This window comes from Papio anubis, chromosome 9 (genome assembly GCF_008728515.1).
Source record: "Papio anubis isolate 15944 chromosome 9, Panubis1.0, whole genome shotgun sequence".
Classification (NCBI taxonomy): Eukaryota; Metazoa; Chordata; class Mammalia; order Primates; family Cercopithecidae; genus Papio; species Papio anubis.
In genome coordinates, this window is record NC_044984.1 from 47,410,972 (window position 1) to 47,482,238 (window position 71,267).

A 71,267-nucleotide genomic window follows, 5' to 3' on the forward strand; every position below is an offset into this window, starting at 1 on the left:
CATCAGTTTGTGCTTTAAATGGACACAATAGCTAAAGCCCTGAGAGCAGATGCAAACTCTGGCAAAGTGGAGAGACAAAATGTGCAGACACAGACCCTACTTTCGGTTATTTTCTCACCAAGAGATGAAGGAAGAAACGGCAGCAGTAAAGTAGACAAAGGGAAGCCAGAGAATAGGGAGAAGGGCAAACAGGTACACTGCAGCTGAAGAGGAGGATTTGCCATCAGGCAGGAGCTGCCATCAGTCAGCGCCTGAGAGGCACGAGTTCACTATATCTTGATTCCCCAACTGTAAGCTCCTCAGGGGCTTATATCTCTTGTTTTTCTCAAGGATACCTAGAAGTAGAGTAGATCCATAAATAGTAGTCCTTTGAAATGACCTCTCACCATTTCCAAAAGCTAAACAAAGTCTCTCAGATCCAGGTCCATTGCTTCTCCTTTAATTCTTTCTCTTCCCTTGGCCTCAGCATACCCGGGACAGACACGGAACTTTACCTCCTCTTCTGTAGCTCGTTGTCGAGCACTGGGGAAAGTTTTGTGGAAAGTTTGCCTGGGTTTGGAAAGGGCTCTGGGTGTATAAAATCTCCAGGCTCTCTCCCCTCCCTTGGGTGAACATTGCTTTGCTGCTCCTGGCATATGCCTGGACACCCTGCCTCGTTTGGGTTTGCGTGCTTCAGGCTGTGTCTCTCCCACTCAGATCAAGACCAAAGATGCCAATCTCATGGGCTCTCCAATAAGACCCTTTGGAAATCTGTATGGTTCTGCATGGACCCACCTTCCCCACCAGGCCTCTACATTGGCACTCCACAGGCACTTACGCACTACAGCCTATGTGCTGGGGGCTTCTCAGGACCCCTCTTTGAGGGTAGGCCCCAGACACCCACTCCTCTGGTCAGGAGTCCTCTGGAAGCCCATTAATATATCCATGAACTCAGCTCACTGTCCATACATTGGAAGACCAGATGGTGCCTGCACTTCTCTCGGTACAGGGATTAACTCCATGCCATTCACACTATTACGCAGAAATAATATTTTTCTGGTAAGGAAGAGAGATGATAATGATAGAATTTTATAATGGCGACATGATGGCAGGCTTGTCTGGGCAAATTCATGAAACCAGATTACTGCCAACATTTTCCACTGCCTGGTCCTGTGCAGACACTAATCATCAAGACACATGCAGAGGCCTTTGCAGTGTCTGATGTTCTGGGTTTCTGCTCAGGCCCAAAGGGGTGGAGACATTAGTGGGCAAGCACAAAGGAGGGGAGGGCTGCTGTGGTGGTGGTGGTGGGCCAAGGAGGAGTTGGCAGGGGCAATATAGTAGGCTATCATACTGAATGTGAGGAAGAGGGGCTCTTCCCTCCTCCCATGTCCCAGGGAGTTTATGTCACCTACTAGAATGGCCAGAGAATGTGGGGATCCTTCCCCACCACTCAGAGTGTGAATACAATGCACAGCCTCTTCGGTGTAGCATTGCCAAGATAGCAGAGAACTGTCCGGGGCCTTATTAAGACCCAGTTTCAGAGGCCCTCATCCTGCTGTCTCTGGGGACAGAGGCATGGACACAGACTGCCATGCGTGGTTCTGAGCCCAGGTACAGCTGGAGCAGGAAGGGTGGGCAGTGGGCCCTTGTCCTGCCTATACCCAGGAGCCCTGCACTCATGCAGTGGGCAGTGAGGGGTGAATGGAAGAGGTGGGATGGGGAGTTGCCATCCACAAGGTACAGGAGTCCCCAGTCTCCCTGGGGAGGAGGTCTCAGCAGTGTGGGAAGGCTGGGAGACAGAGAGCTTGGTCTCCTGGGGACTGTTCAAGGGAAGACACCTGGTGGGAGCCACCAAGAGAGTGAATCTGCCTGGAAGGAAGGAGGGGAGCCAGTAAGGAAGCACAAAATATGAGCGCCCATCCTGCTGCCAGTCTCTAATGCTGCTGGAAGGCATGGCAGGGCACCTGCACAGTGTTTTACAGCTCCACACCCTTGGGATTTGATCTCTTACTCACCAGTCACCCTCCTCTAGTTTCCACCTCTGCTTCCCTTCTTCCCTAGACCAGCAGCCAGGAGATTGAGCTCAGCCGGGTCCCAGGAGCCATCCACATCTTCTGAATCCTTGCTCTTGCAGGAGTTTTCTACACTCCCTCACCCATTCAACAGCTGTGTTGCCTGGCATCCTGGCCCTTCTTGGGGACACCTGCTTTCCAAACAGCAAAACAAGGAGCATCATACTAGAGCAGGTTGGCTGTTTACATTATCTTGGGAAAGCAGACTTTGCCTTTGTCCTAAAACCCAAATGGTCATCTGTCAAGGGGTGAGCAGGCTCCCCCTGGTTGCTCTGAGAGCTAGAGGAAAGAGCACTGCCAGGCAAGGGAGGGGAGGGACGGGGGTGAGACCTGATGATAAGGTTGGGAGATGCCAGTTTACGTTTCCTCACTGGTGTTTCAGCAGCAGTGCATGGCACTGAGCTCTCTGGCCTGGAATTGGTGGGGAGCAGCTGCCCCTGCCAGAGAAGACCAGAGTCCCTTCAAAGGACCAGAGGGCATGACTCCTCATCACTCTCCCCAGGCTGATGGAGGGAAAGAAGACTGCAAAGGGAGCATCTGAGGCCGGGTTCAAGGCAGACTTGCCCTGCTCTACCCTGGCTGGTGGAAACCCCAGGCTTTCCGACACTGGGCTGTTGAGCCCTCTGCCTATCCCCTGAGTCTTTTCTTTGCCTTCTGTCCTCGTATAAAAAGTGACTACAGTATTCCAAGAGAAAACATTGAGAGGGATCTTCTGTTTAGGAAGAAAAGCTAAGTAATGTAATTAAAAGTAATAGCCTAAACCACAATAACTTTTGCACCAACCTAATATCACAATTAACTATCCTTGCGTGGTGCATTGTAACAAGCAAATACTGCCTGTGTACTGGTTAAGGACATGGATTTGTCCCATACACCCGGGTTGAATCCCAGCCCCACCACTTATTGGCCTCTTGGCCTTGGAAAGGTTACCTACCCTTTTGTGTCCTCCTTTTTCTCATCTACAAAGTGGGGATAATAGTAGAGTTGACCCTTTAACAACTGAATGGTTAGGGGGTATAACCCCTCTTGCAGTTGAAAATTCAAGTATAACTTTTGACTACCTAAAAACTTGACTACTACTAGCCTACTGCTCACCAGAGGCCTTATTGATAACATAAACAGTCAGCACATATTTTGTATGTTTTATATATATTATGGCTGTATTCTTACAATAAAGTAAGCTAGAGAAAAGAAAATGTTGTTAAGAAAATCATAAGGAAGATAAAACATGTTTACAGTACTGTACTGTATTTATCAATACCATAAGTCTATATCATGTGTTTGCAAGGTCAATTATCTGTAATGTCAGAAATGACAGGTGACTGCAGCTGCAGACCTCAATCTGCGGTACGTGTCAAGCAATTCAGCATTTTTTGTAATGTCATGGCTTCTCTCTGTTTCTTGGGAGCACTTCCAGCACCACTAGTGCCACTCTGCACGGGTCCCATGGTGCTATTCAAGGTTTACTGTAAAGCACTAAACATAATGAAAAATACGGGAGAACCTCCAGAGATCACTTTTTACTGCTATAAGCAATTTACTGGAGGAGCTAATTGATCTTGTGGAGATGACTAGCATCACATAGTGTTTTAATCGCAACACTTGAGATCACTGAAGTAGCAACAGCAGGTGACTACAAAATGATTACGGTAGCACATATGTATCATAGTTAATTTTATGCAGTTATGATTTAATAATGCACCTTTACAGTTGCTTACATTTCTCTTGACTTTGGCACTATGTAGAGTCCATGTGTGCACACGTTTTGATAAATTTTAACTTTTTATAACAGATTTGTGTCTATTTATGGGAGTAAGTGATAAAATAGACTAGTATCTACATATATTTTATGCATTTATGACATGCCTAACTTTTGCTTAATTTTTCTGATGTTTCTAGGATACAAGTGCATCTTCACATTTTTTCAAATTGTAACAAATCTCCAAAAATGTTTCCAACATATTTACTGAAAACAAATTCACATATAAGTGGACTGGTGCAGTTCAAATCCGTGTTGTTCACAGTTCAACTATAGTACTTCAGAGTTGTTGTGAAATAAGTGATTTATGTGACACAGCACAATTTCTAGCACAAAGCAAATGTTTCTCCTTTCACATTATCTGTAGAAGTTATAGGAAGTGTCTAGAACTTCCAACATTATGTCAATTTTATGTTATTGCCACAATCTCCTAGCTTGCATCTTGCCACCTGACTTTGCACCTCTTACCTTAGTTTACAAGCCCACCCTAACCCTATGCCCTGGAGCTCCTGCCCTGTCTCCAGTCCTGCTCCCAACTGGTGGTCCGCTGCTCCCTGCTCAGTCACTGACTGGCCATTCATTACAAGGCCAGTGGTCATGGATTTAGGATATGAGCCCTCTCTTTATGAATGGGTATTTCTTTTAAAAAGAAGACTCTTTAGTGCTTCAAGACCCACAAGAATGAAGCACAGGACCCCACTTTGGTCCCCACGGAAGCAGTCCTTCCTGCGTACCCAGGCTGCACCGCTGCTTGTTGGCCCCATCCCACTCCCACCTTAGGGTGCCTTCTCAAGGAAGAGCAGCAGTGCTGATGATCGCTCCTTTCATGTATTACTTCAGGTCCCTGTTGTATGGGTCATTTCACTTTGACACTCTCCCTCTGAAGTAATTAGGGCAAATGTTATCCCATTTCACACATGACCAAACTGAGCCTCTGAGAAAGTGAAGAGACCTGCCTGAGATCACATTAGTGGTGATAAGGCTTGGCCCAATGTCCTCAGACCCCACATCCTTCTGGGAGCCCCACTTCTGCCTTCTCCACCCTCATTCGCCTAATTCCCTGTTCCTAACACAGAGATTGAGTGAGAGTGCTCTGCCCTCCTACAGGTTCTCCACCCCACTCTGGCATCTGTGCTAACAGCTCAAAGACGTGGTAGAAACCACCGTGGCTGACATCTGCATTTCTAAGATGAAGACACTGAGTTCAGTGCTTGTCAAGGCTTCATGACTAAAGGGTAACCGAGCAGGAGCCCGGCCCTGCAGCTCCTCCACTTCGCCACACCAGCCTGACAGCACTGAATTTCAGAGCCAGAAAAGGCCTCAGGTAGACCAAAGTCAGGGGCTTAATAAATACTGCAGTCAACGCTCAATTACCCATAATAATGGAAAATAGGAAGCAAATAGGAGTTGTATCCTTTACAACTTCTAAATCTGTCATTGCCACACTTCCCCCAGGGCTGTTAAGGCATCAGACCAACTGCTCCTCCTATTCACATCCCTGCGGATGGCCAGGAAAGGAGCTAATAGGGTGGGTACAGGGGCAAGATGGTTCAATCCTTGCTTTATCAGGCCCCTAGTAACCACAACTTGATGACTGTCCCACTATAGGATGGGCTACATTTGCCCTGGTCCTGCCAGCTGTGCACCCCTCCATGGTGGCACATGGTAGGTCAGAAGTGCCAATGAGGTGGCATGAGGCTCCTGCCACACCACCTTGCCTCAAAACCTTATGTCTTCATCATGGAAACCTTGTTTATCCATTATCAAGCCAAGAGAGAGGATTACTGAGGAGAACGCAGCCAAAAACAGGGCACTCCCTTTGGAACCAGCAGGGTTTCTCCGCTCACAAGCACACCCTAGTAGTTAGCACAGTGTGAATGAAGACACCCAAATGTTCATCTGTGAATGCTAATAATGAATGGTTGCAACTACAGGATCAGCTTGTTCTTCCTTCGGGGACATGGAGGCAGATATCATGTTCTCCACTTGTCTAAAATGCTCTTCCAGCTCCACCAGGTGTAGAACAAAAGGAAATCAACTGTGCTGGCATCAGCAGAAACTTAAGACCGATAACAAGAGGGACTAACCAACTACTCCATTGCATACAGAGCAGTAATGTGGAGGGTAGGAATGTCTGGATTGTTGGGTCCGGAAAACTAAGCTAAGAACATGCCCTGCCGCACACTTTCGCACTGTCCATATAATTGAGGTTAATTAAGGACCTAGAGCTAAGGGAGGGGCAGGATGGCCTCATCTCAGACCTTGTCTCATGCATACCTCTGCATGTAGACAGGTGACTACAATCCAAGATGGAGCTTGCCTCACAGGATCTTCTTCTCAGACAAGAGTTCCCTTGCACTGGAACTGGTAACATCCCCAGGGATCCCACCTACCTCCCCGCAATTACCGTCAACCCATCCTCCAAGACCCAACTCAACTCAGATGTTGTCTCCTCTTGACTGATGACCCTGGTGTGATGTGGCCCCCTCCTTCCTGTATTCCTCCAGTGCTTACTCTGTCCAGTTCATTGACCAACAAAAACTCACTAATCACTGCAGTAGAGTACACATTCTGCTGCATCCTCAGGATGAAAAGGTAAAGAAGACAGTCCTTGTCCTCAAGAAACTCATTATTCCATAGGTACTCATTTCTGTGGAGTAAATATACCTACCATGGTTGATCTCAAGCAATCAACATGGTGTTACTGAACACGGAGTTAGGAAGAAAAGCAGGCAATTGGCTTTCATGAGCTGGTAGGGGCTGGTTCCAGGACACTGCTGGACATCATATGCCAGAAGCAAGGAAACATAAATGGAAAAGTGAGACAGGAGTCAAGGAAGGAGGAACTGTGAACTGGCTTTTAAAGGATGAATTAGAGTCTACACACAGAAAAGGGAGAAAGGAACTCCAGGAAAGTGGAGAGACATTTGCAAAGACCTAACAACATAAATATGTGTGAAAGTTTGGTGTATTTGGAGAACGACAGTACCCTCTCCCCTAAGCCTGACCCAGATGAGAAACTGGTTGACACTCAATCTCCAACAGATGCCCATGACAGGTGTCCTGTGCACATTCTCGGCCAGGACTCTGATGGCCTTGCCACCTGCTTCCAGCCTGCCTCCATCCAGCTCACCCCAACAGGGCCTGGCCTCTGTCCCATGCAATCTCAGGAGAATCTTCTCAATGTCTTTAGGTGTTTGGGCAAGACAGCTGTCCTGAGGAGAAATCATACCAAACAAGGTTTTAAACTAAGGTCAGATGTCCTTATGCATGTTTAATCATCCTGTTCTACATTTGGTGACCTTAAGGACAGATCTTAAAGAAAAGCGATGGCACTCAGTCTTCTATCCCAAAGGCCACTCATCCCAGAGATACAGCTGGCAGCACCTGTCTATGGCTGTGGCTGAACTCCGACAGCCCTTTGCTCATCTCCCTAGTAAAAAGTAAGGCACTGTGCTGAAGTCAGGAGTCCCAGGGCATCCCTAGAAAGACCTCAGAGGTGAGGCCATCCTGACTTAGCTTTCCCTGTCCAGTTCTCCTAGAACCTACTGTTGTGACACCCACTTTCACACCATCAGAAATTGTCCCCTGGTGAAGCATGCAACAAACTATACTCCCACCCCACCCAGGGATCCCACTTAGGAGAATTGTTACCCCCTGAGGTCTTTACTAAGAGATTGGGCCCTAAACCTTCCCAGTCCCTATCCTCTCACCTTGCTAGTTACTTGTCTCCCTAGGTAGGGATGGTCACCAAAGGCCTTCCCTGGCCCCGGATTGGTCAGACATAGCTACTCCTAATGGCCAGTTGAACTCAGCCTGCCAGAGACAGCTCCCTTATAAGCCCTTCACCAAAGGAAATATGGTCTAGGCAGGTGAAAAGACACCCAATAAAGCCAATAAATGCACATTTCAGACCCTTGAATGTGCTTTTCTAGGACAAGATTCCTCACCCAAGGGGCCCAAAATTAAGGACGCCATGTGTTGCTTTGTTGAGGGATTCTTAACGTATTTTGTTGGAAATAATCAGAAATAAATAAGGCATGCCCCCACCACTCACTCACCCATTTTGGACAACACAAATCATTGGAACAGACATACTTGCAGCTACCTATATTTGTTATTAATGCCAGGACACAGGCAGGTAAAATGGGATGGGAACACAAAAGAATGTTTTTTCCCCTGCGGGAGAGGGTAGGATTCACAGAAGTTCTGGCATTTAACTGGACCTTGAAGAAAATGTTGATGATCAATATTAAAATGCACGCTAATAACTATACCTACTTTCAGGTTACAGCTGCATTCATTCATCTTTACATAGGAAGAGGGTCTAGAATGGAAAGGAAAACTTAATAGTTCTTAGTTGAGGTGAATTTTCTGTTCATTTTGATTTTCTTTCATATGGTTACTAGGCCGTTTGTGAAATTTTTCAGTAAAGATAAAAATACATCCCAGTAATTTCATTTGTACTATTTCCCACCCCTCCCCTTTAAACATCCTTATGAGGTGGCTGGAAGATGTAGCTCCTTCAAAGCTGGAAAATGTCTAAAGTTATACAGAACTGCATGACAACTGGGCATGGTGGCACATGCCTGTAGTTCCAGCTACTCGGGAGGCTGAGGCAGGTGGGCTGCACGTGCAGCCTCAGGCTGGCCTCTCCTTCATGACAGACCCCCACCTGTCAACACCCCTACGGAGTATACACAATAAGAACTTGAGCAGGATTGAACCAAATCCATCATAAACAACCACTGCTCAAGAACTGAACTCTGACATTTTGTAACTGAACAAACAAAAATGTTCACCAAAACACCTATGAGATCAGGTCAAACCAGAACCAAACCTTTATGCTCTTTAAAAGAACTGCTCAAAATATTCTGGGAGTTGAGTCTAGGAATCTTGGGAAAGAAAATTAAAAAGAGAGAGAAAGAAGAATCTGGAGGACTTGTGAGGAGAATGGGGAAAGAAGGCAGCCTTGGGATCTCCAGGTTGGAAATGGTCGAATTTCTGAACCGGGGCTGGACTCTCTGCTCAAGTGCCCTTACCTTGGGAAAGACCCTTCTACTTGTTTCTCCAATGCAGCTTAACTCATCTCACAAGACAGCTCCTGCACTATCGGGCAACTGGGCCAGGGTGAAAGTTCTTCTTTAGAGTGATTCCTGTGACTTCCAAGCAAGAAGAGGCTGACCTTCTTCCCTATGAACTATGGTGTGGTTTATGTGGTGTGGTTTATCTTCATTGAAAGTGACCATTGGCCAGGTACAGTAGTTCATGCCTGTAATCCTAAAACTTTGAGAGGCAGAGGCTGGTAGATCACTTGAGCTCAGAAGTTCATGACAAGCCTGGACAACATGGAAAACCCCATATCTACAAAAAGAACAAAAATTGGCTAGGTGCGGTGGCGGGTGCCTGTAGTCTCAGCTACTTGGAATGCTGAGGTGGGAGGATCACCTGCACCCAGGGAGGTTGAGGCTGCAATGAGCTGAGATCGTGCCACTGCACTCCAGCTCTCAGAAACAACACCCTGTCTCAGAAAGAGAGAAAGAGGGAAGGAAGGAAGGAAGGAAGGAAGGAAGGAAGGAAGGAAGGAAGGGAAGGAAGGAAGGAGGGAGGAGGAGGAGGGAGGAGGAGGGAGGGAGGGAGGGAGGAAGGAAGGAAGGAAAGAAGGAAGGAAGGGAAGGAAAGAAGGAAGGGAAGAAGGAAGGAAGGAAGGAAGGAAGGAAGGAAGGAAGGAAGGAAGGAAGGAAGGAAGGAAGGAAGGAAGGAAGGAAGGAAAGAAGGAAGGAGGGAGGGAGGGAGGAAGGAAGGAAGGAAGGAAGGAAGGAAGGAAGGAAAGAGAGAGAGGGAGGGAGGGAGGGAAGGAGGGAGGGAGGGAGGAAGGGAGAGAAGGAAGGAAGAAATCATCACACCCCACCCTCAGCCATCTTCCTTGATCTTCTTTCCAGTCCCTTCTCTGCTCTAGTTCTTGACTCTGTGCTCACATTAACCTTTCAGTGGGTCACTTGAACTTCCAAGATGCTCAGGACTGAGCTCAACACCCAGGGACAAGAGCTTTCTCCCACAATCAAAGATTCTTTGTATCAGGAAGGATTTAGCTGCTTCCTTACATCTTTACAACTTGTGAACAGAATCAAGAGAAGTCTTTTTTTTCTATTATTCCCAGAAAGCTTTCTGAAATATCTGAATTATGTAATCTTCATCCTCACCCTCCCTGGGAGCGGCTATATTGTGGTGACCATCGCAGGTACCATCATTGTGTGTAGAGGAGCCTTTGTACCAGCAGAGGACACTCCATACTGACTAGAGAGAATACGCAGGGCCTATTGACAGATTGGAAACCGGGCGTGGGCACCTGGGAGGGGTGGGGATAAACCCAAATGAACTCGGGAAGGTTGCAAGTTGACTAACACCGCACCATTTTTCTGATAATGGATTGGCAGGGAGTGTCAGGTTCCCTCCAGCAGATATGGGAGGGGCAAACACAGTGACACAGAGCATCCCAGGGCATCGTGAGGATCCAATCTTTCAACAAACAAATAAATTTGCTGGCACCACCCAGATGTCTTGTGGGCATCTTTACTCTCCCTTTCACCCAGCACAAGGCTCCAGCCCACTGGGCAATTTTAGAGACCATGTTTTTGGCCTCTAATTGTAGTCAGACTATTATCCATGCCCCCTTCACCAGGAAAGGGGCCTATAGTGCCACTTCCTCCCTGTCACCTACCCAAATCTGGTCCCTATTTCTAGACTCGTCTCAACTTGCAGCTCCTCCACGACTCACATTGACTTCTCCTCTGGTTGCTGATGGAAATGGGCTGGCCTCTTGGTTTCCAAGACTCCATGCTCTCTCACTTCTCTCATCCTCAGTGATGACTCCTTTGGACTCAACTGATTTGCCCTTTCATTGTCTAATCCTTAGGCATAATGGTCCCTGCGTTCTGTTACTGATGCTCCCATCTCTCTTTAAGAAAAAAAAAAGAGAGAGAATAAGTTACTTTAATGGCAAATACAACTGAAATTAATGGAGAACTAGTTACACAGTTCAGGGGTCCACATAATCTACTCTCAGGTGGAAACATATGCTTTCCACAACCCTTCCCCACAACACACACACACGCACACACACATAAACACATATACAAACAAGTACAGTTGAAAATAGGTACCTATTCTCCCTGGATGCTCTAAAAATGTCCCCAGCCACAAAAATGTCCTAAAGCAGCAATATTGTCTAGAAATCTTTTAGAAATCTGAGGATGCATTTTTGTTGTTGTTGTTGTTGTTGTTGTTGCTTGTCGCTGTGACATGGGGAGCTGTGACTGGCATTTAATGATCAGAATCCAGTTTATGCTAGGCCTCTTGCCCAGCTTTCGAGTGCCCCATAATGTATAATGGTTGAACCCAGAACCTAACTCTGTGTCACATACAGATGCAGAGTTTCAGCACAGTTTTCAGGTACACTGAGTGGTTGAGAACTATAACTACTGTATAAATAGAGAGAAGATCATATTTCTTTTCATCAGAAGCTTACAGGAGGTTTTTGTTTTATTTTGTTTTTTGCCTTTTTTGGAAAATTGTGTCATCAATGGCAAAACTACCAGAGTTTTTAAGTTGTCCACAGACATCCTACATCCACCTGCATTTGTAGCTGGTTTAATGCATGGTGATTTTACCTATAGGCACAAACGTCTGACTGCTTCATTATGTCTTCCATTGCAGTTCCGCCTAAGATCTTACAGGTTGAAATATAATATGATATTATACCTTTTTTCCTTTTCTGTCTCCTTTATATTACAGTGGGGATTTTTTAAAATTATGTGTTATTACAATATAACTATGCTTTTCTTTTTCTTCCTAACAGTAAAGGGTGTTACTTTAATTTTTGTTATAAGACAAGAGACAATGAGACTGATACCTTTAGAACTGCTAATCTAAATAAAGAATATTCTTTTCAAAAGAAAGTTTTATCAATATCCATAAAGTTCCTGTTAAAATTTTCACACCAGTTTTTGATAGAACTGGGCAGTTTTGTGAGACTTCCTCGTGGTCCCTCCAAAGGACAAACAGAAGGTCCCCATTCCAATGAAGTCTTTCCTGTACCTCCTAAAATTCCAAGAATACTACAGGCTCCAGCTCAAGACCATCATTTGGAATTCTCTCTCCCAAAGTGCTAGAGAACAGCCCCTGGGGCCAGTGAAGATTTCCCATGGGAAGGAGTTGGGATAGCAGATTCGGGCTGAACTAGGATTAGGATCTGAGAGGCAAGGGGTCCAGGGAGAACTGCTGGATTCTGCTGTTCTCCACGGACCCTCAGTGGCTGTCTTAGGCCTGGAGTTGTTGGAGAGAAGGCAGTTAGTGTGTGGGAATGAGAAAAGGTGGGAAGTCTGTTCTCTCTAGAATTAGATGAATCCCCAAGCTCTGTTAGAGATGTGGCTGTGTAAGAGCCACACAGTTATGGAAAAAAAAAAAAAAACCTTTGATCAGTTATGGAAGGAAGCCTAGCCACTGAATTGATGGCTACAATGTTGGGGCCATTCAACAAAGAAGCATGGCCCAGAGGGAGCCCCATGACTCCATTGACCAACCAGCTGAAGGTGAGATTCTGTCCTTCTAACTGTGCTGCTATGGGGGAGGCACATGGATCTAGACCCAGGGAGAAGAGATGCCTGCAGATATCCTAAAGTAAGGACAAAATGCAGGAACAGGTCAGGTCTGGGGGCTCACCCCTGTAATCCCAGCACTTTGAGAGGCCGGGGTGGGTGGATCACCTGAGGTCAGGAGTTTGTGACTAGCCTCACCAATATGGCGAAACCCTGCCTCTACCAAAAATACAAAAATTAGCCAGGCATGGTGGCAGGTGCCTGTGATCCTAGCTACTTGGGAGGCTGAGGCAGGAGAATCACTTGAACCCAAGAGGTGGAGGCTGCAGTGAGCTGAGATCGCACCATTGCACTCCAGCCTAGGTGACAAGAGCGAGACTTTGTCTCAAAAAAGAAAAAAAGAAAAAAGGAAAAGAAAAATCCAGGAATTGAGTCATAGGTTGTAATGTATGGACAGAAGCCACAGTCAGACTCCAAAAGGCCTATCTGCTGAAGAATTTGCAATTCAAATCCCATCTGGGTGAAGATGATCAAGTTGGCTGTGGTGGGAAGCCCAGAGTAGCAAGATATCTGGAAAAAGAGAATTAATATATATGTACATTTTTGCTTGCATGTTCATAGATACCTTTTGAAGGACACCCAAGAAAGTGAGGGGAGTGGTTGCCACAGAGAAAGGGAACTCATGGCAGGGAACAGGAAAACTTTAACCCCACGTTTGCCCTTGTAGATTACCCTCCTGCTGAGTATTGTTACCAGGATAAGCACCAAGCATCAAACACACACTAGACTACCTAGGGATGAAAGAGTACAGTCTAAGGTTGGGGAAGTATCACTAGATCTGGGGATCTCAGTAGCTTTGGTGGATGGCGCCTGAGGAATTCTGACCAGCTTCATGTCTGTTAAACTTTGTCCATTTGAGCAAGTTTCTCCCATTTACTTCTGGTTTTCCTTCCAGGGAGTATCAGTAGTTCTCCTTCTGCTCCTTCTGCCTGAGTTATCTGATGATTTATTCTACCCTCCAAATGCTGATAATTCTTCAGTTTACACCTTTAGCCCCATTCATTACATGGATAGAGCAGATGCACTTGCTACGTAACTCAGCATCTTTCCCCACAAGCCCTCTTGCTGAATTCTTTGTTACTACCCAGACCAGGAATGTGGACTCTCCTCTTGCCTCACCCCACCGCATCCTCATCCAATCTGTCACCAAGTCCTAATGATATGACAGCTAACTATCCCTGTAATGCATATTGTCATTTCTGACCTTCTACTGCCTCTAACGCCTGGAATTAAAGTGCAAGTCCCTATCGTCTTTTGTCTTCTCCTTTGTAATAGTCTCCTAAGTCTTCCTGCCTCCAATATGGACCTCTCCGATCTGCCCTGGCTGATTTTTCCAAAACACCATTCTAACCATGACACTCTCTTATTAATTCCTTTTACCAGTTCCTCCTCACCTATGACAGCTGTTTCAGACATAAAATTCCTGAGGGAAAAAGACACTTCCATAAATAGATCTCCCATCAGCAGACCAGATTTCTTAGGGGATACTTGGAAACAAGACAAGCTGTGGTCCATACTCAATTCCTACTCCACTAGCAATAAGACAACCCCATTCCCTTCCAATGGACCCGTACATAGTAGGTCTAATAAGTCAATAGGTATGAAAACCCCATCTGAGAACCTCTGACCCAGAATTCAAAGTCCAGACTCCACAGGATGCCTACAAGGCCCTTCTTGATTGGATCTGGATATCTTTTCCACATCATTTCTGTCACTAATTCCATGCTTCTTCAGATGCTCAACTACTTCATGAAATTTCACTCTTCCATGTCCTTATCTATATGATTCCCTCTACCTTGAATATCCTCGTCTGCCTGAAAAACTCTGATTCATTCTTTAAAGCCCTGCCAAGCATCACTTTCCGTCATCTATACTCCTGCATATCTATTTCTGTGTCTTGTATGTATCTCTACCATTGCTACCACCCAGGTCTCTAGGCTCTCTGAAAGCAAGAACCACGTCTCACTCATGATTGTCTCCCCAATGCCCAGTTCCTCATACACAGTATTTGTGCAGAAAATGTTTGAACAGAACTGAATCCAGAGTCTTCCTTTATCGTCTTTCTGATATGGGTGCATTTTGGCGTTTGGTCTAACTCAGTTTACTTCTTCAATATATACTAACTTACACAGGGTTTTCATTTAATCCTTGTAACCTTACAAGCCTTGGTAAGTTTCCCTGCAAATTGTATTTTTCTCTGTTTCATGACCTTGCCATAAAAACTCGAGTCCAAACAGGATAAACAGGAGTATTCCCAGTACTGAAATGTGACTAAACAAAGTTGTAACTTAAGAAAAACTCTAGAAAATGTGGGCCAAAGTATAAGAATACGTCAGTGTTCATTCAGTAGCATCCCTGGGAGAGAGGTATTATATCTGTCGACCCCAGAGGTCAGCTCTTCTGTGGAGGAGAGTGAATCATCTCCCTCAAGGCCACTTAACTTTCATTGTTCTAAATCCACAGATCAAGCCAGCACTTGTGACTACTTTAGTTTCCCAGATCTCTTGATAACAGGATGGTATTTCAGTCATTGGAAGTATGTGTTTCCCCACAAGCTAATGCATGGACTTTCTGGTTGACACACCCATCATCTCTTGTGTGTTTGGTTCCCATAAATCAGTACTCAGGAGCAGATTCAACTTTGGGTGCACTAACAAATCAATTTCCTGTCCCTGCAGAGCTGTCACTGAGCCACAGTGACCACATCAAGATACTTCCCCCCATGGAGGCCCTGAGCAGCCAGCTGCCTTTTACTTTTTTGTCACTCCCTTTTAATTCTTTCAGCTACTTCTTTATATAACACATTCACAATTCACAAATGTTTTCACATTATATTTCTTTTCCTCTTGATGTCTAGAGGCAAATATTCTCATCTCCATTTCCCCTCAAGACAACTTAGGCTCAGGATGGCCAAGTCACATCCAAAGATCCACACATCCTATAAGCTATAGATGCCTTTTCTTTACCTGCCCTTTAAATAGTACAGTTCCTTGTTCTTTCTACTCCACCATAGTGCTTTTCAAATTCTCACATCAGTCCGAATGGAAATGGACGTGGTGAAGGTGTTTCATCCAGCCAAACCCACTGCTGGACTCACTTTGACAGTGAGAGCAAGTGAATTTCCATGAGGAAGTGCCCCAAACCATCCCAAAATGGAACCAGGTGGGATTCCAAAAAAACAAAGCACTAAACGCCAGGGTGATCAGTGTGCAGTATTTAAAAGGGGGACCAAACGTTCAGAGTGAAGTGCAGCATTCTCACAGTGGACAGGGAGATGAGGGATGTTCTAGCTGGGTACGTCTGCAGTTAAGGAGTCAGGTTATGGAATTTCATAGAAGAGTTTAAGAAATTTGGCTCAGGGCGAAAGCTAGTTTCTATGTGTTCAACAAAAGGGCTCTTTCCCAGTGTTTCCTAGCAACAACAAACAGCTTTGTCAGTGCCTGAGAATGTCCGAGACCCAGCTTTGCTTCAAGTGTGCAGAGGAAAGCATGCAGCTGGCCAAATGATGGAGTAGCCAAGACACTCTGTGTTTCCCGGTCAGGACATAGAAAGACAGCAGGGGACACTGAGGTCCCTACAGAAGGGATAACTGAGAAGGAAGAATAGAGCTCACCTGAGTTGTGTTCGCATAATACATGTGTGATCTATTCTCTCCTTATTCCATTAGCCCTGTGGGACTCTGGAGCTAAGAAGGCTTTTCCTAATTGGAGGCTAAGGAAATTGATCTTCAGAGAAGTTGACTGCTTTTTTCATGTCATAGAATCATTACAAAATTGATGGTAACTTGTTTCTTTGAGCAAGCATCTACTGAGCTGTATGGAGTCCAACAAGCAATGTTACACCATCATCATCATCATCATCATCATCACTATTATCATTGAAACTGGCACTTATTGAGTGCTTACTATGTGCTCAGCTATGTGTATTCATCTTATTCAATCCTCACACTATTCCCACAAGGAAGGCATTATCATCCCCAATTTAGAGATACTAAAACTGAGGTGCGGAGATGTCTGTAACTTGCACTGTATTACAGAACTAGTAAATGGTGACGGTAAGATTCAAACCCAAGCATATCTGAGTTCAACTGTCCATGCTTCTGGCCACTATGCTATCCTCTTGTACTACTTTACAAGTATGAGATATGTGTCAACAAGGGAACTTCTTAGATTAGGCAGAGCTTTGGATGATGGCACAAAAAGAGAAGGGAAATGGAAAATCCAACGCTCTATTACCACTCGTAGTTCTTGAACTCCCCAAGCCAAAGTCTGTATTCTGGCTGCAGTAACTGCTGACCCTATATTACTCATGCCCCTCCTTACTGGCTGTTCCACTTGAAGAATTACTTTTTCGTGCCATACTCTCCCTTCTTCTCAATGCCACACGTCTCCCTCCCAACCTGCTTGCTCACTGCCCTTTTCAAGAAAGCCTTCTCAAATGAATAAAATCTGACACCCAGTCTCCCCATTTCTCCATGACGTCCCCACCATCTGGGAAAGTGCTTGCTCTCTCTCTGTGATTCCAATCTGGTGAAATGTTGCCTGGTTGACCTCTGCATTTTTCTCATATTTGTGTGCATGACTCTCTCATATGCCATGTGGCTCTAGTATCTTCTTTTACCTCACAAAACACCCATCCAGATTAGAGAGTGCCATAAACAAGGGAGATTGAGACACATGGAGAATTTCAAATGCGGTTTATTGCAGCAAAACAAGGAAATGGGGAGTTTAAGACCTCTCCACAAAAGAAAAACAACTTGCTAACACCTTATGTACAAAACCAAAACAGCACAGAGATAAGATGCTAAGGAGCTGTCCACACCCTGGATCTTACTGGTCCTACTCTGGCTGGCTTAAGAAGGTGCTTTGAAATGTCACGTGGGTGGTGGTCACTGCTGAACTGTTTCTCAGGGAAAGCACAAAGCAGGGTCATAGCCAGGGGACTGAGACTGCCACTGATCTGAAAACTTCATTGGGAGACAGCAGAAAAGAAAGAGCTGGGGGAATAGGATGAGCTAGTGTAACTAACCATAGCTCTTTTCTCCAGTAAGGCTGGGACAAATTGACCTTGGTCTTGCCAAGCATATTTGTTAGTGATGCTGGGGAGAACTAGAGCTAACGAAACAGAGGGTATCTCTTTATCTGGTTACTCCGGAGTAAGTGGTAGAAACAAACTTTACGCTGGAACTGCCACCAGAGGACTTGACACCCCCAGAGCTGGATCCCCGGCCGCCTATGGAGCCTCCGGAGCTCCCGCCGCCAGAGCCCCGGCCGCCCGAGCTGCCGCCGCCGCCTCCTCCAGAGCCGCCTCTGTAGCCCCCACTGCTGCTTCCGGAGCCATAGCTGCCATGGCCGCCGCCGCCGCCTCCGGAGCCGTAGCTGCCACCTCCGGAGCCATAGCTGCCACGGCCGCCGCCGCCGCCACCTCCAGAACCATAGCTGCCACCTCCGGAGCCATAGCTGCCACCTCCAGAGCCGTAGCCCCCGCCGCCACCTCCTCGGCCGCCACCTCCACTGATGGTGGTGTGGCTTGTGCTCACAGCTGCAAGAAGAAGCTCAGTTATTTTCAACTTCAACTCCCTTTCCAACCCAACAAAGCTTGCACATGCCCCTAAGAAATCCGCTTGGACTTACACACGCTCACGTTCGGGGCACATTCTCCAGACATCCTGTAGGAGAAAAGAAGAAAATTCCTTAGGACACTCCAGCTTCACAAACCCCTTCCCCATTCCCCCCGCTCCGCCACCTTGAAGACTCTAGCCGTCTGGGGCTGCTCCAGTGCACCTGATCTGAAACTTAACCCAGTCCCCTCAGGCCTCCCAAACCTGTCATTTTTCTCAGCAAGAGCCAAACAGGGACAAATTCTCATATAAATGAGACAAGAGCCTTGCAGCCAATGAAGGCCCCCTCTAAAGGTGCTGACTTTAGGCCAGCTGCCATCTGAGGCAGCCCAGATATAGAATAATTTGCTCCACCTCGAAGCTCTTTCTAGATATGTTACAGCCCTAGAAGAAAAAAATAAACAGCTTGGAACTCCAGCTCCCAAAGTAAAACTAGGTCTTTCCTCCTGCTCCGTGTACTTTTCATTTCCCCATACCCAGGACAAGCTGCAATCAGATGGTTGCGTCTTCAACAACAGTCAGCTTGCAAGGAAGGAAGACCATGAGAAGAGGTTCGACTCCCAGCGTCCCTTCCTCACCTGCTTTCCTCTCCCTCCAGGAGGGTCCTGTAGGTGGCAATCTCCAGATCCAGGGCCAGCTTGGTGTTCATCAGCTCCTGGTAGTCACGCAGCAGGCGGGCCAGGTCTTCCTTGGCCTGCTGCAGGGCATCCTCCAGGTCGTTCAGCTTGTTCTTGGCATCCTTGAGGGCACTCTCGCCACGCTGCTCTGCATCACTGATGGACTGCTGCAAGTTGGCGATCTGAAAAAGAATGTGACATCCTCTCATAATATGCATTCCCCCCGTGGCCTCCTCATCCCAGGTCTCCCCACTCCAGTGAGGCCAATAATGAGTCCAACAGAACCACTTGGCCTTAAGTCATATCACATGGGATAACGCATCACCATGTTGACTTCCTTAAAAGACCTTAGGGGTAACTCAACAGCCTCTCTTGGCCCTGAATAAGGCTCCTACAATCCTTACAGACTTGACATTCTTCTAAACACCTACTCTAAAACCTCCTGGCTGTACTTCCTCTCACTCCCCAACTCTTAAGTCCACTTTGGGTCATAGGCTAGATCACTCACATTGACCATCCCATCTTTCTCTATTAGGCCATTCTCACAGATTTCCTTTAAGAGAACACAGCATGATGGCTGCATTCTGGAAACTAGTATAGTCACAAAAGGAACCAGGGATAATAACGTAGCCTCGGTATGAATTGCAAGATTCAAAACTAGGAAAGCACTCACCGTTTACCTGAGGGTTACCCCCATTCCATGCAGCTGAGTGCTAGAAGGAGGAAGCACATACCTGCTTCTTGACATTGTCGATTTCAGATCTAAGTCTCTGGATCACACGATTCAGCTCGGAAATTTCTATCTTTGAATTTTTCACACTATCCCCATGTCTGCCAGCAGTGATCTGCAGCTCTTCATACTAAAGATGGTAGATAGCATTTGTTAAATGTGGGCAGAACTCAGCATGACGCAGACACACATACATGAGATAACACAGGATAGCAAGACAAGCCATTTCAGGGAAACTGGCTAGGCCTTCAGCGCACTCACCTTGCTCTGGTACAAGGACTCGGCCTCAGCTTTGCTCTTCTGGGCAATCTCCTCATACTGGGCCTTGACCTCAGCAATGATGCTGTCCAGGTCGAGACTGCGGTTGTTGTCCATAGAGAGGATGACATTAGTTTCACTGATTTGAGTCTGCATCTGAGACAACTCCTGCAAGACATAATAGGTTAGTGACTCTTACAACACTGAAACAAAAAACAACTTAGACAGAGAAAGCAGTCAGAAGATAAAAGATAAATATCTATTCTTCTGAATCATGGTGGAGTCAGACTTAAAAACTCTCCATTTAGAAAAACTTGGTTGAAACTGGAAGACTTACTGCTTGGTAGAGTGCTGTAAGGAAATCAATTTCCTGCTGCAAGTTGTCAAGTTTGGCCTGAAGGTCCACCTTGGTCATATAAGCACTATCCACATCCTAGAGGAACAAAGGGCATCATGAAGGCACATTCTCTTCAGGGCAGCTCCCTCTCATTACCTGTAAGGGGATTCTCCAAGCAAAAAAGGAGCTTTGGGTCTACTCCACTCCTTTTTACCCCAGGTAGATCACAGTTCCCTGACTGCCCCACCCCCAGATAGCACCACCATCAAGGGAGTATGCTTGGCTTGCTGAGAACCTGCCTCTCTACCTACTATGTAAGGTGCTGAGAAATACGGAGAAGCCAAGTGTCTGGATCAGTCCAGGCCCATGATGATGTGAAAATACAGCCCCACTCCAGATACTCCTCAGGTCTACTCCCTGGCTCTCCATATCATGGCTGCTTTCTGCTTAGTAATTGGAGACTCTCTTCCATTATTTATTTCAAATGTGAGTTCCATTGTACAGAATTTGCTCACCTTCTTGATGGTCACAAATTCATTCTCTGCATTTGTCCGCTTGTTGATTTCATCCTCATACCTGCAGGAAAGCAGAAATAATTAGGAGATTCAGAGGGGGTAAGACCTGAAGTCCAGTATTCTAGACTAAAGGTGGCATTGCCTATCACTGCCTTTCTATTATGAACCTAGGACATATTGGCCACTCCTTTCTACTGAGCAATAAAACCACTAAACTATTTCCATCTCCTGAGAAAATGAAGATTTCTGAAAATGCCAAATTGATGTGCCTCTAACCTAAGAAAAGACATAGCTACATACTGCTTCATGATCTTAGCTTATCACTTTCTGGAACTCTTTTGGAGCAAGAATTAAGAACAGCCCAGACAGGGTCCCTTACTTGTTCCGGTAATCCTCCACCATGTCCTGCATGTTCTTCAGTTCTGAATCCAACCGAGATTGATCGCTCTTCAGTTGGTCCACTCTCCTTCTGAGATTGTTGATGAATGACTCAAAGTAGGGCTCTAAATTATGGGTTCTAGTGGAGGTATCTACCTGCTGCAGCAGCTCCCATTTTGTTTGCAGTACCTGGTTCTGCTGCTCCAGGAACCTCACCTAAAAACACAAGACCCCATTACTCCTGATACAGAAAAGGGGTCCCATAGCCATGGAGGCCTGTGCCTCATTTGGAAAAGAACTTCAGTTCCTATCTTCTGACCATGACAGATAAATAGGAAGAAGATGATCAAGTTAGCATTATCTGCATAACAAAACCCAACTTGTTAATTCAGAGAGGGCTTGGAAGGGAGTAACTAAACAAATACCAATAGCAAAGTACATACAGAATTATTGCAATTATGTTTCGAAATAGGTGCATGGTATTTAAGAGATTTGCCTTCCAAAATTTTATGAGGTATATTACCATAAAAATTGGCTTACATCCCCAGGACACACACACATTTCAAAAGCATATCAGGAAAATTCAAAATTGGATTTGAAATTTGTTGTGGATAAGCTTGGATTGGCACTATTAATGATTAAGCAAAAACTTAAAAAATGGTTTATCTGGGTTTTTTTAGAACTGATTTTTGGAGATATTAGTGTAAAAAAGCTGTAGCCTCATCCAGTACCAATGTAAAATTATTACAAGGCAGAGCTCCCCTCTGACAGCAAAAGATGTTTGGCACTGACTTACTACATATTTTCTGCTACAATAATACTCTATACTATGTTCACACTCAGCTCCCTTTCTATGGTTAGGAAGACCTTTCCAGGGTTCTCACTTGCACCCTGGAAAGTTCAGTTAGCCCCATTTCTATTATCTTCATTCAACAGATATGAGTCTCAATTCAGCTCAAGAGCTGAATAAAAAACACTTAAATGTTAATGTCACACTGATCCATCTTTAGGTAGACCACAGAACCCTTTGTCCAAGAGAGAGACATTAGCACCATTCACAAGCATGCTTCTAACATATCTCCCAGGAGACCATTCCACAAAACATCCTTTTAACCATGTAAACATGGAAACTTGAGGTTCAAACCTACATGTATTTTGACTGCACCAGTCCCAAGTGGACCAACAACAGCCCTACCAGTGCACTGAGCAGAGAAACTCACCTTGTCAATGAAGGAGGCAAATTGGTTGTTGAGTGACTTGATTTGCTCCCTTTCTCGAGACTTCACTTTTTGGATCTCAGGGTCAATCTCCACATTGAGGGGCTGAAGAAGGCTCTGGTTGATAGTGACTTCTTGTATGCCACCAGGGGGGAAGACAGGCCCATAACCACCCCCATATCCACCACCCCCAAAGCCACCTCCACCAAAACCACCACCACCACTGCCAAAACCACCAAAGCCACCACCCCCAATGCCACCACCACCAAAGCCACCACCACCAAAACCACCACCACCAAAGCCACCACCACCAAAGCCACCACGACCATAACCACCGCCAAAGCCACTACGTCCACCTCCTCTAGCCACACTTATGGAGATGCTTTTACTGCCACCAAGGTTAACAAGACTCCGACTTCCAAATCCACCACCAGCACCAAAGCTACCACCACCACCACCACCACAGCTTGAAAATCTCCCACCACCTCCTCCACTGCGGCGTGTGGAGCTGCTGGTGGTCCTGCGCTGGTAGTTGACTATCCCAGCAGAGCCGGAGCTGAAGCCCCCTCCACTTCGGTACCCAGACCTGGAACTAAACTGCCGACTCATGTTGACTTAGAGAAAAGTAGGAGCAAGGTAGAGTAAGGGAAGGAGCTAAACACTCCTCTACCCCAAGCATAGACACTTCCCCTTATATACAGGGAAGCAATTGGGCTTGGTCCTCCAGAGTCAGCGGAGATGCAGTGCCTCTCAAGGGTTTGGCTTGCCTGCAGCCATACAAGATTTTTACGAGCCTCAACAATACGATAAACACTACACACCTAGCTCCCAGGATGGGCTCTCAAAATTGCTGTGCATGCAAGATTGGTTCATGTGGTAATTATTTTATCACACAAGATCTTCCTTCAAGCGTTTGTGGCTTTGGGAAAACAGGACCCCACATCTGATACCTGGTGTTTCTTGGTAGGATTTCATAACCCCCATCACAAAGGTATGAAAGTTTCCATTCTCACCTTGCCCTTGTGAGCTACCAAGCACACTGTCTTACCATGCACAGCAGGTGCAATTCCCTGTGCTTGGATCTCAGAAGGAGCTCTCTGGCCCACTTCTAAGATCTGCCTTCCAAACTCCAGAGCTCACTCAGTTACACCCTGACAAAGAGTAAGGGCTTTAATAACTAAAAAATTTAAAGATCTTTTATAAATATAAAGATCTTTATAAATATACCACGTTGATTAATTAAAGGAAGAGAAGCTGTCATTGAACAAGATGGATGAGTGGGTGGTCTGGAAGAACCAGAAGGGAGAGACAATTTTTTGTCTCTGTTTCTCAGTTGTTACTTTTCTTGTTCCTTTTCTTCAAAGATGGAGCAGGAGACAGACACCAGCAACAGAAAACAGGTGGCAATGGATAGCATGCAAACACCCATGAGTGAAAAAGCCCACAGAGCAGTGAGATGAGTAGACAGAAGCTCTAGGACATTTTGTAAAGCACAGGGGTAGAGGTGAGGCTTGACGGGTGATTTAAGCCTCACACTGGACTGTAAAGAGGGAGAAATAAATGCAGATTTGGAAAGGAGGACAATGAGAGGTATCTGGAGAGCCTGATCTGAGAAGTTTAAATTGTTTCTGGAGGTAATAATAATGATAATGATAACACCTAACAGTATCAAAAACTGACCATGTACCAGGCACTGTTCTACGTAGCACATATGTATTAACTTGCTTAATTTTCACAACTTTGAGATAGATGGTATTTTTCTCCCCATTTGTAGAATGAGAAAACTGAGACAGGGGGTTGAACAACCTGACCAAGTCTACACAGTTGGTAAGTGGGGTGGCTGGGATTTGAAGCAAGGATACCTAGCTATCGTGTGTAAGATCCTAAACAGCATGTTGTACGACAGCACAGCAGCCGAATTCAAGTCATTCTGCCTGCTGTGTGTAAAGCCAGACAGCACAGGAAGTACCCCACCACAGAGAGTTCTGAGGGCAGAAGGCCTGTTTTATCACTCTGAATCCTTGGCTCCTCGCACATTGGAAAATGTTTCTTCAATTCATTCTGAGAAGGGGATTTTGGTGGTGCAGAGTTTAGTGAGGAGATTTTACTTCCACCCAAGTGCAAGAGCCCCCAGCATGCATTGCAATGGACCAGGAAACCTCAGGGGCCTTCCTGGGGAGCAGCACTTGATCAATGTCAGTGGATAATAGTGGCACTGAGATCTGGACAGACCAGAACCCCACGCAGACTTTCATTTGAAGACTTCTTAGAAGCCTGGCATGGTCTCCAGGCCTGCACATAAACACAGAATTGAAGACTCAAAGGGAAGAAACCAGCTCTAACTTCAGCTGGCTCCAAGCAATTCTGTAAGTGGCAAACCATAGATGTACATGGGAAGTCTCCACTATGGTGTGCAAGATCTATGGGAGAAAGAGAGTCTGTGAAGATCATCTGATCCCATTGCTCTGTGACTCTGAATCGGGCTGGCTGTGTTTGTCCTCTCCATTGCACTCTTCACATTGAGCCTTGTCCCTCTTCTCCTCCCACAGTTTTTGCCTTATACCCTCCTCCAAGAAAGTGCCCCTCACCACTCCCCTGCTACCCCGCTCCCTCGCCATCTCCATGGCATTGCTATCTGGGACTCTGTCCTAGCACTAAAATCCTTCGGCTGCTAAACCAACCATCTCTTTAGGGAATGAGTAATTCAGGTCTTGTTAGGAACAATGGAGACTGGGACAGTCTTGACATGGTAATGACTGTTGCCTAATCATTTTCTGACAGGCAATCAAAATTATTTTAGTTCAGCATACTCCCTCATGAGACATATTGTTCTGCACCATCGATTCCTTCTAGCATTTTGGAGGGGTGTGAGTATGTGTGTGTACACATGTTTGTGTGCATGTGTGTGCCAGCCAAAAACAGATCCTGGCAGTGATCCACACTCCCATCTTTGAACTAAGAAACTGACACACAGAAAAATCAAAGGTTTGGATGGTCAGGGAATTGGTAGACAACTTAGCTGCAAAACGTACTCCAGGTGCTCCTGTGAGAAGGGAGAAATGCAGGACTAGAAGGAATAAGTGCCGTAAACCTCACCATAGCTTACATTTGCACAGCTCACCCCACCAAACACATACACAAAGAGCATCCCACAAGAGCCCTGAGAACTGGGCAGTCTAGCTGTTCTCAACCCATTTCATGAAACAGAAAACTGATGCTCAGAGACTAAGTGGCTTCCTCTAGACACTCCAGCTAGGAAAAGACACATCTGGGACCAGAACCTGGGTTTTCTGATTTCAATTCAAGTGATATTCCTCCTAAACTGGGAAGAGGCTCAAAGACAGGCAAGTGGAACTGGGCCCTGTAAACGAGTACACAGAGAATTACAGAATGCTCCCATCCATGGAGCCGCAAACGTCACACCGTCTAACCTGCCTCACAGAGAAGTGAGAGCACAGGCCCAAAAAAGTAAAAAAAAAAAGTCTAAGTCATAAGTCAATTCCTGAGACTCTTCCCATCGCTGAATCAAACTCCTATTCTTTTTCCACTGCCCATTTTCAAGGCAGCCCAACAGAGCTGGAGCTGCAGTGCTGCCAGACCAGGCCCGTCATCTCCTGTGATGTCCCCAGGATCAGCGTGGGTGTGTGGGATATGAAAAACCACATGCAGGAAAGGTGCGAGCCACACACTCTCTCCTGGCTTACTTATGTACTGTGCATTTATGAAATAAAGATAAAATGAGAGAGAAGGAGACACTAACATCTACAGGCAGCAACTATGTTGTTAGGAACCACATTGCATTTAAATACCACACAAAGTCTGTGTGGTGGGAGCTCTTAGCCCCATTTTAAAGAAAAGGCATCTTAGGTTTACAGAGGTTGAAATATGTGCCCAAGGTCATCCAGCAGGTAACTGACAAGCCACGCTTGCCTCACTCCAGAGTCCAAGCCCACTGCATCGCATGAGCTCCTTCTGTCATCGGCCTGCTCACACCACCCGCACCTCCTACATCTTGCCCTGCTCACCCACTCCCCCAGCCTCACGCCTTGACCACTTCACTCTCATGCTTTGCCCAGACTGTTCAATCCTCTTCTTCCCTTTCCATCCCTGTTCCTCTCTGTCTTCTAAGCCCAGTTCTACTCTTCTCTTCTCTGAAAGGTCTTCTGATTGCCTCAGCAACTTGCCACAAAACCCTACCCTTAGTCAAGCTCTGGGCCACCAAAGATCTCAATTCCTGAACATTTGGTCCTGAATCTGTTTTTGGTCCATCAGGCCTTGCAGGTAAATGCCATCTCCTACAGGAAGTTTTCCTCAATCCACATCAGGCAAGTGCTCTGTTGGTCTCTTTTTCCAAGCTCGGCTGCTGCCAGACTCAGTACATATTGATGCGTTGCTTGGCTCATTTTCATGCATGTGCTGTGTCTTTCCTGGCCCTTCAATCGCTCTGTAAGCCTTTTGAAAGCAAGACTGAGTCCCCTGTGTCTTTTGATGCCCTCCCAGCATCCCACATGTCCCCTTATACTTGAGAGTTACCCCAGCGGTGCTGGATTACAGAGCACCAAAACACCCCCACCCAAGGACTCACACACACAACCCAGAACTGATCATTGAGATGAGGCTGCCAGGGGCTCGCTGTGGGGCATAGGCAGGAGCAGGTGTGGTGATGTTTTGAGAGCTTTTTGTGGGATGGGACCAAGAAAAGAGTGAAGAGAGACATGCAATGACAAGCCACCCAGCCCTGAGGGACTCCACCAGGGACATGGGACAGGGAAATCCCAGGGGAGTGGGGAAAGCTGAGGCCTGGGTGGAGTGCAGAGAAATCACAGACAATGGGGAGGTAGGGTGAGATGTTGAAAGCAGCCAGGCAGCAGAGGAGGGGCCAAGGCTTCTTATGTAGGAGGGAGAGGTGCAGACAGAGGGGCAGCCCTATTTAGGACAGACGGCAAAGAAGGAGGTCCCCAGGAGTCACTCACTAGCAAGGCTGGAGCAGAGCAGAAGCCAGGAAGGAGGAAAACAAAGATGAGCGTGGAGTAGAGAGGCGGTGGGGCCCATCTTACTCTGTGCCATGGAGGCCGCCAGGCCTGGGCTCTGCTCCGCTCCTGATTCTGCACTTCTCTAGGCAGGTCACTGACCATTTCTGAGCCTAAGTTTCCTTCCTCTGTAAAAAGGGGGCTCTTTGTACCTTCCAGGGAAACTGAAGCATAGTAGAGGATAGATAAAGAAAAAAGGAGCCGGGCATGGTGGCTCACGCCTGTTATCCCAGCACTTTGGGAGGCTGAGGTGGGCAGATCACGAGGCCAGGAGATCGAGACCATCCTGGCTAACATGGTGAAACCCAGTCTCTACTAAAAATACAAAAAAATTAGCCCAGTGTGGTTCCAGGCGCCTGTAGTCCCAGCTACTCTGGAGGCCGAGGCAGGAGAACGGCGTGAATCCAGGAGGCAGAGCTTGCAGTGAGCCAAGATCATGCCACTGCACTCCGGCCTGGGCAACAGAGAGAGACTCCATCTCAAAAAAGGAAAAAAGGAAAGATTTTTCCCTCACTCTTGCATTTGAGAGAACCCAGAAGCTGATATAATAATCAGACAAAAAAAAAACAAAACAAAACAAAAAAAAACTTTAGAACAAGCCCCTGCTTTACTGGAAACAGTGAAAAGGCTGGAACAGGACATTTAAGCTCTTGACATGGGCCCATTTCCTCATCTTGTGAGAGAAAGCCTTAAGGAGTCCACGGACCTGCCCTAGGAAAGCTAGGGGCCATCACGTGGAAGAAGGGATGCTGGGTGCACCCGGAGGGAGCTGGGGCCAGATGTGAGGAGCCTTTGCCCTCGCTGCAGAGTGATTGCTCTGCAGGGGGGGCACAAACACTGAGGGCTGAGCATACAGGGGCAGGCGTGGAGGCCAGAATGCACACTTAGAGCCCCTTGGAAACCCTTCCAGGCTTGGGATTGGGCCACTCGGATCTGGTCCTCCATGCTAGAAAACCTCCCAGTACCCCAAATTCCTAGCCAGCCCTGCAACACAGCATTGATCAACCTGAAGACATCCATTTCCCAGACTGATCGGAAAGCTGATACAACCAGGGAAACCTTGAAGAGGGACCTTCAAGTTCAGGGTAATGCCCAGTAATTTGTTGGACTTGTTTCCCTGGGACCAATTAATGAGCAAATGGCTCATTAATTTGAAGATGCATCCTGGGCCAAAGGGCTGGGTAATTGGAAAGAGATGACATTCTCAAGAGACTCTTCCTTAGACCAGGAACTTTCCCAGCACAGAAACGCACACCTTGTCCAAGGTCAGATGGAGTTAGAATTTTACTGAGTCAATGATTGCTCCTCCAGTTCACCACGTCCTCAGATCAAAATCTCTGTGGATGAGAAGCTGGTGGAATTAAATTTATATTTCCAGAGTGCCCCACCCTGCCACCCTGCCTCTCAGAGCGAAGAGTAGCTGGCGGCCTTTCCCTGGGACTCTCACCAACCCAGGTGCTTGCTCCCTCCTGCCAGCCTCTTGGTTTGATTGATGAATGCACCTGCTTGGCTCTCCCTCTAAGTATCTGCCTTGTGGGAATAGCATTGATCAGGGGCAGGGATGGAGAACTCTGTGGTCCCTGGAAGGACTTCAGACCCCCACACCTGGTCTCCCCACTCCCAGGTACGGTGGGACTCAGGTGAGATATTGCACGTGTGAGCATTTCCTACATGGTTTATAGAATTGCTTATTGTTTTCACTGGGGTGAGCTGAAAGTGAGAGACATTTTCTCCTGTTGGGATTTCTTATTGTCTCTGATGGAAATATTATCTGTTTCAGGAAATCTCCTCAGTGTCTTAGTGCTAGCCTTCCTTGTTTAGGTCCCTAGAGTTACTCCCTCTTGCCCTGAACTTCAAATTAAGACTACTCATTTAGACATTGAGATAACTTCTTTGACCAACTCCTCTCCTCTCTGTCCTTTATTTCTCCTGCCCCTGCCTTGTGGAATCTCTATTCCAATATTCTTCAGATTCAGGCACATGATTCCCAGGCCTCCATGACTGGACAAAATCAAGAATTCTGAAGAGAAAAGTCAGGGCCACATTTTCTGGGACAATCCCAACTAGTTCTCAGGAGAGGATGAGAAAGGTGAGCTGTGGTTGGCTTTACCTTTGTGCTTTTTATCAGAGCCAACCTGGATCCCCTTAGAGTATCACACACGCATGACCCCAGGGATAATCAAACTCACACCCTGTAATAGACCCTGTGCTGCCAGAAAACTTAGCTTCATTTTACAATCCTGGCTAGGGCCCTTGGCCTCTCTGTGACTTTAGCTTTCGCTGGCACCTGACCTTATTCTTCCCATATAACACAGAGAGTAGAATTTTTTTTCTCAGGCTCCACCACGTGAACTCAGTACAGCAAAGATGTGAGACACCTTCGTACGCATATCCCCACCCATCTCCACTCCCGCCCTCAACCTCTTGCCAAACGGTTAGCCAATCTCTGCTTGAAATTTGATCACTCCCCAGGTAGTCTCTCCCATGTTAGGATCAATAGAAAGGTGCTTCTTATATTGAGCCAAATTTGTTGCAGCTTCCTAAAGCAATATTGATGGAATTTGGATATGGGATTCATTGGAATAAGACAGCAACCCATATGAATAAAACATTGTGTTCCCAGGCACGCCCCTCCAGAAGTCTTTGTGGGGGATGTGGCAGCTAACTGCAAACATCGTATCAACCCGTAGTGATAAGACACTCTGTTCCCAAGCACACCCCTGTATTCTCTCTGAGAAGTTTCTCCCCATTTCACCTATCCTGGCAGCAGGCCTGTCAGGGGACAGGCAGAAAAGGGAAAGGTGGGCAGACAGTCTGCCCACATGTGGAGGAGAAGCCCACCTTTCATGGGACATGTGGCAACTAACTGCAAAGACACTGCCTAATCTAGGTCATCGGCTAGAGTCAGCCACCCTTCCTGCGGTCCCACAGAAGCCTTTCAAATCTTTGCAGTTAGCTGCCACATCTCCCTCGGAGTCTGCTCTCCTGGGCCTTTCACCGGTACTCCTGTGACCAGGCTTTGGTTCCCCACCATCACTGTCCTGGTCACCCTCCTCTGAGTAGGCTGTTTATTACTGTCCTTGGAGCTCAGAGTCCCCAGAGTGATCTGCCTCCAGAAGAGCCTAAACAAGATCTAGACGTGACTCTCTTCCTGATTCCCAGGGCTGCCTCCAGCAGCTGCCACACCTTCTGACTCACGTCTCCTCACCTGCCAGCTGGACACTCGAAGTCATATTTATGCCCACTGCTCTCCATCCATGTCTTCCTAGTCCTTGTGATCTTGGCTGTTGGCTGCAAGTGTGGTACACTGCATCTGTCTGCTCCCTCTCTCCTTCCCTTCGGACAGCCTCTCTGCCCATCTCTGCCTTTCCTACCGATCCCCTGACAAGCCTGCTGCCAGGACAGGTGAGATGGGGAGAAACTTCTCAGAGAAAATGGAGGGGTGTGCCTGGGAACACAGTGTCTTATCAATATGGGTTCTAGTCATATTCGAATGAATCCCGTATCCAAATTTCATCAAAGTCCCTCCAGGGAATTAGAAAGTAGATCACATCTTTTTATGTGACTCTTTTACATGGACTCAGAACTACCACAAAGGATGAGGTGGTGGCTTAACTTGCTCCATTCTGGAATTTCTGCATCTCTGCTTCCCTCAAGTCATCGATTGAAGATGTCTCTGCCCATGACCCCACTCAGTTTATGGGCCTCAGCCCCTTCCCTCCCCAGCTCAGTTTCTCCCGTCCAGCTGCTCCCTCTCACCCCCACACTCACTCTTATTTTGAGTCTCTGAGCGGACTATTCCCCTGTTTGGAAGGCCCTTCCCTCACCTCCTCACCCACACCCCCCTTCCTCGGCCCTGTTCCATATCCCAGTCCTCCAGGAGTCTGTTGGAACCAAACATCCCTTCCCCAGCACTGGCACCTGTCGTAAGTCCCACTGTTCCTGTTTTGGGGGGTCTGCCTGTGTCCTCAGAATAGGCCTTGCTTCCACTCTTAGGCTAGGAGGTCCTTAAAAGCACATTCAGATTTCTCTTCTCTCTGTATTTTCCCTCCCCCATAATATGTCATTTAGTTGTGAGCAACTTAAGATTCAGAAACATGTTCATTCAACATTGCATTCCCAGTGCCTAAGCCACTGCCTGCCACACAGTAGGAGCTTAATAAGTGCTTATTGAACAAATGTATAATTGACTTTTGAATGATCAGCCACTTTAAGGATTAATAAGATTATGTCTGCAAGATTCTTCAAGGCTGTGTATTACTTATACAATAAAAAATAAGAAGAAATTTTAACTTCCCAAATATGAATAATTTCAGGTCTGCAGACATTTTAAAAGAAATGGCCCAGGTACCGTGGCTCACACCTGTAATCCCAGCACTGTGGGAGGCCAAGGTGGGAGGATTAACTGAGCCCAGGAGTTCAAGACCAGCCTTGGCAACATAGTGAGACCCCATCTTTATTTAGGAGAAAGAAGAAAAAGAGGAGAAGATGAAGATGAAGATGAAGAAGAAGAAGAAGAAGGAGGAGGAGGAGGAGGGGGAGGAGAGAGGAGAAGGAGGAGGAGGGGGGAAGGGGGAGGAGGGAGGAGAAGAAGAAGAAGAAGAGGCAGAAGAAGAAGAAGAGGCAGAAGAAGAAGAAGAAGAAAGAGGAAGAGGAGGAGGGGGAAGAGGGGGAAGAGGAGGAGGAGGAGGGAGGAGGAGGAGCAGGGAGGAGGAGGAGGGAGAAGAGGAGGAAGGTGAAGGATAAGAAGGGGAAGGAGAAGAAGAAGGGGAAGGAGAAGAAGAAATAATGCATCTCCTGACCAAACAGCAGTTTGAGATCACAGAAAAATTTATTATAGAAATACCAGAAATGCTGCCCCTTGACAGTACAATTTTGAACCAGGAAATGATGAAGTCACAAGCACTGCCTAAGAGACCCACGCTGAGCCCATCCAATGCCCCAAGAGAATCATGGACTTGGAAGTTGTGTTAGAACTCAGCTAGCAAGTGAAGGTGACTCCAGATCTTAAAAGCAAAGCTACATTCTGTCTCTCAAGACCTGTTAGTTGGCTGATAACTTTCCTCTTCCTGCCCTCTCCAGCACATCTCAAGCCTCTTACATAAGATTCAAAATTAAGAGTCAAATTCTCACAAAGTGCTCACAGCCACAGAGAACAGAGGGCGGGAGGGACTAGAGAGGTCTGAGAAAGGGCATTAAACTGCCTTGCAACAACAACAACAAAAAAAAAACGGGCAGCTTCCTGACTGACTTGGGGTTGGAACCCTTCCAAGGCCCAAGTCAGATCCTCAGACTCCTCAGGCCCAAGGCACCTGGATAGAACAGAGCTGGGCTTCGCGTGCCCACCCCATGGGACAATTCTCAGAGTGGTTATGAAGCAGAGCTTAGGAAGCGTCAGACTTTCAAGGAATGGAGCTGTCAGGAGGAAACAGGACAGAAGCAGAACTTGCTTGTCTGTTCATCAACTCCCGCATCCACTGCTAAAACAGGCTTCCCTCTGGGTGAGGATTCGTGACCCCATGCCCTCTGAAATACTCCCACCTTGAGTTGTTTACACAGGGGAGAATGCTTCCTGAGACGGAGGTTCAGAATCAGGACAGTGATGCCTTACAGATATCTGATGTGGGCAGCAAATCTATACTTTCCATCAACATGAGTGCATGAGGCTGTGGACCAAGAGGCAGGAATAGGCGGCTGGTGCAGAGGTTTTCCTTACCAAGCTAGCTTGTCCTGCAATCAGCAACTTCCCCCAGAGGGATCATCTTGTGGCCCCCAGAAGGGCAGGGGGTGTGGATTCTTGTTCACAGAGCAGCCCAGGTGCGGCAAAAGGAGCCTGGGGCTGAGATACCAACTCTCCATTATGTGCCTTGTCGATGCTTTACAGGCTATTTCTCTCCATTGCTAAACTAGATGCCTGGTGTCTCTTAGCGTTGTGGATCAATACTTAGCTGCAGTGGCTTGAGTTGGGGCATAAGGGCATTCTATTTGGAGGCAGAGGAATGATAGCCATGACTTCTCCCTAACCTGCCAACTCACACAGCCTCTGCCTCTAACTGGAATGTTTCTGCTCACCCTGGGCTACCGATCTTCCCAAAAAGGTGGGAGCAGGAACAGCAGCAGGGCCAGCTGAACGGAGTCTGAGTGAGAATGTGCTTAGCTGTTACTCTGACTGCAAGCCAGTGCCCTCCAAAGAGATCTGCTGTTTGGGCTTATCCACCCTGCTTCCCCCCATTAGACTCTAATTTATTGGCAAAATTGCTGAGACCCATCAAGAAAAGTGAACGACAGGGAGTCAGGAAGGGCGTGGAGGGGAGGAGTTTGAGGAGAGGGCGGCGCGGGTGCAGGCTTGAGGTATGGCAGAAGCGAGGCCTCTACTCCAGGATCCGCCTGTGGGAGGTGTTGGTGGAGGTCTGGATGATCTGCACGCGCGAGGATCCGCGGCTGCTTCTGCCGCTCCCTCCGTAGCTCCCGCCGCCGCTGCCATAACCGCCTCCACTGCCCCCTCGTGCGCCGCCTCCGCGGTAACTTCTTCCACCGCCATAGCCCCCACCGCTGCCGCCGCCGTAGCCTCCAGAGACGTAGCTGCCGCCACCTCCCGCGCCGCCGCTGATGCTCACCTGGCTGTTTTGCACCGCTGTGGGGAGGGGACAGTGCACAGGGGGTCAGAGGGACCGGGCAGGGCCCCCACCTGCACCCATCCCTGCACCTGCAGCCTCCTCCATCCTCGATCACCCGTGGCATCGACTTGCAAACCGATACATTGAAAACTGAAAGTGTTCCCACTTGAAAATTATTATTCATACTACAAAGGAATGCCAGGGTTCCTCTCAGCAACACACTTTCATTGTTTATTGAACATATACCCTAAAGAGTTCTAGCCACTGCTGATTCCTAGGCATCATTTAAAAAAAATTTTTTTTTAATTTTCAAAAAGGCATCCTAACAATTAAGATAAGTAGACCTGAAATCACAACCATTTATTTCAAATGAATTCTTCCAGACTTTGCCATTACACTTGCTTACTTTGATGTCTGTTGTACAAGACTGGAAGCTAAAATGCCAGACTTTCAGTTCTCTGCTGGCCACCTCCCGGCCCTCCCTCCACCCAGAACCACCAGCCTCTCTCTGTCCGTGGGCTCTGCTACTTACAGATGCTCACATGGCTCTGCAGCTCTCCTGACATCCTGAAAAACCAAAGCACAGGGTCAGCCAGACCCACAGGGCCTGAGGAGAGAAGGCGGTGGCCCACAGACATCCGGATCAGAGGTGTCCCCAAGCCTTAGGGAAATTTGTGTGCATGAGAGCAGGAAGCCAGTGGAGCTGAGAGAATTTTCAGCGTTTTCATGAAGACTTTTAGCATTGGGGGTGAATACCCAGCTGCAGTGACTTGGGTTGGGGTATAAGGACATTCTACTTGGAGGCAGAGGAATGATAACAATGACTTCTCCCTACTTTGTCAACTCACACAGCGTCTGCCTCTAACTGGAATGTTTCTGCTCACCCTGGGCTACCAATCTTCCCAAAAAGGTGGGGCTTATCTTTTCTCCAAATAGCCAGTCCCACAGTTTCATGGGTACATATCGAGCCTTAGCCCCAGAAACACAGCTGCCGGACCCACCTGCTCTCCTCGCCCTCCAGCAGCTGGCGGTAGGTGGCGATCTCCACATCCAGGGACAGCTTGGCCCCTAGCATGGCCTGGTAGTCACGCAGCAGCCGGGCCAGCTCCTCCTTGGACTGCTGCAGGGCCTCCTCCAGGTCCTGCAGCTTCTGCCGCGCATCCTGGAGGGCCTGTTCGCCTCTCTCCTCGGCATCCGAAATGAGTGACTGCATCTGTTCAATCTGCTCCAGAGACAGTCAGAGACCATTTTAGGGTTTAACTTCCAGACCTCGATCTGGCAGGGCATTGTGGGAGGTGCAGGGCTTAGTCAGCCCTCCCTGAGCACCCATCCCACCTGCTTCTTCACATTGCTGATCTCTGCCTGCAGCCTCTGGACGGTGCGGTTGAGCTCTGCAATCTCCATCTTGCTGTTCTTCAAGTCGTCTCCATGTCTCCCTGCCGTGATCTGGAGCTCCTGGTACTAGGGGCCAAAGGCAGCATCATGGTCAGCATGTGCTGCCCACCACAAGCCCCTCCAGGAGGGAGTAGGTCTGGGTTGCTCTCCCCTGGGAGATTCTCACCCATCTTGTGCTGTGGTCACCCCTACATACACACTCACAGCTATACCAAACCTCCCTCACCCGGGCTGCAAACACATGTATACATGCACACGCTCACACCATACCAAGCCTCCTGCATTCCCACCTATCTCTGGGCAGACTCTCATCCTAGCCAGACAAACCTGCTTCGTGATGCCCTTTCTAACACTTTTTCACACATCTAAGCCTTCACGTTGGTCCTTACCCACACTGAGACCCCCTCACTCTTTCCACCCACCATATAGCTTCCCACCCTTTTCCAGGATGATCTCCCTAGCAATCAGGCAGGACCTTATGTCCCAGAGGCCCTCCACCTGCTCCACGTTCAGTCTCATTTCCCCTCCATCTCTGTTTCTGTCTCTGTATTGCCCCATCAGTCAGAACTCCACCCCCAGGACAGGGTTTTGAAGTGGGTGGGAGAAGCGTCAACTTGAGGGAATCTGCATTCTGCTGTTTTCACTGTTGGCCTTCTGCCTCCCAGTCTAAGGTCGAAATCCATTCCACCCCAGAACACTGTCTGCAGGACAGTGGGACAGAGGTCAGCCAGGATTGGAGTTGGCCACAGATCATCCTCAAAGCCAATCATCAATGCTAGTTGTTCAGAATTTAGTGACTGGACTGTCAGCCATGCCCTTTCAACCAGAGGATTCACCATCCAAAAAGATCCAGGTCAGTTTATGGTAAAGAAGTAACCAAAGATGTGCCCAACAACTTAGCCACAAAGAGGTTGATCTAATAAGGGAGGGTGTAGTCTTACAATATAATACCAGGCTGTTAAAAATGTGGCAAATTATTTAGTGTCACAGAAAGGTATCCATATGCAATAAGTAAAAGCGAAAGTACAGCCTGGCCAACATGGCAAAACCCTGTCACTACTAAAAATACAAAAATTAGCTTGGTGTGGTGGTGTGCACCTGTAATCCCAGCTACTGAGGAGGCTGAGGCAGGAGAATCGCTTGAACCCAGAAGGTGGAGTCTGTAGTGAACTGAGATCACGCCACTGCACTCCAGCCTGGGAGACAGAGCGAGTTTCCATCTCAAACAAAAAAAAAAAAAGAAAGAAAGTAAAAAAAAGTACATTTTAATAGATACCATTATGAAAAAAAGAATAAAAATCATTCTAGTGGTGAGGGGAATGAGTTTGTAGACACAAACCCGAGTTTAATTAAGCTGTGGCTCTGCCATTTACTAGCTACAAGGCCTTAGAGAAATTAAGTAATCTCACGCACTATTATCTATTATAAAATTGTGATAATGAAATTGTTACCTCATTGGTTGTTGTAAGGATTGAATGAAATAATATATATATTATGTAAAGCACTTTGTGTAGTGCCTAACACATATGAGTTCTCAATAAACATTATTGGGTTGGTGCAAAAGTAATTGTGGTTCTTATCATTACTTTTAATGGCAAGAACCACAATTACTTTTGCACTAGCTTAATAGCTACAAAGAACTGGCAGAAGAGATATTAACATATTAATAGAGGTAGTGAGAGATTGGTAATCTTTACATGTAATTTCTAGAATTTGTATAACAAACACATTTTACTTCAGAAATAAGAAAGACAATGCAATAAGAGAAAGACAATTCTGGGAAGAATCTGTTTTTCTGGGCACCAGATCTGGGGGCCGTACCCACCTTGGTCTGGTACAGGGCTTCGGCCTCGTCCTTGCTCCTCTGTGCAATCAGCTCGTACTGGGTTCGCACTGCATCAATGATGCTGTCCAGGTCCAGGGAGCGATTATTGTCCATGGACAGGATGACGTTGGTGTCACTGATGTGAGTCTGCATCTGAGACAGCTCCTGCGAGGCATGGCGCACAGGCTGACTCCTTCCATTCTCCTCTGGGGGCCTCAGTTTTCCTCTGCTGCTCCCTCAAGGCTCTCGGGGGAAGCCAGAAGCCTGGGCCAGGTAGTCTTGGGGAAAAACTCTTGGAATTGTTGTGTGCAATGAGAGATAATAGGGAGAGTCTTAACTGCCTCCAGGGAGAAGGAAGGAGCCTAAACCTGGAGCCCTTCAGATACCATCTCCCCATCACACCTCTTCTGCAACTGCCATTCTGCCTTGCTCTGACTTGGCCACCATAGTTAGCTGGGCTCCTTGGCAGGCATGCCTGTTCCTTGAAATCACATGAGCTCTCTGAGGCAGTAGAATGGACTCCAGTTGAGGAGCCACTTGGACTCACTTTTGAGTCTTGGCTCTACCATTGACTAACAAGGTAACCAAGCAAGTAATTTAACCCTTCAGTGCCTCAGTTTTCCCATGTGTAGAATGGAGATGCCCATAACATAAATTTCTAACACAGCATCTGGCCCAGAGCAAGTACCCCCAAATTAGACACAGGCAAAAGAGGGCTGGGTGACAGAGTGTTTGATCCCCCACCACTAAGGTCACTCCCTTTGAGACTCACACTGTCACCTCCCACAGAGTTTCCTAACAGCTCCATCAACTCCCCAGAATTAATGAAGATTTCTGGTTGGTTTTGCCCCTTATATGTCTGGGTGATTTCCCAGACAGATTGGAAGCCATGAACCAGGGACACGTTCGCCTCCACCTAACTCAGGATTCTCCCAGCCTTCCATCTCCATTACCCCAACCTGGGGATTCTGAGGATTGGGGTGGAGAGGATGGCTGACTCCAGGCCCACAGAGTTGGGGTACCTGGGGAGATGAGTCCCTAGTGGGTAGTGTTGGGTTTCAGACCTCGCCTCTTATAGCCCATACTCCTTGTGAGATGTGAGAAAAGAAAGGGAGTTCTTATAAACGCTTAACTCACCGTCAAAAATAAATACTTCAAGAAATTGATCTCCCCAGTCAGAGTGTCCACCCTGGACTCCAGGTCCACTTTGCTCGCATAAGCAGCGTCCACATCCTGAATAGCAGGCAGAAACAGTTTGACTTTATTGCCCAGGCATTGCCTGCCACCAGCTCACTGGGTGGCTCAGGCAAGTGGCAGAGCCACTCTGGGTTTATTTCCTTACTTCAAAAATTCATCACCTCACTCCAATAAGGGATCTACATGTCCTGGCCTTCCTGGCCAGAAGGAGATGTGACACCAACCTCCACATCTCAGTCAGTCACACCCAACACCCAGGTCCTTCCCCGGGTCCCAAGGCTACACACAACTGACATTCAAAAGCTGTCATTTCACTTCATTTCACTTTCAGGACCCCAGAGAGATACAAACTGGAGGCTTCCTAAAGAGTCATTATCAGTGTCAGTTCTAGTGTAAGGGCCCCACATTTAGGCATCACACACAGCAAGCCGGCCACAGAGGCCACCCTGCCATTGCCACAGAGGTCACCCTGCCATTGCCACAGAGCATCCCATAGGGATTCCTTACTCCCCGAAGCCTCCTTGGTCCACAGCCACCCTTGGGACTCCCCTTTCCCTCACCTTCTTCAGGACGACAAAGTCATTCTCGCTGCCAGTCCTCTTGTTGATTTCGTCCTCATACCTGTCAGGCGAGGCAAGGAGCACAGAAAGGCTACAGGCTGACCTTGGCTCTCTGAGGTTCCTCCTCACAGCAGAAAGCTTGGAATTCTCCAAACATTTGCTGTCCTGAGCTCAGAGAACCCTGCTCAAGGTGCTGGCTGTCCATTCCGGGAGGCCGGCGCTCTCATGGATGAGGGCAGTGCCAACTCCTGGGTCTGTGGGCCAACAGAGGGGAGCCCAGGCCAACATGGAAAACCCAGAGCCACAGAGAAGGTCCCTGGAATGTCTGTTTTTATTTTGATGTTTTACCTTTGTAAATGTGTCAAATTCACTCATTCCTTAAAATTGAGAACATGAAATACCAACCACTTTTACTAAATATTTCTGAAAAGAAAAAATTTAACCTACAATTCTGTGCCCCATCCCCCACCAGCACCTCCAGTGTGGATTTCATTTTTTCCCTCGTTGACTCACACACACTTGGATCTCTACTGGCACGGCACAGTAAGCATGCCAAGGTGATGGGAGAGAAGCACCCTGAACCCCACATGGGGAAGAAGAGGAAGGGAGAGGCTCGGCTGCCTGCACAGCTCAGGAGCAGCTGATCTGGAATTCGACAACTCCTGTCACCCCTACTGTTTGTGGTCATAATAGCTAGGGTTTACTGACTGTAGGGGTGTGCAGGCACAGTACTAAGAACTTATTAAGCATCATTTCATTCAAAACAGGCAGTTCTCAAAGTGTGGTCCCCAATCCACGAGCATCAGCATCACTTGGAAACATGTCAGAAGTACAAACACTCTCCCATATCTGCTGAATCCAAAACCTGGGGGGCAGAGCCCAGCAATCTGATTCCAGCAAACTGATGCATGCTCAAGTCTGAGAACCACAGATCTACCCACAACAATCCAACAAGGGAGGTTCTTGCTCTTCCCACATTATTAACATGAACACCAGAGGCTTAAAAAGATGAATTTGTAGGCAGCTAGTAAGTGGAAGAGCCCACACTGGAAATCAGGCTTACTTGGCTTCAACATCCATGAAGCTATCCTGCCCCTCCCCACCCAATGCGATTGATAGCTGGCTGCCAATATCATCTACCTGGGTTGCCACATACAAAACAGTGCCTCCTGCAGTTGTGCAGTGCAGAGCCTGCATGTCCCGCTCCCCTACCCTTACACATAAACACTAAAGCAGAATGTCTTGCCCCTGTGACGAGTTTCCGGCCATGCTTCTCCCCTGTTTTGCCCTGCCTGGAGTCTCACTTGCTCTTGTAGTCCTCCACGACATCCTGCATGCTCCTGACCTCTGTGTTCTGGCGCATCTGCTCCGCATTGAGCAAATCCACCTGCTTCCGCAGGTCACCGATATAGTTCTCCAAGAGGGGCTCCAGGTTGTTGGTTCCAGTTGAGGTGTTCACCTGCTGCAGTAACTCCCATTTTGTTTGTAGCACCTGGTTCTGCTGCTCCAGGAATCGCACCTAAGAGCAAGAGACCCCAGCGCACCCCAGGCCATGGATCAGAGCAGCTCCCCCATGAGTAGCCCCTCAACACATCCAGACCTCAGAGAATCAGGATGGCTCCTCCAAGGGTCAGAGAGCTTCCTTTTCTCTGGGATTGAGACACACAGAGGGCAATGTGGTTTCTGATGGCCAATGGCTGTACAGTCAACTTGTCTAAAATTGACACTAAGCTCACGCTGGTTTTGAAGGTAAATCACCTCCTTCATTTACATCATAGAGCACTCGCCCTCCAAACTCAATTTATCCATGCCAACGTAAGGAAATGGTGTTTCGGAGCATCTGAGACACTGATGACCCCAAGGCTCCTTTCTCTTTGTGGTCAAAATGCATTATGTGATAGAGGAGAGGAAGAAAGAAAAAGCGAGAAGGATCAATTTGGCTTAGAACATTAAACTAATTCCTGAGCACACTTGCTTGGGTGCCCCTGCCCTGCAGTCGCCACCACCTCTGCTGTCTGCCAGGATGTTTGTCAGGAAAGTAACTCATTTAAATGCTTTTATAACGCAGACAGAATTTTTAAGGCAAATGTTCTCATTCTTTTAAAAGTCTAATGCAGTCAAGTGCCCCAAAGTGAGGACTTGGATTGTCAGGTGTTTGAGAACTACCCACTTGCTATTTCCTGGGAAATGGAGAGTGGACATCACCTAATATTTTCACCACCTCTTCTCCCAGAACTGTGGATATGAAGGTAAGATAAGGGGCCCAGTAAGGCAGCTGGCTGTGCAAAGTGTGTGGCTTGTCCTTGGCATGGTAATGACCAGCCTCCACCTTTCCTCAGCCAGCTACACACTGTGGAGCCTCCACTCCAGTGCCCTGATAGAAGCAGTGGTGCTGCCTCCAGAGTTTGCTCCGCCGCCTGCGGGCGCGCACGCGCAAAAACACACACCCTCCGGAATCCAGCTTCCTCCTCCGGGCACTGTGTAAAGGGGCAAACCCACTGCTTTGTGTGGTGGGAACGGAACTCTGAAGACACTCCCTTACCACGTGACACTAGTGAGGGTCCCCCAAATCCCCTGGCCCTTGAGAATCTGCCCGTCTGAGGGGCCAACCCTGGTTAGCTCCCTTTGTATTCTGACTCTAGGCTGGAAAATGTTTGCAGACAACACCACCTCCCGTGGCTCATTTTTGCTGGCCTTATCAAAGCAAGAGATTAGGCAAGCAGCTCTCCCAGGCTTGTCAGCACAGCTCACAACACCGTGAGAAATTCCTGCCACTCTCTATTTTTACTCTGTGGTGGCACTCCCAGGGAGTGAAGAAATCAATTCAGCACTCATTCACTGCGCTCAGTGGCAGTGGCATTGTGGGACCAAAAGAAAGAATCCTGTGGTCCCATGGAGAGTCTCCACATAAAATAACGAGGGAGCAGTGACACAACTCTGGGTGTTCTGGCTTTAGCCCAGGTACCCACCCGCAATATCCCAGGAGCTCACAGAAGACACTGTGGTTCTCATCAGGCCACCCAAACTGCAAAGGCAGAGTCTGGCTGCAGGGAGTGCCTTAACCACTACAACAATCGGTGAAAGCCACTGTGTTTTTCCCCAGGTTCCCCAAAACACTCCTGGTCTGTGTCCTACCAGCAAAACTCAAAGGCAGCTCAGCTAGCACAGATGGAATGAGGCATGCTGCTGAGCGACCTTCTCGCCCACCCTCTGCTTCAGTGCCCCTCCCCTGCACAGGGACCTCCCAGTGCCCTCAGCACTCCAGGTCTCCTCAACTCTTTGCCCAGTAAACTCCTACTCACCCTTTAGACCTCACCTGAGGTGGCATCCCACCTCAGGTGTCCCCTTTGCAGCCCCTTGTTCCTTGCCTTTCTAAATCTGTTGAGACTTGCAGTCATGCAGCAGTGTGTGAGCATCTCTCTCCTGGGCTGCACTGGACCCCTTGAGGGCAGGCCTATATCTACTTTGTTCTCCAGGGGACACAGTGGACCCATGGACACACAACGCCCAACACAGAGAAGACAAAAAGTGTCATGCACTCATGAAGTGCAAAAGGTTTTAAAATTGCCTGCTGGTGTGGGCTATCCAGACCACTCGCCACCCCTGGCATAGAGGTCTAAGGATCAGCTGAACAAGGCCAGCCCAGTGTCCCAGGGGGAAGAGCTGGACCCCTCCTTTCCTTCCTGAGGCCCTATCCCCTTGTCATTGGTTCTAGAAAGCCTTTGGCTCCATTTCCACTCTCTGAGCATCCAGCACTGACCCGAGGGGCTGACCCAATTTGTCATCCAGCTTCTATTTACTGAACAATTCTCATGTGTCAGGAACTATTCTGGGTGCTAGGGATTTGGTAATAAGCAAAACAGGCAAAATCCCTGCTTTCTAGGAGTTTGCATTCTATTTAGAGAGATAACTATAAAGAAACAATCATGTAAAAAATACAGTGCCTCAGACAGCTGCAGGGACTATGGAGTCACACAGGGCCGGGGCATAGGAACGCTGAAGTGGTGGTCAGGGAAGTCCCCACTGAAACTGTGGCATCTGAGCAAAGACCCACAGAAGGTAAGGGAGGAAGGTGGGCCTCTCTTTGGGGGGAAGAGTTCCAAGCAGAGGGAATGGCAGGTGCAAAGACCTTGAGACAGAACTGAGCCTTGGATGCTGGTGAGCAAGAGGAGAGCAGCTGAGGAGGAAGAGGGGCACAGGACACTGCAGACAACAATGAGTTGGAAGCCTGGAGGCTATTTTCCAGGCCTCATTCTGCTCACTAGCGGCTGTATCCTGAAAGCTGTCCCACCCAGGGAGGGCAATGTGGCCTGATTCCACAAATGTAAGTGTGGGCTTAGCAGCAGCCGCAGGGTAAAGGGCAGATAATATAGGGTCTTATAGGACTTGGGCTTTTCCTTCAGTTGAGACAAGAAGCCACTGAAGGATTCAAATGGAAGAGTGGTGTGACATGCTTTTAAAGGATGGCTCTGCTGTGGTGTCAAGCATAGGCTATATATACAAGGGTCAAGGGTGAAAGCAGGAAGACCAGTTTGGAAAGCAGAGTCAGAAGTCACCTGTCATAGAAGCCTTCTACCTTCCAGTCAGGCCACAACCCACCTGGCTGAGGAGCCTCTCCTCATAGTCATCACAGGCCATGCCCTTCAAAGGACAGGAGACCCGGGTCTCTCGCACCTTAGCCTCGCCCACTGCCCCATGCCATGCAACTGGACAGACACCCTATTCATGGCAGAGGCCACAACTGGATGAGCCTCAGGAGGTCAGTTGCCAGCGGCCTGTGGTTATTTCCCAGCCCTCTCTCCTCCCTGCTCTTCTCCTGGCCCAGTCGTGAGCTCCCAGTAGCGACTCCTTGCTCCAGTGAAACCCTCTAACCCCTACCTGTGCCTGAAGTGTGGTGGTACTCAGCCACATTTCCCACGCAGCGTGATCAGAAGCCACAGGAGCACTCTGCTGTGTTGCGCTCCTCTTCGGCAGCCTCTGGGCCTCAGCACCCTCACTCTCCTCCACCTGCTCACACACTGTCCCATCCCCAGCATCTGCCCAGATATCAGAGGCCTGCCCTGCCACCCAGCATGGCCTCTGGCCACAGCTACCCTGCAGTCAGGCCACAGGTCAAGCTCTGGCCTCAACACTGAACTCCTGTGGTGACTGAGGGAAAGTCACTGACTGTGCAAGTGGCCTTGGTGCTCTGTGGGGCTTCCCACTGCATCCCTGAAGGCAAAATTCCTCCTGAAGAGGTGCTAGTGGCCGCTGTACCTCAACCTCCAGACAAAAGGAGAGGCTGGAAGGAGGTCTTCACCATGGTGAGTTCACCAGCCTCTGTTGCTGCTTTGGAGTTTCAACAGGGAACTAGGGACAGGGGCTTCTGTGTCTCCATCTGGCCCATCCTTGGCCCTTGATGAGCCAAAAGGGGGAACTCAGACAGAACCCTACATTGCATGCTGTTGACTTTAGCCCCAAGAGATACCCACCACCAGGGCATTCACCATGCCCTGCCTGCTTCTCCTGCCCTGGCTCTGTGGCTTCATCTCTGCTTCTCTCATCCACCCCCTGGTATCCCATTTTCTCCAGGAATTGTAACTGTTTGAAATTCCCTAAAGGTGTCACACTTTCATGCCTCCTGGTCCTTCTGCCTGAAAGCCCCCTCTGCCCTTAGAACCCATTTAACTTGTGCTCGCTTCGGCAGCACATATACTAAAATTAGAACCCATTTAACTTTTCATCCGTCTTCAAGACTCAGCAGGCAGAGCTCATGACACCCTCCTTTGAGCTACCATGTCCCAGAGAGTACTTCCCCTATTGACACACTTCACACACACTGTCGTAATTCTCTTCCCTTTAGACGTCAGGCCCTGTGTCCTAGTTACCTGTAGCACCTGGCACAGTGTCTGCCCTATCATAGATGCTTAGAAAATATTTGTGGGCTGAATGGGTGGATGGATGCATGGGTGGATAGTTGAGTGGCTTGATGGATGAGTGAATGAACGGATGAACATGTGTGTGTGTATATAAATAGATTGTGTGGATGAGGATGGATGGATAGATGGATGGATGGATGGACGGATGGATGGATGGATGGATGGGTGCATGGGTGGATGGGTGGATGGAAAGTGAATAATTGTGAAAGATAATGAGGGTACTACACCATGTATCTGTTGAGTATTTTCACACTGCTTATCTCCTTTCCTGCCAAAAGGAAAAGATAGAATTAAATCCCCACAAGAAGACAAATTGAAGCGCAAATGGGGTAAATGATTTCCTAAGGTCCCAGGTATCACCACCAAGCTGAAACTGCACGATGTGCTGAGAGGTGGCAGGGTGTAATCTCTCAGTCATTTGGTCAGTGACCAATGACCCTCCCTGCCCCTGAGGTGCTCACCTTGTCAATGAAGGAAGCAAACTTGTTGTTGAGAACCATAATCTGCTCCCGCTCCTGGGTCTTGATCCTCTGAATTTCAGGGTCCACCTCCAGGTGAAGTGGCTCTAGGAGGCTCTGGTTAATGGTCACCTCTTGGATACCCCCAGGAGGACAAGAAGGACCAAAACCCCCAAGCCCAAAATTGCTAGCCCCAAATCCAGCACCCCCAAAACCACCTCCTCCAAAGCTACCACCTCCAAAGCCACCAGCACCAATGCTGCCAACCCCAAAGCTCCTGACCCCTCCAAATCCCCCTACTCCCCCACCCTGACAGAAACCACTGGCACTCCTCCCCACTAGACTAATGGAGATGCTTCTACTGCCACCCAGATTATACAGGCTCCTAGAGCCAAACCCCCTTCCACGGATCCCATATCCACCACCACCACACCTCCCTCGAGTATAACACACAGAACCCACAGCCCGACTCCCACCACCAGAGCCTGCAGAAAAGCTGGTGCGATAAACCTGCCTGCTCCTTGAGCTAAACGCGGACTGAGAACTATATTGGCGGTTCATGGTTGCTGGAGCATCCAGATAAGCAGGCAAGAGAAACAGCCTGGCAGGAAGGAGGCGGAGACCAGAGAGGAAAGGAGCTCTGACTCCTTTGGAAGGGATCTGGCTCCGTCTCTATATATAGACACACACACATTGCTGGGCTGGGCATCTTTACAATCCTGAAAGGGGAGTATTAATGTTTAGTTTGCCTGCCAGCAACATCTGTTTAAAACCTCATACCTATGAGTTGCAGAAATCAGACTGCAGACAAACTTCCCCAACTCGATCATTTATCATTCATCTCTTGCCATTTAGAGATCAGAGTGCAATAATCTCTCAGGACCTCATTGCTGGAAACTCCTATACAGATTCCCCCCAATTCGTCAGTTCATCTCTTCCTAAGAAACTCCACCACTGAGCTGTTTGTTTCTGGGGTGTACCTGGGAGATGTGGGGCAAAGTTAGATAGTGTCTGGAGACCTCAGGACAACAGCTGGGACAGAGGTGGAAATACTTTCTGTCATAGCATTGTCCTGGTGGGGCAAAAGTTTTGTTCCCATCTCCCCATGCGCTGCTTCTGCTCCCTGAAGTTATCGCCATGAGCACCCAAAATTTTATCACATGGAAGTGCAATATTGCGGTCACTGAGTACAAGTGTAGGCCCACAGATTCTGCCCAAGGTCATTCACATTGTGTGTTGCTTGATAAGCCTCAGACTCCTCAAACACAAAACCACACAAGGTACTTCAGCACCAAAAATCAGTGGTTCAAGATTTGTTGAGCATCTACCAGTACCTAATATTGTCTTCTAGACCAGAAGACAAACCATCCCTATTTCTCTTTCTGTTTTATCATTTCTGGTTCTTTATAGACAATACTTTTGTAAAACAGAATTAAATGAATTACCTCTTAAAGATAATTTTTAAGAAATATACGAAATGCAAGCCCCAATTTTTTTGATTTTTAGATTCAGCAAGCAAAACATTGTTTAACTGCTAAAAATAGCAACAATAATAATAATTTTCTAAAAGGCTACTCTCAAATTCTGTGCTTACCACAAGGCAATAACAAAGCGCTGTAGACCAGCACTGATCTGTGCTCACACTCTGAGAAGCGCGTCCCAGACAGCATCCTGGGAAGAAGCTCATTCAGTGATCATCAGTGTACGCTAACAAAAAAATGTGTGTTTTCCCTCTGGACTCAAATAGCTGTGGCTTTCATCCAAAATGTAATGATAATGTTTTTAACTTGGGGAAAAAATCTCCAGCCTTAGAAAAATGGCTGTGATGGCTTGCCCAGTTGGATACAATTATTTTAAATCATCTTGTTGGAGACGCTGCAGCAGAACCAGAAATGACTTGTACCATATTAAAGGGAAAAGGCAAACTACATGATGGAGTCTGTGCTGTGAACTCGTAAGAATTAAGAGGTCAAGGTGAGCAGATCACTTGAGCCCAGGAGTTCAAGACCAGCCTGTCCAATATGGCGAAACCCCGTCTCTACTAAAAATACAAAAAATTAACCAGGCGTTAATTTTTTGCTACAAGCACACGCCTGTAGTCCCAGCTCCCAGGGGTCAGGGGGGCTGAGGTAGGAGGATTAATTGAGCCTGGGAGGTCAAGGCTGCAGTGAACCCTGATCGTGCCACTGCACTCCAGCCTGCACTCTCACAAAAAAAAAAAAAAAAATGCAGAGGTCAGGAGATCGAGACCATTCTGGCTAACACAGTGAAATCCTGTCTCTACTAAAAATACAAAAAATTAGCTAGGTGTGGTGGCACATGCCTGTAATCCCAGCTACTCGGGAGGCTGAGGCAGGAGAATCGCTTGAACCCAGGAGGTGGAGGTTGCGGTAAGCCGAGATCGCCCCATTGCACTCTAGCCTGGGCAACAAGAGTGAAACTCTACCTCAAGAAAAAAAAGAAAGAAAGAAAGAAAGAAAGAAAGAAAAGAAAAAAAAGTTGTGGCAGAAATCCCTATAGACGTGGGGAAGAACAGGTGGTAGAAACAAGAGCAGTGTGGGGGAGCCAGAGTGAGAAGCCATCCTGGGGCAGGGAAAGGCTCCAAGGACAATTCCAAGCTTCCACGCCCTCTTCTCATGAACCTCTGCATTCCATGCATGTTATCTGTTCAGTGGGTCATCCAGGAGACACTGTGGGATAGAGGAGGCAGTGAGCCTGAAATGTATAGGCAGAAGCCCTGCTGCTGGCTGGCTGTGTCATCTTAGGCAAGCTGCCTACTCTAGAGCTTCAGACACTTAAGGAACCAAAGTGTCTACTTCTCAGAATTCAAAGCTGTAAGTCATGTGGGGAGAAAAAAGCACAGAGCACTGGAATCACTAAATAGGCAGAAATAGCTGCTCACAGATCCTGGTGGGATGACAGCTGTCCTACTTTGCCTGAGATTTTCAGTACTTAAACCAAGATATACCCGGGCAAATCAGAACTGTTGCTCACCATAGTCCTAGGCACCTATGGTCCACACAGCCATACTCCTAACCCTAAGGCAGAAGAGGGAAGTGAGGGCCTAGCCTCCAGCACAGAGTGACAAGGAGAGAACCAGTAGAAGCAGAGGAAGGAAAGGGAGGTGAAGCTAGGGAATGGGGTGGGTTCGTGTGGGAAAGCTGCCTAAAGACCAGGATTCTGAGTCAGGTATCAGAGAAGAGGCAGAGAGAACAGAGTAGGGCGAAGAAGCAGGGGTCTGGCCGAGAAAATGGGGGCGGTTATGGAGAAGGGATAGTAGGTCCCAGACAGGAAACAGCAGGGGTATGGCGAACAGATCCTTGAATTGGGCATCTTGAAACCCAGCTCTGACTCCTAGCTCCTCCCCCTCCTAGCCCCATGGCTAGGACACTTGACTCCTTGAACCTCAGTTTCCTAACCTCTAAAATAAAGAAAATAGTAGCCAGCCGGGCGCAGTGGCTCACAACTATAATCCCAGCACTTTTGGAGGCAGAGGTGGGTGGCTCACCTGAGGTCAGGAGTTTTGAGACCAGCCTGGCCAACATAGTGAAACCCTGTCTCTACTAAAAATACAAAAATATATAATCCCAGCTACTTGGGAGGCTGAGGCAGGAGAATCACTTGAACCTGGGAGGTGGAGGTTGCAGTGAGCCAAGATGGCGCCACTGCACTCCAGCCTGGGCAAAAGAGGGAGAGACTCTGTCTGTCTGTCTGTCTGTCTCTCTCTCTCTCTCTCTCTCTCTCTCTCTCTATATATATATATATATATATATATATATATATATATATACACACACACACACACACACAGCTTTGCAGAGTGATTGTAATGAATAGCTAAGAACAAATGTGGAAGAACACTTTGTAAGCCCCAAGGAGTCACACAAGTGGGGTTCCTTCCCCCAACCCCTCCTTGTGAACCCTCCTCTCTGTCTCCGGCTGCACCACTCACTTTCAACCCCACCTCCCCCTCATGAAGAATGCACATAATTAACCCCTTCACATCTGTCTCTACTGCCACCTAAACAGATTGGAAGCTCCTTGCTTTTGGAAAAAAACTTCATAGACCAGGAGCAGCTTTCCTCTCGCAACTGCTGGGCAGAGTGGGCCAATAACAAAGGCCTACCTGACTGAGTTAAAGTGAAGACACGTGGTCAGCTTGGATAACCAAGAGCTTGGGCCCCACAATTAAGTGCCCTTGAAGTTAAAGCCCAGCTCCCCCATGTACCAGTTTTATGATTGAACTAATCACTGAGTTCCCTGAGCCCTGTTCATCTGACCCTTAAGTAGAGCACTTGAAGACAACAAATATTTTGAAAGGCTTGCTCTTACGAGTGGTGTTATTGTGTGGCTATGGCTACAGCATTGAGACCTATGAGTGCGATGAGAGTTTTTAGAAAGAGAAGCAGCTGGAGAAGGCTTCACAGAAGCAAAGGTAAGCTCAAGCTAACCTTGAAGAATGTACTGTAGGCCAGTAGGGAGGGTGCTCTACAGTAGGGACTGGGACTGGAAAGGACCAGAGAAACTGCTTGTGCCAAGGCCTAGAGGAAGGAATAGGCATGTGAAGGGGTGGGATGGGGGAGCCAGGAAGAGGCCCCCTTGCCTCGAGGGAGCAACTGGGAAACCGTGAGGCCAGAGTTTGGCTTGGGTAGCAGAGGGTTCCAGCAATGTTTCTGAGTGGAATTTGTTCAGCACTCACCCGGTTTCTATATACTCTCATGCTGAATGTGAAAGTATTCCATTGTGATAAAATAAAAAAGGAAGTCCCAGACAGCAGTTTAGGAAGCTTCTTTGATCTCTGTCTATGATCAGCTTTCAGCATCCAATGCCAACATCCTCGTCTACCTCCCATCAGCATCAGCTGATGGCCCCTGCTGGGCTACTGTTATCCGTTGAAGGGCTTGGGAGGGGAGACGGGATACACTCACTAACCAAGCTTTTGGTGGAGGGTGATAGCTATTCTCTACTTCCTCAGAAGAAAAAAAAAATGACTTAAAGTGAAACATGAGAGATTTTGCTTGTCTCAAAGGAAGTGTTTCAACTCAAATCAATATTAGTGGGTAAATAATGTTCCTAGGATGAATCACTACCCCTAAAAGAAACTCCTCAGCTGGTTAGACTGCAGACAGCAGCGGTTTCCAAACTGGCTCACATTGGAATCAGCTAGAAAGCTTCAAAATCACTGATGCCTGGGCCCACACCTAAGGAGTGGAGTTTAATTGGTCTGGGGCTATAGTCTGAACTTTAGAATTTTTAAAAGGTGGTTTTAATGTGCAGCAAGTTTGGGGACCACTGGCTTGGAGGAAACAGAAGGACAAATGAAATGGCCTCTTGAGATTTCATTCAGTCTAAGGACACAGATAGGAGCAATGATCATTATCATAATAGTGAACTTCACCAGGTGCTTTCCATGGACCATGCACTGTGCTGAGTCTATAACGTGGAAGGTCTCATGAAATCTAAATACCAACATCATAAGGAAGATATTCTTACTATGTTCATTTTGCAAATGAACAAAGCGAGACTTGGAACAAGAATCTTGTCCAAGAATACACTAATGAAAATAGTGGAATGGAGATTTGAACCCAGGCATTCCCACTTTGGAACTTACATGTATTGCAGAAGAGATGGAGTCCTTGGAGAAAGATGTGCCCGCTTCCTCCTCTCCCCACCTGCCACCTTAAAAGAAAATGGGGAATTAGTTGAAGGCTCCAGCTCCCCCAGCCCAGTAAATCTCCCAGTTACTGAAACCCAGGGCTGCCAAGAGGATGAGGCCCAGAGCAAACTGTCAGCCACCCGGATCACAGTTCCAGACAGCAGCTGGAAGCAGGGTTCAGAAGAGCTGCTGGTGTGACCAGCAGGAGCAGCTACCAAAGTTCTATCCCCCACCTCACCCTACATTTCCCAGAGTCTGGAAGTGGATATCACAGAGGTGTGTCAGGGGCGTGGGGCTGGAAAAAGGAAGGGAGGGAGACTCTCACTCACCAGTCCCCACCAAGCAGAGAGTAGAGAGCTGCAACCCTGGTCTAGGAATGGTGGCCTTTAATCTCCTTGAAATGAGAGCATTTTGACCTGTCGTCAGCACAGTGGAGGCAGTGATGTGACACATATCAGGGAGAGAAACCTCTTGTGACTGAATAGAATCTCCTAGCCTTGGCTTGCCCACCCTTGGCCCACTCTTCTTCCTGCATAAGAGCATCACAGCCAAACATATGATGGACAGTATCAGCCCAGTCCTTCATTTTACAAGGAAGAAATGGGTACAAAGACAAGGACATGGCCAAAGTTACCCAAAAAAGTTGGTGGTGCAGATAGAACTAGAGCTTGGCTACCTTCCCCTCCCTCTGAATTCAGAAAGAATAAGGAGTCCTGTGGGAAATTCCCAGGTGCCTCTGTTCTCCTGCAGCCTGGGAGAGATGGATGTATGGGGTGTTCCACCTTCAATCTCTAACAAGCCTGAATGCAGGGGTGGGAATGTGGTGCCAGGCACACAGGAACATCTCTGGTGAATCCTCTGATTTCTGGGTTAGGGTGTGTGTTTGGGGCAACAACTAGGGCCTTAAGCTCCTCCTGAGGCCCAAAACTAGCCTGGATGCCATGTTGACATCCGTTTAACTAGAATCTCAGAGTCTGCCTAGAACATAAGAATCGGGCAGTCTCCTTCCTTCTCGGTAAACCCAGTAGGTGCTCTTGGGCCTGGATATTGTCTAGAGGCCTCACTAAGGGCAGCTTGCAAATTCCCATGGCAAAGATCCAGAGACAATATTGTGCCAAGCATGCCAAAGCTCTTCCATCCAACATGCTGGAAGTCATGACTATTTATACAAGCATTTATTTATTTATTTATACAACCATTTATTTGTTTATAATTCCCCCAGGCTGAAATGCTCACTGCAACCTCCACCTCCCGGGTTCAAGTGATTTTTGTGCCTCAGCCTGGCAACTCTCTTGTCTCTGAAGCAAAGGGAGCAGCTAGGCAGGTGTGGCCCCAAAGGAAAATAAGGCTACAGGTTAGACTTGGGTTGAATTCCAAAAGAAACAGTGAGGTCCCAGCAGAGGAATGGCGCTGTCTGGGCAAAGAATGCTTCTATATGTTGGATCAAAGAGGATGGGCCAGTCTCAAGGTTACAGGGCTAGTTAGTGGTGGGGTGGGACAAGCATCCCAAGTCCCTGAGGGTAATATGAGACCTGCCATCAATTCCAGGTTCATGTCTCACTTGACCATGGTGGGAGAGATTACAGTGCTTTATAACCGTAAGGAATTTGCAGTGTGTTATTCTCTTCATTTAAAGAATAGACAGGTTCCCGAAATGTTGGCCATAATCAGTAATGACCCTTTATTGAGCTCTTACAATGTGCCAAGAATTAAACAGATGACATGATTCCATCCACACAACTGCATTTTACTGATGACTTTTGTGTGAAGGGTCAGGAGGGTGGCCAAGCAGTCTGTTCAAGGTCACACACTCCTGGTAAGGAGTGGGCCCAGATTACACCTGGCAGCTGGGTTCCAAAGCCTGAGAGTTTCTTGCTGTACTATCTTATCTTCTGCTTTATGGGGCAATTTAGGAGGGCTTTCAGGTTAGGCCTGCTGGAGTTTGGATCCTGGTGCCATCCCTTCTGGTTATGTGGCCCTGGATGAGTTCATCCATCTCTCTGTGCTTTCATTTCCTCTTTTGTGAAGCAGAGGCCATAACACTGCCTACCTCACAGGGCTGTGAAGATTAGATGGGTTAATTCAGATAAAGCTCAGCACATGTCAGGCAAATAACAAGAGATCATCAACTTTAGCGATTATTATATTATGACAAAAGCAAATTTCTATTAACCAAACTGCACTTTCCATCCAGCTTCCCTTAAATTAGAATGTTGCCATAAGCAGGAAACTGTGACCCCGTAATATATTGTAAATCATATAAAAGATGCAGACAAGCTTTTCTTTAATCATCTATTTAAAGGAACATGGCAATTTATTGATGAGTTTGAAACAAGCCAAAAGTATCTCCTCTGTCATTAAGCTAAAGGACAATCTCTCCAAGCTGCATTCACTGCTTAAGAGGCACATGTGGGCTCACTTTTTCTTGTTCATTTAGAGAACTTGTTCACCACAGAGAAAATTTCATCATAACTGAAATTTCATACCCTTTAACCAACATCTTCCCATTTCTCCCACCCCTACTTCCAACCCCTGGCAATCACCCTTCACTCCATTTCTATGAGTTTGACTGTCTTAGATTCCACATATAATGAGATTCTAAGGTTTTGGTTTTTTGTTTTGTTTTGTTTTTTTTGAGACTGCTCTGTCACCCAGGCTGAAATATTCACTGCAACCTCCACCTCCCAGGTTCAAGTGATTCTCATGCCTCAGCCTCCCAAGTAGGTGGGATCACAGGCATGTGCCACCACGCCCAGGTAAAATATTTGTCTTTCAAAATCTGGCTTATTTCACTTAGCATCATGTCCTCCGTTTGTCTATGTTGTTGCAAATGACAAGATTTCTTCCTTTGTATGGCTAACTAATATCTCATTGTGTATATATTCTACATTTTCTTTGTCCATTTATCCATCAATGGACACTTGGGTTGATTTCATATCTTGGCTATTGTGGATAAAGCTGCAATGAACATGGAGGTGCAGATGTCTCTTCAAGATAGTGATTTAATTTCTCTTGAATATATACTGAGATGTGGCGTTGCTGGGTCATATGGTAGTTCCATTTTTAATGTTTTGAGGAACCTCTATACTGTTTTCCATCATGGCCGTACTATACCAATTTACCTTCCCACCCACAGTGTACAAGTGTTCAACATCACTAACCATCAGAGAAATGCAAATCAAAACCACAATGAGACATTACTTGGCACCTGTTAGGATGGCTATATCAAAAAGATAAAGGATAAGAATGAGGGCATGGAGAAAAGAGAATCCTTGGACAGTTGCTTGTTTTTGAGAGGTGAAGACATAGCCCCTCCCAGTGCAAGCTGCAGTGGACAGTTCCCCGGCTTCCTCCTCTCTGATTTAGACTATCCCAGATAAATGTTTCACCTTAGAACTGGAACATTCTCTGTTGAAGCTGTAGTTGTGTGCTGTTGTTCTAGTGTGGTGAGCCTTTGGCTATCTCTCTCAGCTTTTTGTGTACTTAGCTAAGAGTTTCTGTGATCTGTTATCAAGGAATACTATCTCTTTCTCGCTGTCTCTGACAACCTTCCTCAGTCCCCTACACTGGTTAGTATTTTACGAGGAAGGCTGTCATGCATGTACGCCTTTGCATGTTTCTCACCTTTTACTTCGCCCACTCGCATGCCCCATACCCAGCACCAAACCTCTGTTCTATCCAAGTATTCCTGGATCTGCCTGGATTCTGTGCTCTCATCTGCGGTACGGGTAGGGGTGAGGGTGGGGGTGACCTGTTACCAGACCATTTGAAGTTCTTTGTTCTCATAACTCTCAATATTTGAAGGCTCTGCCCCACATCATATCAAACATGTTAACATACATCCTCGGCATATATAACTTTTGCCATAAAACATTTGAATTTTTATAATTGCTTTTGAAAATGTTTGACTACCAGCAACTCCTTTGATTATAATTAGCTGTGATTCCTGGAGAATTTCAGACGTATTTCGAATTACTAGAAAAACAAGGAAATCTAACCTACAACTTTTTTCAAACATAATGAAATGTTTGTGAATTCAAATCTGAACAATTAGGACAGTGGATGTATGTCATCCATAGTATCTCCTGAGTGAAAAGGCCCTGCCCCTCCAGCCTGGGAACTCTCAGTACTTCCTCCCCAGGGTCCCCCTCCCAGCTCAGACCAGAGCTGTGTGTGTGAAACGGACTGTGAATGACCCACTGGCCACAAAGAAAGTCTTAATGACTTGGAATCCAGAATGAAAATTCTACCATGATGTCTGAAACACAACGCACTTTATTGAAGATTGTACAGAACAGAGAATTCCTTTCTTGAAACCAAGATGGGACAAGTGCCAGTCTTGGGAAATCAAAGCACCAGCAGGAAGTGGGGACCAGGGAGGCCCTGCCTACAGGGAGAGGAATGGGCCGGTTGGAACTGTCCCATGAGGCAGTGGGACATTGGCTGGGGTGGGGGAACTTTCAGGGCACAAGCGGTGACATGGCCCAGAACCTGGGCACTGCCTTATGTGGGTGGATGTTTTTTCAGATTTTGTTTGTTTAAAGACAGGATCTCGCTCAGTTGCCCAGGTTGCAGTGCAGTGGTGCCATGCTAGCTCAATGCAGCCTCAAACTCCTGGGCTCAAGTGATCCTCCGGCCTCGGCCTGCCAAAGTGCTGGGATTACAGGCATGAGCCGCCGATTCCGGCAGAGGAGGGTTTATTGCCTACTCATTCATCCCAGCAACTTTCGGGCTGCTGCGATGCCAGCCGCCTGGGAATGCGGGGCTCAGGGGCACAGGTCAGAAGCAGCGGAGGGAAGGGGCCCCGCGGGGGTGCGGGGGAGCTCAGAGCGGGGCCTGCAGAGGGCGAAGGAGGCTGGTCCGAGGACGCCTCTGGCGCCGGGTTCAGAATTTGTGGCGGGACCGCCGGTTCTGGGAGGAGTTTTGTGAGATGCTGGCCGCGCTGCTGCTGCCGCCGCCGCCACCCCGACTGGCGGCGCAGAAGTCCCGGAACCAGAGAAGCCCCCGCGCCCCGCGGAGCTCCCGCCCAAGTCCCAGCCGCTGTGGCCCCCGCTACCTCCGCAGGCCCCAGCTCCGGCTCCTCCTCCCAGGGCGCAGCCGCCACCGCTGCTGCTGTGGACCATCTCTGCAAAGAGAGTCGGGGTCAGGGAGCCTGGCAGTGTCTGCTCCGCATGCCAGCCCCTCCCACAGTCCCGGGCCGCAGGTCTTCCCCAGGGTGACGCCCCGCGGAGATCCGGCAAGGCGTGGGGAGGACAGGCTTCAGGGAGGGGAGGGGAGGTTGGCTTCTCCAAAACCGCCACCAACAGCTCTTACAGGCTGCAGGCTGGATGGCCCCGCACCAGCGCTGGCACATGGCTTGAGAAACTGCATTCCGAGGCCTCCAGCCCCTTCCCAGAGAAATAACCCAATACTCACCGAGGCTCACGGAACTCTGGTACCTCCCAGACACCCTGTGGGGAAGATCAAACAGTTCGCTCAGTTCCTCCCTCTCCCTAAATGGCCTTCCTTAGGTCAACAGCAAGGACAGCCTTGGTCACCCCACTCCCATTCCCTCCTGATTGATGCAGAGAGTGAGAAATAAGCTGGACGGGTGCTCAGAAAATCATAAAACACATTGTCCTTTCTCTTGGGTAAGGTTACAGTGTTACTTTTTCCACTGACATCTCCCAAGGAGATACAGACCAGAGGACACAGAACATTTCTGGACCCACCCATCCTCTCCACCTCCTCAGGATACTCTTCATTTAGCAAAGGCTATTTGAACCCACATGGGACAGAGCCCTACACCCATGTGCCAGTGTACGGGAACCGACTCTTCAAAAACTTACAATTAAGGCAGTAATAAAGAAATGGCCTAGAAATAACATTTAAGTCTATGACCCTTCATCTTTGCAGACATACACTGTGTAGCTAAAACATAGGACACTACCCCAAGTAAGGCGCTAATGTGTTCATATGGCATACGAAGCACAGCTTTCTTGGTGTGACAGCATCTCCCAGCCCTGAACAAGAGGCTGTGCCTGCCAATGGCCACTGCCACCTCTGACAGCACGCACAGCTCCCACACCTGGCAGCATGCTCAAGCAGGAAAGCCCCAGGCTTCGGGCCTCCTGGGAACCAGAAGGACTCTCACCTGCACTCCTCGCCCTCCAGGAGGGTCCAGTAGGTGGTGATCTCCACGTCCAGGGCCAGCTTGACATTCATCAGCACCTGGTACGTGCAAAGCAGCAAGGCCAGGTCCTCTTTGGCCTGCTGCAGTCCATACTTGATATCCTGAAGCCTGGCATTAGTGTCCTTGAGGGCCACCTCCCGGCACTGCTCTGCATCAGTGATGGTCGTCTGCAGCTTGGCGTTTTTAGTGTGGGGAGCCAGGAGTCCAGTTTAGATTCGAGTGTCATTCACTGACGGCCCATCCTGTGTGCTTGGTGCTTGTCCTGTGTTACCTGATGTTGGATAAGTGAGGAAACCCCAGGCACTGGGGTTAAAGGCTAGACAGCTGGTCAGCAGAGAAGCCTGGGCTTGGATCTAGGTCCTAGCTTACCAGGGAATGGGATTAGAAACACCTGGCTTCAAGGGGCTGTACCAACTCAGGAGGAGCCAGACCCTTCCTGTGCCTCTCTCCTTTTTTATGGGAAATAACTGAGCATCTTCTGAAAATTTCCCTCCTCCAGGAAGTCTTCATGAATTATCAGAGAAACCTTCCCTCTGCCTTAGCCCATCTAGATGTGGGCTTCCTTGGCTACTTCCCCAATTCAGTCTTCAACAGTCAACTTCTTTCTCCAACCACCTAATGATGTCTGTATTCAGTTTCTGTCCCATATCAACTTTCAAGCCCCAAGGAAGCAGAAACTAAATCCACATAACAATCTTAGTTCAGCGCTAGCCCAGCATATCACCCAGGAAATCTTAGTGTACATGAGTGTGGGGCATGATTTCACTTTGCGTAGGTGCTAGCCCTGGTCATGTTCTTGTCCTCCTCATCCCCATCTGCTTCTCGATGCTCTCGATCTCCACCCACAGCCTCTGGATCATCCTGTTGAGCTCCATGATCTCACTCTTGGTGTTCCTCAGGTCATCCCCATGCCTGCTGGCCATGGTCTGCAGCTCCCCCAGCTGTGTCCAGAAAAGTCACATTTTCAGAAAAAGGGTCTTATGGATCACCTGCTTCAACACCTTCATACCACAAATGGAAAAATCAGAGCACAGGCATATGCAGACCCAGTGTTCTCTCCCTGCGTCAGAAGTCCTGTCTTCCAGAACAGTAGCTACTGTTTGTTGAGCAGTCACTGTGCACCAGACCCTCTGTTTTATCTCATTCGTCCTCACAACAACTTGATGAGAAAGGCATTATTATCCCCATCTTATACAAAAGGAAAGCTGAGACTCAGTTTGCCTGAGTTCCATGACCAAAGTCATCCAGCTATGGAGTGACAGTGTGGGCACTTGAATGCAAACATCCCAGATGATGGAACCCGCTTCTTTCTTAACCAGCAGAAAATCCAGGGGAAGAGTCAGATGTATATGGACCACCTCTGTCTCATTCAGATTTGGGGAATGGGAGGGAATGTACAGAATTCCCTGGGCCTGTGGAGTTAGACTTTGTCCATCCCCCTCCCTTGGCTGTTCCAGATACTGGCTTCAACACCTCAGTGTGATCAAACCAGAAGCGCACGTAGATGCAGAGCCTTTGTGGAGGAGAAATGGAAGAATTTCTAACACGAAATGACAATAAAGGGGATGCAGCACAAGAAAGATTTAGGTTAAGAATTTGTCAGCCTTGGTGCTATTGACATTTTTGGCACAATAGTTCTTTTTGCAGAGGCTGGCATCCTGTGCATTATAAGATGTTTACAGCATCCCTGGCCTCTACCCACTAGATGCCAGTTAGTGCCCCCTCCCCACTTTTAGGTATGACAGTCAAAAATGCCTGCAGATATTTCCAAATGTCCCATGGGGGAAAATCGTACCTTCCCCACCCTCTGTTGAGAAGCACTGGGTTAGAGAAAAGTCAGAGCTTTCTGACTGGGAAGAAAGCTCTCTGTTAGTAAGACCAGACCAGTGGGAAGATGAGGTAACTGCCATATGGAGATGTGGGAAGAATGGCTTGGAGGCAGGGTCTGCTCAACAGGATGATCCAGAGGTTGTGGGTAGAGATCAAGAGCATCAAGAAGCAGATGTGGATGAGGAGGACAAGAACATGACCAGGGCTGTGGGCTTATGCTTCCATCATGACACTCAGGCCTAGCACCTACACAAAGTGAAATCATGCTCCACACTCACGTACACTAAGATTTCCTGGGTGATATGTTGGACTATCTAGGTAGATTGATGGGGGAGCAAGATTCTCCAAAGCTACATGATGCTGTCACCCATCTTGGTCTAGCACAATGCCTCGGCCTCAGCCTTGCTCCTCTGGGCAATCTCATCTTACTGGGCACGGACCTTGGCAATGATGTTGCCCAGGTCCAGGCAGTGGTGGTTGTCCATGGAAAGAACCACAGACATGTTGCTGGTGTCTGACTGCATCTGGGACAGCTCCCACAGGGCCAAGCAAACGTGCCGTCTCCTGAGCAGACCCACACCGGGCTGCCCAGCAGAGCACGGGAAGCCACCAGCTCAGGAGAGGGGTGCTCAGGACTGAGGGACCACCACTAGAGGCTTTTCTGGAAGGCAATGGCCACTTCTACAACAGAGGAAAGAAGGTGAGGAGGCAGAGGTTTGAATGCTCCAGGCAGAGAGCAGAACTACCCACAAGGGTGGGCCGGTGTCTCTCTGGTCAGGACAGACAGACCCACAGTCCTGCTGGACTTCTAAATGCCCTCCTCTAGGAGGCAGGGCAGGTGAGTCCCGAGGAATGGCAATGAGGGAGACTTCCATCATTGTAGAGGGCCTTCAGGAAGTTGATCTCACCTGTCATCCTCTCCACCGTGGCCTCCAGCTCCACTTTGGTCATGTGGGCAGCATTAACGTCCTGGGAGATAATTCAGTCACTGTCAAGACTAGACAACCTGTGGCTCTGTCTAGTCCTGCATACTATGGAAAGGGGCAGGAAGAAGGGGCCACGGGGCCCTGCCCCTGGGAGCTCCCACTCAGAGGAAAGGAGACCCCATCCAGGCACAGGCAGCTGCACCCCTAACATTGCTAAACCAAGTTCTCTGCAGGCTGGGCTGGTGAACGCACACCAGGGTAGGGCACAAAGAGACTATAACGCGAGAGGAAGAATGAAGTCTGGGGCTGGGGTCCTTACCCTGAGACAAGGGGAGAAGAATATGTGAGGAAGGGGATCTGAGGGACAATTTAAATTTGCCACACTCAATGTCTCTTTCTTTAAGTAACTCCTGGGAATGCACTCCTAATAGAAAAAAGAAAGAAATTATTTCTTCCCTTGGTCCATTTTGTAATCACAACTCAAGGCCTAATCAGATCCATAACCCTACATACCCATCAGGAAAGGACTTGGCAAAAGTCTGCTGGGACCTTCACACCCTTCAGCAGAGGTGGGCAGAGAGCCACTGGGGCCTGAACCCTGTCTGGCCTCCTCCCTCTTTCTGGCCCTCACTTGCAGGGCCTACAAGAAGTCCTCAGATCAACAGCACTAAGCTTCTGCCTCCCCTCCACCCTCAAACCACTCAGGTTAGCAGGGCTTTGGGGTTGGAAGCTGGGAAGGGGCCCCTCACCTTCTTCAGGACCACAAAGTCATTCTCTGCAGCTGTGTACTTGTTAATCTCATCTTCATACCTGTGAGAAAAATGTCTCCTGTGGTCTGCCTTCTCTCAGTCATCCCCATGGCCCCAGAGCACATCCCATGAATCACATGGACTCAGGGCTTCTTGTCCTACCAGTTTAGCCCAAGGCCTGCATCTTTCCAATGCATTGCCTTCTGGGTTCAGGTAAGACCCAGTTCATTCTACAGACATTTACTAGCACTTTGTATGTGCCAGGCACCACTTAATAATGATGATGATGATTGGACAGTGAAGTAGATATCCCTTCCTTGTGGGATTCTATTGTGATTGATCCTAGAAGGCTTTCTGGAGAAATTTTTATTTTTTTCAACTATTTATGGTACCGGAGGGAGATGGCTGAGCTGCCAAGAGCTTTCAGGGGAATTTTCTGGTGCCAACTCTGTGTACAGCAAGTACAGTAGCACCATGGGCTCTCCATAGGTACTTAGTGAGCATTCTACAGCAGATGCAGTCTCCAGGAAGATGTTTACAATCCTGGGTACACTGCACTCAGGTGGGAATTAGAGAAAACCACAGAGAAATGTCTCTCAAGCAGACCTTTGCCCAGGAAAGATCCTAGATGCACCTGAGTCCTGCATTTAAACTTAACCACTAGCTAAAGATGTCTCAAACTTTTATCTGCTAAGAGACATTTCTGCACAAAAGTTCAAGGCTAACCATATAAGCAGGGGAGTAAATATCAATCAACTGGTCATTCAACAAACATTTGCAGAGCACCAAGCACATGTCAGGCCTTATGCTAGACACTCGGGATTCCAAAATCTCAGAAGCCCCCTTTAAGGATAAGGGTTACTACTGAGACCTTGGGCAGCCAAACCCACTTGCTGCGGAGGAGCTGCATTTTCAGCATCACTTTCTGTTTTTCTGTAAACAATTTTTTTTGAGACAGGGTCGAGTGCAGTGGCACGATCTTGGCTCACTGCAACCTCTGCCTCTTGGGCTCAGGTGTTTCTCCCTCCTCAGCCCCCCAAGTAGCTAAGACTACAGGTGTGCATCACCATGCCTGGCTAATTTTTGTAGTTTTTGTAGAGACAGGGTCTCACTATGTTGCCCAGGCTGGTCTCAAACTCCTGGACTCAAGCAGTCCACCTACCTCAGACTCCCGAAGTGCTAGGATTAACGGCGTGAACCACTGCACCCAGCCTCTGTAAATAAATTTATCCAGACACTGAGATGTCTGCCGGGAACCAGCTAGGTACCTCTAGAAGGTCACTTAATTTTCAAGAGCTTCACCTCTAAAAAGGTGTGATGTTCCAATGGTAAGACTAACTTCTTCAGCTTCCCCCAGGACACATAGGGAAATGGGACCCCGCAAATAATCACTACAAGCCCTTTCTGTGAGGCCTCCTATTACCCCAGGATCACAAAGAGATATCCACACATCGTACCCCAAGAGTACTGATGACACTGTCAGCAGCTAACCAAGCCCAGACACCACACAGTCACCACTGTCATTGCCATGTTTTCCCTTGCATGGAATATCCAGAACGCAGACACATAGACCATTCATTCAGCCAGGCCCTTGCATGTATACATGCAAACAAGCCTCACATGCCTTCAACATTTGCAGCTCCTCACACTAAAATCTTCCTATGAGAAGCACCTAGGAGGAGGTGCCCCTTCACCCTCATCTCACATCACAAAGCTGATGGCAGGTCGACTCATCCCTCAAATACAAATTCAGCTTCGGCAGAGTAGGCCTGTCTTTCAAAGACGAGCAGCTTGCAAGTCTTCTGAGATGGAGGGGAAGTTCTGTGTTTGAGTTTCAGAAGGCGATGGTTAGGAGACATCAATGATGGCAGCCAGCAGTCCCTGGAGCAGCAGCCTCAGCAGCCCCTCTGAGGAGCCGCGGGACGGGGCACACAGAGGGACGGCGCCTCCATCCAGGGAGGGCTGCGGTGTTTTCCTCACCTGCTCCTGTAGTAAGCAGGCCCACCACTGCTGAGATACCACAGAGGGCTTGACATATTGGGTGAACCCACAACTTCCTCAGACTCATAAGGAGAAGAGGGGAGAAAAAGACCAACATAATTGAGCCAGATTTCCTCACTGTCTAGCTGGCTTGAGATGGGCTCACCTGTTGATGAAGAAGGCAAACGTGGTTGAGAGTCTTGATCTGCTCCCGCATCTGGGCCTTTACTTGCCCAAACTTAAGGTCAGTCTCCACGTGGAGGGGCTGCAGAAGGCTCTGGCTGACAGTCACTTCCTAGATTCCACCCAGAAAGCCATCTAGATCATTGAGGTCACTGAGGTCACCAAAGCCGCCAGGATCACCAAAGTTTCCAGAGCCACCAAAGCCACTAGGCCAACCCCTGGCTGCTCCTCTGAAGCCTCCAGTTCCTCCATCAAAGCCCCCGGCTCTTCCACCAAAGCTTCCACCCATCCCTCTTCCACCACCTCCAAAACCACTGCCTCCAAATCATCTCCCACCAGACCCCCCAAACCCACCAGCTCCCCTGAACCCACCAGCCCAGGTGCCACCTCCAGCCACACTGATAGGGATCGTCTTCTTCCCCCCAAGGCCATGGAGACTTGGCTGCAGAAACCTCCCCCTATTATGGCACAGGCAGCAGACCCACCCACCACCAGCCCTTCCTGAGCTGGAGGCCAAGGAGGACATGATGGAGCTGATCCAGCTGTGACCCGACACCACGGCTGTGCGGCGGCTGAAGGCCTGGGAGTAGGCCCCACCAGAAGACATGCAGGGCTGCTGGCTCTAGCCTATCTGGTGACTCATGGCAGACAGCAAGGTCTTTCAAAGGAAGGGTGGGCTCCGAAGGCTGGAGGAAACTCAGAAGCCTTTTGAAGTTCTGGATGGGGATGGCCCTTATGTACAGCCTAGGAGCTTGGCTGGCTGATGTTGCCAGCCACCTAACTGAAGTATTAGCAGCTTTGGTTTGCCTGGCAGCAAGATGTCGCGTTCAAAACACACAATACACCTTGATAATCCCTCCAAATTTCCAAATGGCTTTGTTTTCCCAGGTTACTCACCCGAAATAACCTTAAATTGGGAGAGGGACCATCCAGCAGGGCTGGACACAACCCCTAATCCCCAAGAGACCTGTGACCCCATGCTGAGAGTGACAGGTCAGCACTTCTCTGCCTCTCGGCCACTCAGCCAGACCAGCCAGCCTCAGGAGGTTCCCAAGGTGGGTGCAGAGCCCCAGTGGGGGCAGGGCCCCAGGCAAGGACTCCAAGGAAGAAGGGAGAGGAAGGGGGAGGGCTATGAAGGTGGTGTCGTGGCTGACAAGGAGAAGGAAGGTGCAACAGAAGTTCGAGAATGCACAGCAGCTGCCTCTAGGACCTCACCCTTCAGGGAGGAGGTCCCCATACGGATGCACAAAGAGCAAGTTCTCAGCCACAGGGGCACCCAGAACTGGGGTCTAAGGGGCCTTGGAGGGAGAGCTGCAAGGGAGGAGAGAGGAGTCAGTCTGATGAGAACAGGAATGAGCATGGCTGAAGAAGTCAAGGTCACCACCAAGTGTCCTAGGAGAGGGTGAGCAGAGAGAGAGAGGGGCTGAGGCCAGCCTGGGCAGGGTGGAGGGGATGGACCACTTGGTCCAGGCCAGAAAGACCATCAGTTTTTCCTCTTCCAAGCTTGTACAACAAAATGAATCCAGGATTCCCAAGGCCTCCTTCCCTCAGCTCACGTGAGACACCAACCCCGCCACCTAGGAAGCTCAGATCTTCACCAGTAAAATTTAAGAACAACAAGGGCTTCTTCTTAAGGCTGTTAGGGGCATAATATTTGGAAGAAGTTCTGTGTGACATGAAATGTTACTCACTTTTGTAACATTTACCTCTACTTATCTTTGGCAGCAAAGACTACCTTTGATGACACCAATCCTGACAGCACAAACCAAGGCTGGAAAATGAGCCTCTGCAGAGGCCAGCCCCTTTTAAAACGACCCTTGCCTTTTCCTTTTCTAATCTGGCCTCCAATTCCCTCTGATCCATTCTCATAGAAGAACCCTTCCCTCATTGATCTCACCTTCTCCCCTTTGCTCAGGTCTGACTTCCTAACCGCTCAGCACCTCCTTCTTCCCTTGCCAGCTCACTGGAGGGAGGGCAAGTTCAAACCAGTGACCTGCCAAACCTCAGGGCAGCTCCTGTTCCTCTCCACCAAGTCACAAGAGACCCTCAAGTAAAATGGAAGAGAATGAACTGAGTGGAGAAAGAGAGAAGCAAAACACACCATAAATTCACACCAACACACACACACACACAACAGACTTACCACAGAACCACAGGCACACCCGCAAGGATGCACATGCTCATCACAATTCCCTGCCCAGGGCACTCTTCCCCATGCAGCCTGTTGTGCCACAGGTAGGCATCGTCCTCCTCACCACCTTCAAAACGTTGGTGCCTACTCCATCCCCCAGGGCCCTGATTCTTGCCCAAAGCTCCTTGCTGACCTAAGAAACCAAGATACGGCAGCTGGATCCAAATAGGAGCACAGACTGAGAGAAGACTCAGGTCCCAACTCAACTCAGCCACTGATTCTTCCCTTTGCCAGGCCTCAGTTTCCTCCTCTGCACAATGAGGGCTTCAGACTTGAGTGGAGGATTCACATTGGACCTAGTGAAGCCCCAGGGTTCAAGGGAGGTATGAGTGGCAGAAAGGGGTGCAGTGGGCAGTGTTCTGGTCTCATCACCACTGCCATCCTGACACCTCCATGCTGATCTCTTAAACAAAAGACTCTACTGTTTAAAAACAGTTTGGAAACTCCTGGGCCCATTGCCATCTGGGTCACTGCCCGTGCTGATGGTGGGGGTCAGCAACATAACATAAAACCGCTGTCTTTGCTCACCTGTGGGGCTGATCTTGACTCCAAAATCCAAGTCGTGTTTTGGTTTCCAAGTGTGGTCTATGCTTTTGTCAAGAGAGGCCCCAGGAGCAAATGAGGAAAGGTCTCCTACCATCCTTCTGTCCCCCACTTGCCATTTGTAAATCCTTGCTATTGAAGGGGAACTCTGCAGAACAGTTCACTGGTTTCCACCCCTTGAACACTGCCAGTGACCTGGCCCAGTCTAAATACACAAAGAAGTCGGTTTGCATTTTAACATCAAGAACAAATCCCAAAGAGATTAGGGTGGAAGTTGGGGCTCTAATGAGGACCCATCCCAAATCTCTCTATTAGCAGTGGTAAATCCCACCAATTCCCCACACCTTCAAACTAGAAAAGTCCAGCTATTGTCTTCTGTTGCCTCTTCAAAAAAAATTAGAGTGCACTGCTAGCCAGGGAGCCACCAACCCTAGAATCAGCCCAGATGGGCCTTTCCTGGGGATGAGGACATAGAGGCCCCAGGAGAGACACTGAGCCCTACACTCTCTCCTCTCCATGGCCATGGCTGTGCCTCCCAGGCTGGCACCCGACCGAGGCCCGTCTGCTCTGGGGCAGTGGTGCCCTCACTGGTGGAGTCCAAGGGCAGAGGAACAATCACACCTGCCTGAGGCAGTCCCAGCTTCTCAGGGAAATGGGGGCCTCAAATGCAGCACCCAGGGCTGAGGCCAGAGCTTAACAGTACATGGCATGGCAGCTGGCAGATGATGCTGGGCTGGGAAGGGAAGGTGAGGAGAGCAGAGTTGGGGCAGAACTGTGTGTATGGGAGGCTTCAAGGGGAGCACATGGATGGGGCCCTGGGGCAGGTTGGGCATGAGCTAGGAGGAGCTCAGCTCTGGTTCCCTGGGCAGACTGTCCCGCTCTGTGCCCTGCAGTCAAAGGGGAATCTGTTCCATAAGAAATCGTTTTTGTTTTGTTTTGTTTAAATGGAGTCTCGCTCTATCATCCAGGCTAGAGGGCAGTGGTGTGATCTCCACTCACTACAGCCTCCGCCTCCTGGGTTCAAGCGATTCTCTTGCCTCAGCCTCCCGAGTAACTGGGACTACAGGCAGCCGCCACCACGCCTGACTAATTTTTGTAATTTTGTAGAGACGGGATTTTGCCATGTTGGCCAGGCTAGTCTCAAACTCCTGACCTCAGGTGATCCACCTGCCTTGGCCTCTCAAAGTGCTGGGATTAGAGGTGTGAGCCACTGGGCCTGCCCAGAAACTGTTCTTCAATACCAGGTGAGCTCTGAGCTGAGTCTCACGGAAGAGGGCCAGCCTCATGGCATCTGAAACTTAGGAAAGAAGGTCTTGGGCCAGGCAGCTGCAGCTCGAAACTTGGCCCAGCCCAGAAGGAGAGGGCCCAGGGAGTGAGGCAGCCTCTTCAACATGCCCAGACCTACCCACCCCAGGAGGCCAGCAGAGCAGTGCCAAGGAAAGCACCCTGGACAGAGGCAAGAGCCCCAAGTTCCAGTCTCCAGGCTCCTCTGGGCCTCCTTTTAGCCCATTGTAAAGTAGAGCTGATAAACCTCTGCTCTGCCTGTTGAGCCTCTACTCCTGAGCCCATCGAGGGCCAGATGAGTGAAGTACAACAAGGGCCTTATGAACTGGAAAGCCGGAGCGCCGTGGGAACTGAGGGATCACAGCGGCAGCAGGGAGTCAGGCCATAGAATGCTGGCCAGGTAGCAGGCTCTAAATTGACACTTACAGACTTTTTCAACCTTCATGGCAACCCTCTAGCTCTTTTTTTACTGATGAGGGAAACTGAGGCTCAGGAGTTAAACAACTTTTCCAGGGGCCTATAGCCAATAAGTGGCAGAGCCAGGCCTGCAGTTCAGTTTCTGTCCCAGCCTGGAGCACATGCTATGGACTGAGACATATACCACTCAGAGTTCTGGAAAGGCTCCTTGTGCAGGCACTGGCAGGATGTTCTGTGTCTGTCCCTTCCTTCTGTGTCTGTAAGTTCTCAGGTTACAGAGTCAGAACAAGCCCTGACTCTGAGCAAATGACTTGTATTTGATCATGTTTGCAAAGTGGTGTGGAATTGATAGAAAAGGCACAAACAGGACCCCATGCTTCTCTAAGCATAGTCCTTAGAAGGGCACTTTGCATGGTTTTCCCAGCAAAGGGGATGCTGCCCCAGCTTGCTCCTTCCTCAGCAGGATCAAGGGCATGATTTTGCAAGCTGACAGGCCAGGAAAGGACCACAGTCTATACCTAAAACCCTTTCCCTTCCACCCTAAACCAACTCATTTAGGAACCAGCCAAAGTCCCAGCCCCACCATGATGCCTTATATGACCAGCCTGGCCCCTGAGCTCTCCTGGCCTCAAGCTCCTGGGGCACTCATTGTCCCTACGGTGTCTATAAGTCAAACAAAAATATCTTACTTCTCCTTAACCAGTGTAGAAGCCCTGGGAGGGCAGGCCCCATACCCAGGGCATACACCCACCCAGCTCCCAGTCAACCTTAAACAATTCGGAAAGCTCTTGGCTCCTAAAAAAGCCAAGCCATGGCCTCATAAGCGTACATGATACTTAATTGTCTCTGGCATTTGTGGAGTGTCTTGAACTTGTTAAAGTCCTTTCATTTATCTGCCCTGACAGACCAATGGGCAAACATGCCACACACAGACACACACCCTCTGTGACTCACAGACAAAATACTTTCATACAACGTGTAGCCCCAAATGAAAATGACAAAAGCATTAAGCATGAAATCAGTTTAAAACTGATGCAGTCAGAAAGTAGAAGCCATCTCAACCTAATCACTGGCTCTGGTTTCTGCCAAGAAGCATGAAAATTGGAGCAGGGATCTAGAGTCAGGCATAATGGGTGCTCCTGCCCTCTGTCCAGAGAATCCAGCAAGGAGTGTCCATAAGGGTTTCCCCTTGAACTTCATTCCCTCCAAGAGATGCAACATTGACCAGCATCTATTTAGTCATCTCTCCAAACATTTATGCAACCACTCAGCAATGATTCGTGGATCACTTGTTTGTGTCAGGCAGCAGGTTTTCCAATAGAAGACAACGACACACAAAATACAGTTAATGGTCTGGAGAAGCCTACAGTTTTCTTGAAGGAAGTACCAGGCATGTAAATAACACCTTAGAGCACATTGGAGTCAGCGTTATTGGCAGTAGATCAAAGTACTAAGATGTGAGAGGAAGAAAGGCTATTGAAGGCATCACAGAGGAGGTAGTTTTGAGTGCAGTACTGAGGGACAAGTCAGAGTGGGCCCAGTGGGTGGACAATTCAAAAAAGACACCACTGGTAGAGAGGGTAATCTAATGTGATGTGGTGGGGGAAGTGTTGGTAAGGGATCCCACATGTTCAGGATAGGCATCATAACGGAGGCGGAGAGATGATGGGGAAGGAGCTGAAGGTGTAGGTTGAACCTGATTGCAAAGGTCTCTCTGTGCTATGCTGCAGATTTGGGACTTTGCTCTATGGGCAGCTACACATCAGGACCACTGGGCAGCTTTTAAAAATCCAGATCCTCAAGCCCTACTTCTCGTCTCCTGAATCAGAATCAGGGAGCATGGCCCGGGCACCTGGATGTTTTTAAAGCTCCAGTTTGCTTTAATTCTGATAGACTGATTCCCAGAATGTAAGCAACTTTGCTAAAGGAGAAAATGTCCCCATTTTTATAAAAGGCTAGGGGAAAGGTAAGAGAGAGTCACTTGTCTTCACATGAGACATAGAGTTGGATCTAATCCAAGGGCTGAGCCAAGCACTCAGCTCTAGATATGGGAACAAATGCTGCTGATTGGGAAGCGCCACTTGCCGATCAGCAGGGACTCCAAGGGGCAGGGAGCTTTGGAGCACATCATTAAGAACATGAAAAGGCAAACCGCAGACTGGGACAACACTTATATTTGCAACACATATGCCTGAAGGGTCTCAGAAAGATTACGATGAGCCAGGGAAGCCAGACACAAAGGAATACATTCTACATGATTGCATTTCTATGAAGCCCTAAACACAGCAAAACTAACCTATAGTGACATAAAGCAAGCCTCAGCCTGGTGCTGGGGATTGGCAGGGGATTGACTGCAAAGGGGCATGAAGAGCGTTTTGGAAGATATTCTGTATTTTGGTTGTGGCTGGGTCACACAGAGATTTACATTTGTCAAAACTCATGGAACTGTACTCTGAAAATGGGTGCATTGTTACTGTATACAAATTGTGCCTCAATGAAGTTTTTTAAAAGGGGACAGGAAGAGGAGACAGGAAGGACAGGATACTCATGTTCAAGACAGCATTAGCTCTGAGCTGTTCTTGGGAACAGCTGTTCCTGGGAATAGGATTTATATGTCCTGCATTTGTGTGTCCCAATATACACTAGACTGTAAGTCCCTTAAGGGGGCATCCATGTTATAGTCATTTCTGTGGCCACCGCCCCCATGGTACATGGACCAGATTGGTGCTAGATGAAATTTGAATAAACGTTTCTCCACATCCTCTCCAGCACCTGTTGTTCCCTGACTTTTTAATGATCGCCATTCTAACTGGTATGAGATGGCATCTCATTGTGGTTTTGATTTGCATGTGCAGCCATAAAAAAGGATGAGTTCATGTCCTTTGTAGGGACACGGATGCAGCTGGAAACCATCATTCTCAGCAAACTATCACAAGAACAGAAAGCCAAACACCGCATGTTCTCACTCATAGGTGGGAATTGAACAATGAGAACACTTGGACACAGGGTGGGGAACATCACACACCAGTGCCTGTCTGGGGTGGAGGGAGGGGGGAGGGATAGCGTTAGGAGATATACGTAATGTAAATGATGAGTTAATGGGTGCAGCACACCAACATGGCACATGTATACATATGTAACAAACCTGCACATTGTGCACATGTACCCTAGAACTTAAAGTATAATAAAAAATCAAAAGAAAAAAAAAGAAATTTGAATAAATGTATGAGTGAAACTAGAGTGTGCAGACTCACCCGGGAACAATATGCAACATGAAAAGAACAGAACAAGAAAGAAAGAACTGAGGGAAACATATATTTTTTAATATTTTTCATTTTATTTTTAACTATAGAATAATTCCATCATACTGAAAACAATAGAGCAAACACCTGTATGTTCACCAACAAGATTAAGTAGATTGATATGTCTTTTCCTATCTTAAATGAAATGTTATGAAACCCCCAGTGTGAAAGGCCAAACAGTAGAGCATTTAGAAGAAATCAGAGAATATCTCCATGAACTTGAGAGTATAGAGCAGGGTTCTTAAACAGGACACAAAAACACCACACAAAAGAAAAATATGATGAATTAGAAGAAGTAAATTTTGAATAAGTCATTCTGCTTGTCAAGTAGCTTAATTAAGAGAGTGCAAAAACCACCCCCAGTGTGGGAGAAGATATTCATAATTTACATATCTGACAAACGACTCATATCCAGAACATATAAAGAACCACTATAAATTAATAAGAAAAAGACAGGCAACCCCACCGATAGAAAAATGTTCAAAAGACGGGACCAAAGAGGAATCCAAATGGCCAATACACATGTGAAAATGAGCTCTACGTCATTAGCCACTATGGGACATGCAGATTAAAACCACAAAGATACATAACAGTCCCCACGCAGAAAAGTTAAAATACAAAAGAAAGAAAATAGCTAGTGTTGGTAAGAACTTTCCTGCCTTCCTGGAGCTACTTTGGGAACTGTCTGGAGTATTACTAAAGCTGACCATATGCATACGCTATGAACGGCAACGCCACTGCTAGGTACACACAAAGACACAGAGTGCATACATGATTCCCCAAGGGCCATGTACGAGAATGCTCAGAGCAGCTTTGTTCCTAATAGCCTAAAGCTGGAATTTAGATTCCAACGTCCATCAGTAGTAGAGCAGATAAATAAATAAATCAGGGT

At 48.1% G+C, this 71,267-nt stretch overlaps 2 protein-coding genes across 2 annotated transcripts; both read right to left on the reverse strand.

The window, feature by feature from the left end:
* Window positions 1-17,149: 17,149 nt before the first annotated feature.
* Window positions 17,150-27,435, reverse strand: KRT1 (keratin 1). The gene is made up of 9 exons (XM_003906429.5): window positions 22,146-27,435; window positions 20,927-21,141; window positions 20,548-20,608; window positions 20,033-20,128; window positions 19,699-19,863; window positions 19,442-19,567; window positions 18,669-18,889; window positions 18,104-18,138; window positions 17,150-18,011 (listed from the first exon to the last, which is right to left on the reverse strand). The coding sequence occupies exons 1-9, from the start codon at window positions 22,749-22,751 to the stop codon at window positions 17,608-17,610; spliced, it is 1,929 nt and encodes a 642-aa protein (XP_003906478.2). The 5' UTR covers window positions 22,752-27,435; the 3' UTR covers window positions 17,150-17,607.
* A 4,535-nt stretch (window positions 27,436-31,970) lies between these two features.
* On the reverse strand, window positions 31,971-47,197 carry KRT77 (keratin 77). Its single transcript, XM_003906434.5, has 9 exons — window positions 45,146-47,197; window positions 40,071-40,285; window positions 38,767-38,827; window positions 38,147-38,242; window positions 37,010-37,174; window positions 35,125-35,250; window positions 34,791-35,011; window positions 34,322-34,356; window positions 31,971-33,806 (listed from the first exon to the last, which is right to left on the reverse strand). Exons 1-9 carry the CDS (start codon window positions 45,701-45,703, stop codon window positions 33,544-33,546), a joined length of 1,740 nt encoding a protein of 579 aa, XP_003906483.2. The 5' UTR covers window positions 45,704-47,197; the 3' UTR covers window positions 31,971-33,543.
* Between the last annotated feature and the right edge of the window lie 24,070 nt (window positions 47,198-71,267).

Coding starts and splice junctions, on each gene's coding strand:
- KRT1 (XM_003906429.5), bottom strand. CDS start 22,751: ATGAGTCGGCAGTTTAGTTCCAGGTCTGGGTACCGAAGTGGAGGGGGC. Junction 19,864..20,032: donor TTACAGCACTCTACCAAGCA/GTAAGTCTTCCA, acceptor TATGTCTTGCAG/GAGTTGTCTCAGATGCAGAC. Junction 18,890..19,441: donor TCGACAATGTCAAGAAGCAG/GTATGTGCTTCC, acceptor ATTCTTTTTCAG/ATCGCCAACTTGCAGCAGTC.
- KRT77 (XM_003906434.5), bottom strand. CDS start 45,703: ATGAACCGCCAATATAGTTCTCAGTCCGCGTTTAGCTCAAGGAGCAGG. Junction 38,243..38,766: donor ACTTTGTCGTCCTGAAGAAG/GTGAGGGAAAGG, acceptor CCTGCTATTCAG/GATGTGGACGCTGCTTATGC. Junction 35,012..35,124: donor TCAGCAATGTGAAGAAGCAG/GTGGGATGGGTG, acceptor TCTCTGGAGCAG/ATTGAACAGATGCAGTCACT.